This window comes from Rousettus aegyptiacus, unplaced genomic scaffold (genome assembly GCF_014176215.1).
Source record: "Rousettus aegyptiacus isolate mRouAeg1 unplaced genomic scaffold, mRouAeg1.p scaffold_m13_p_2, whole genome shotgun sequence".
NCBI lineage: Eukaryota > Metazoa > Chordata > Mammalia > Chiroptera > Pteropodidae > Rousettus > Rousettus aegyptiacus.
In genome coordinates this window covers 129213383-129282744 of record NW_023416295.1, presented here as the reverse complement: position 1 = coordinate 129282744, position 69362 = coordinate 129213383, and the positions used below count along the sequence as shown (strand labels likewise).

Below are 69362 nucleotides of genomic sequence, written 5' to 3'. Positions count from 1 at the left end.
ACACTTGCAGTACTGGATTTGTATCTGCCTGGGCTTTCATGGGCCATCTTACTATCCTTCCTGGCTGGCTGGTTCTCCAGAATTGACTCCAATGGGTTTCCCATGGACACATCCTGTCCTGAGCAGGGCCTTGGTAGCTGCCCACATGGCTCATTCAAGTCACGTATCACCCGTCATCTCTCCTGGTCTTCTCTACACTTTTATTATGTATTTGGATCTACACTAGCTCCTGGTGCTGGGACACAGCTCTCAAAGGGTCTTCTAGCCCTGTGACACTTTCTTTGGCTTCTATGAAACTTGGGGATCACTCAGAGACCCTATATGGGAGAAATGAGGTCAGAGCAACAGGAAAGAGCTGGATGAATCATTGGCCCATCTCCAGTGCGTCGGGAACTAAGCCTCTCATTCAGTCACAGAGCTGCTCCCTGGCTTCCCCACTAGGAACTCTACGAAAATCTAGTTTCTTGCCAACAGCTATCCACACACCCACCTGCATGCAGCTTTCCTTGGTGGCTTTGCTGTTTCTCATGACTACTCTGAGTCAGTGCAGATGCTAAGTATATACAGAGCTTCTAACTTCAGAAATTGACGTATTAATGGTTTTGAAATTTTCTTTTCTTTTTAGCACTAGAACCATTTTCCCAAATCTTAGGAGGAAAAGAGCTACCTAAAACTGATAGCTGATAGTATCAGCTACTTGATGTAGAATGGATATGATCGTTTGAGCCAGACGCTTTATAGTCCTGCGCTGGCAAGAGATACACAAGGCCTTTGTGGGAGTCAAGGTCTCCCAGATGTCTCTTACACCACGGCTAAGGAGTTCCTTGAGATCTTGATTCTGGAGTACTGAACTACAGTCATGCTCCACATTACAATGTTTGTGTCAATGATGGACCACAAAATGATGGTAGTCCCATAAAATTATAATGTTGCTGAAAAATTTCTATTGCCAAGTGACATCGTAGCCACTGTAACATCATTGTGCAAAGATTACAAAAATCAACATTTGTTGAAATAGCAAACAACTGTAACCTGGGTGGATGGGGACATTGAGGAGTTCCTAGAGGTGGTTTCTGAGGAACTGACTAATGAGGAGTTGTTAGAACTGTAACAGGAGCTCATAGTTGAAGAAGAGGCAGGAGAAGGGGAGACTTCAGGAGAAGAGAAAGAAGAATCCCCAAGAAGATTCACAGTGAATGTTTTAGCAGAAACTTCTGCAGACCTCAACAAACTCCTTAAAAAGTTTGAAAACATAGACCTCAACACTGAAAGGTTTTCATTAATAGAGAGGAATGTTCATGGTGCATTATTTGCTTACAGGCAAATCTATGATGAAAAAGAGAAATAAACCAAGTAAACCACCATGGACATACTTCTGAAAACAGTGACACCTCGGGAACAGCCTCAGGCAGGTCTTCCAGGAGGTATTCCAGAAGAAGGCATTGTTATCATAGGAGATGACAGCTCCATCTGTTTTCTTGCCCCTGAAGACCTTCCAATGGGTCAAGCTGTGGAAGTGGAAGACAGTGATATCGATGATCCTGACCCTGTGTAGGCCTAGGCTAATGTGTGTGTTTGTGTTTTAGTTTTTAACTAAAAAAGTTTAAAAAGTAAAAAATATTTTTAAACAGAAAAAAGTTTACAAAATAAAGATATAAAGAAATATTTTTTGTACAGCTGTGCAATGTGTTTTTGTTTTAAGCTAAGTGTTATTACAAAAGAGTGAAAGTTAAAAAAAGTGTGTACAGTAAAAAAGATACCGTAAGCTAAGTTTAATTTATTATTGAAGAAAGAAAAATATTTTTATAAGTTTAGTGTAGCCTAAGTGTAGTGTTTATAAAACCCACAGTAGTGTACAGTCATGTCCCAGGCCCTCACAGTCACTTGTCACTCACTTACCCAGAGAAACTTCCAGTCTTGCAAGCTTCATACATGGTCAGTGCTCTATATGAGCGTACCAGTTTTATCATTTATATTATATTTTTACTCTACCTTTTCTATGTCTAGATATATTTAGATACATAAATGCTTACCATTGTGTTATAATAGCTTACAGCATTCAGCACAATAACATGCTGTACAGGCTTGTAGCCTAGGAGCAATAAAGCTGTACCATACATCCTAGCATGTAATAGGCTATACTATCTAGGTTTGTTTAAGCGTGCTCTGTGATATTCGCACAATGACAAAATTGCCTAATAATGCGTTTCTCAGAATGTATCCCTGTCATTAAGGAACACACAATAATATATAGTTATAAAAACATAAGGTTGACACACTGTTTTTCCCGGCCTCCTCCACTCCATTCTCAACACAGGAGACAGATCCCTTAAAATGTTAGGTTGGATAGTGTCGCCTCTGCTCACACACCTGATGACTCCTCCTTTCACTCAGAGTAAAAGACAAAGTCCTAATGATGGCCAACAAGGTCTTACACTGCCTCTCTCATCTCAACCCTTTGCTCTCAGCAACCACACCGTCTACGGCTTCTTTTCAGATACACCTGGCACACTCCTGACTCAGGGCTTTTGCACACTCCTGACTCGGGGCTTTGGCATCGGCTGTCCTTTCTGTTCATAATGCTCTTCCCTCAGCCGCATGGCTTGCTCCATTGCCACCCGTGGGTCTTTGCTCAAATATCACTTCTCATAGAGGTGCCCTTACTCTTATTTTTAAAATGGCGACCTGCCTTCCTATTCCCAGGCATTCTCCAGCAGGCGTATCTTGCTCTGATCTTTTTCTTTGTTCTATAGCACCCTATAATTGACTTAGTTATTTTCTTTATTGAGTACTGTCAGTCTCTCCTCTCACCCTGAAATAAACTCAACAAGAGCTGGGATTTTGTCTGTTTTGTTCATTGATGGTTCCTAAGCACATTTAGAACAGTGTAGGGAATATAGGTTTTTTTTTTGTTGTTGTTGTTATAAATATAGTTAAATATATTTGCTCACTGAATGTATAAATAAATGGACATCTTGGATATTTTATGTATTTGGTGTTTGGCAGAAAATTCCACCACGTAGGAAGCCCTGACCCTTGAGTCACAAAGGGCACAACCAATTCAAAAACCACAGGACTCACAGCCCTCTGTGGCTTTTTTCCGCTTTGAGGCTGTGGTTTTCTGAGTACCTGTGGGAACAAAGACCCTCAGAAACACAGAATGGTGAAAACAGCGCTATTCTGGGCTGCTGAGAGAGGGGTGGATTTCTCTTTTAAAGTTGTTATTCAGTGTTATAATGTTTGTGTCCTTAACACAATTTTGGAGGAACAAGATTGTTTTAAAAGACTCTAAGGTCCCCTCTCCCTCAACAATGTCATACCAAAGGAATTACTACTTTGGAAATCCCCTGTGCAGTGGCGCCTAAGAAGTTGGCAGCCAGCAGAGGGCAGCAAACTCTCACAGCTGGCTCGGCAGAGGCTCAGATCTGGTTGCAGGAGCATGAAAAGCTGCCTGCCTGCCTGCCTGCCTGAGACTAATGGCTCTGGCGAATGCTGGAAACAGTCCGCTGACATTTCATCATCCACCTGTGTTTGGTACTGGAGCTGCTGAACACAGATATTCTCCATTAGTAATAAAACTAGAATCGCCACCACCATCATCAAAACAATCGCAATTATTTATTGTGTGTGTCAAGCTACGTGGTGAGCACTTTAGTTATGCCATTGAGTGTAATCCCCACAACTCTTTGAAGTAGAAAATATCTTTCCATTTTACAGATAAGACAAAAGGCTTATCATTTTTCTCTGGTATTATTTCCCTTCGTTCTGAAGAACTTTTGCATTCCTTTTAGGGTGGATCTGCAGGTGACAAATCCTCTTAGTTGTCCTTCATCTGAGAATTTTTTTTTTTTTTTAATGCCTTCCCTTCTGAAGGATATTCTTGCCAGATATAGAATTCTGGGGGGATGGCTCTTGAAAATGTTCTGTCTTTCATACTTTTTGATGAGAAATCTGTGCTACTTTGACTTGTTGTTCCCCTATATGTAATGTGTCTGTTTTCTGTAGCTTAAAACATATTTTTTCCAATCTTCTTTTCCCTTTATTCTTCAAAAGGGGTCATTTTTATTAATTTATCTTTTGTCCTCTTCTTTTTCAATGGAGACTATAACTGATTTTGAAATTTTCAAATGTAGTATTTTTCAGTTGTAAAATTTCCATTTGTTTCTGTTTTTATAGTTTCTATTTCCTGCTAAGAACGCCTACCTTTCATTCACTTCAAATGTGTTTAGCTTTTTTCCCATGAACATAGTTATAATAGTGTTTCAAAGTCTTTATGTGATCATTCTAACACCTGTATCATCTTGAGATTCACATCTGTTGATTTTCTTTCCTCTTGAAAATTGGTCACATTTTCCTGGTTCCTTGAATGTCAAAAGACTTTTAGATCATATCCTGGACATTTTAAATATTATGATGTTTAGATTCTTGGCCCTGCTAAAAATCCTCTGGAGAATTTTCAGTCGTGTTTTTATTTTTTTAGTAGAGAACCAGCCTAGTTAGACTGAAGGTTCTGTCTCTCCTCCAAACTTAGTTCAGTTTTCCAAGCCTTTGCTAATGCATTGTGTCTGTCCTGTGTTTATGGCACTTCCAGGGTTTGTCTGAAACTTGGACAGTGGGTTAAATCCCACCTCAGTTCTCAGAGTCTTCATGGCCTGCTTCTTTGGGTCTCTCATGTATGTGTGGCTCAAAGGAGAGCCTAGGACTTGTGTGGATGTATACACAGAGAAATCCCCTTCTCCTTTTTCAGGAATCTCTTTTATGATTTCCCCAGCCAGAAAAATTAGATTTCTCTTGGAGTTTTGCTTCCCATGTCATTGCTGCGACATAGCTCCATGACTGGGATCTATACTCAGGGGCCAAGCCATGAGAGAAAAATATGAGGATTCCCCTTCCATATTTTCCACCTCACAGGGACCCTTTTTCCTGCTTCCTCTGGTTAGAAAGACTGGATTTCTATTGGAATTTTAGCTGGTCATGTTGATGGTTCATAGTCCAACAACTGAGGCCCACTCTCAGCTCAAGCCATGTGAGCAGAGGGAAAAAAAAGTACGCAGGTCACTTCTTCAAGTTTTGTCTTACCACCATGCTCTATCTGGTTTTGTTTACTTTTCAGAGTCCTCTGACAGTTTTTTTTAAAAATTTTATCCAGAATATTTAGTTGTAATCAGTCTGTAGTCAAGGCAAGAGTCATGGTAGTTTGGATCTCAGTGGTAGTCTGGAGGTGGTGAGAAGCCTTTGGGTTCTAGATATTATTTGAAGGTTAGGCTGACAAGATTTGCTAATGTGAGAGAAATAGAGGGGTTAAAGGTGATTCCAAGAGATTTGTTTTTATTTTTGTTTTTTTTTTTTGTTTTTTGTTTGTTTTATTTTGAGCAACTGAATGAAATTACTGTCAATATGGAAGGAAGAACATGGAGGGGGAAGAAGGAAGATGAGTTTGTTTGGGGACACGTTTAGTTTGAGATGCTCATTAGATACACAAATGGCGATATCAGTGAGCAACATGTTTATATCGGCCTGTAGTTAATGGAAGGTATGGGCTGGAGATACAAACTCAGGAGTCATTGGCATATGGGTGGCGTTTAAAACCACAAGACTGATTGGGTGAGGTCACCTATGGCAGTGGGTGGGATAGAGAGAGAAGAAATCTGATGGCCGGAGCCCGAGGAGTTCCAGTGTTGGCTAGTTCTCTGGCCCAAGAGATTAGAAGCAATGCCATCCAAGTGGCATGTGTCGGTCAGGATCCAATCAAGGGACAGTACTACACAGTAACTTGAACAGGGGAAGTTTAATGCAGGTCTTATTGGAGGTTGGAGTTATAAGGAATTGGCTAGTAAGAAGGAAAAAGAACTCTAAACAGTATAGAAATAACAGAGGTAAGGAACAGCCACTACCTTGAGGGCTTTGACGGAGGCCCCAAGGAAAAGCCACAGCTGAGATTTAGATTTCATCAGAGAGGGCATATCCACTACTCATCAAGTTCCAAGAAGTCTCTCTGGTGCCACACCAGTGGACCTTGCTGGAAATCTTTCATCCAGAAATTACTAGAAATCCACACTGCAGAGTGCTGAAAAGCTTTTCACAAGGAGGTGTCTTGATGGAAGCACTTTGCTATGAAATTGCCCAAGCAGGGTGCTGGGGGATGCCCATGGCTTCTGGGTGCTGCTGTTGCTGTGCATGGCAGGGTCTGATAGTATTGGAGCCGTCTGTGCTGCAGGAACCTGCACTGGAGAAACTGCAGAGAGTACAATGAAGCAAATTCCCCTACTCCACAACATTTCCCCAACGTCTGTGGAAATGCCTACTGACAAGGCTTAATTTTGTGTCATCTGGCAAGAGGAAATATTTAAAGGGTTCAGATCTATTTGCATAGAGTAGGCAATAAGGGTGAACTTGGAGCTGAGGAAATAAATTGATAACTGGCATGGGTTAATGTGAGTCTGGCTGAGGAGAGGCATCAAGTCCAGATGGGGACAGCCTTGACGTTGCTGTCACCTGAGGGGTGTATGTGACTGCACATAGGAGATGAGATGAGAAGTCATGAGCCCCTGGAAGCAGGAGGGCAGGTGACTGGTGAGTCCAGGGTCAGGCAGGCCTTAGGCTATGAGAAGAGCAATGTGTAAGTGCTCAGGTTGTTGGCTGAGGTCTGGCCAAGGCAACATATACAAAGATGGAAGATGTGCTTCCTGCTCTCTAAAGAGGACTCTTGAGGTGAGACAGAGTAGCGCGTAGTCCCTTCTGTGAGATCTGTTTCCTAACGGAGCTCTGCCCAGGGTGCTGGTCATGACTGCATCTTGGCTGATTCCCATCCCCATGTGTGATACTTCTGCACTCTATGCTATAGTCATATTCAACCCCAGGCAGACCTTCAAATGGGTATGCTCTCTTCAACCTCTTGGCTTTTGAACACACTGTTGCCTCTGTTTGGGACACATTTTCCTTCTTCGTATGGCTAGCTCATCATTCTTCACATCTCTGCTGGGAGACCACACCCTCCAGGAAGCTTTTAATGATGCGCCAAGTCTGGGCTGGGTCCCTCCTTTGTGCACTGTAGCATTGATTCTACTCTTAATACAGCACTTAGCATATTGAGTCACAATTGCCTGTTTACCTGTCCATTGACCACTACTATTTCCTCAGCATCAGGCCTGGCATGTAGTAAGCACTTATCAAATGTTTGTTGAATAAATGAATGAATGAATGAATGAATGAATGAATAAAGGATAAGAGGCCGAAAGTCAGGTACATGGAGGGTGGAAGGTGGGTATATGAGCAGATCATTCAGAGTTTATACTCCATGTTAAGAAGTATGAGCTGTTTTGGAAGGCAATGGGGAGCCACTGAGGGCCATAAGCAAGGGAAAGCCATGATCGGTTTTCCATGTGAGAAAGAGTTCTACAGCAGCATTGTGGAGAATGAGTTAGATGAGGACAAGAGTGAGGACAGAAAGATCAGACCCCCTGCAATGATCTGCTTGGCACTGATTTGGAGAAAATTTGCCATATGCCTTCTCTTCCTTGTTGAAATGTGAGCCACCGTCCCCCCGCGCCCCCACCCAGGGAAGAGCCTGAGCTCTCTTTCCTCAGTGCCTCCCTTGTGCCCAGGACACCAGCCTCCACCCTTGGCAGGTCCCCAGGGTAGAGGGTGCTGGTGGAGTGTAGAAGACAATTTCCCCCATCCCCAGCATGAGCCAGAAGGAGAGGCTAGAGTCCTAATGATGTTAGCTTGGCAAGTTTATTGAAAACCTAAGCACACAAAGAGCAATACAAACAGGCACTTCGCCCCACCCCATCCCAGGCCTCCCTGGAGCTTGCAGACATAAACCCTCTCGCAGCGCAGCAGACAGGGCCGGGCCTCCCTTGCACCGCCGCAGGGGTGTGGAGAGTGCAGAGCCAGCCTCTCCACGAGCAACCATCCCACCTCATGAACTCACATGCCAGAGTTAAACCAACAACCCAGGAAGAGAAGCAGCCAGGACATATGCCCCTTGGGGAAGAACCATCTCAGGGGACTAAAGGAACCCCTGGGCCACCGAGGACTGTGGAACCTTCTGGGTCAGAAAAAGAAGAAACGAACCTCCTGCCAGGAAACGGAAGAGGAAGGAGGGAAAGGACGGCAGGCTAAGGACGCCTGCAGTGTGGGCAGTCAACTCTCCATTCTCCAAGTTAATCCAAAGCTAGGATGGCAATCGTGCCCAAACACTTTTTTTTTTTTTTTTTTTTTTTTTGCTTCGGACTGATTTTTTTCTCTCCAAGCACCAATTTTTGTAATTGTATTGAGTCTGCATATCTTGAGGTTGTTCAGCTGGGTGGTGAGGAATGACCCAAACAAAGGAAGTCAGGGAGAAGTCAGTCTGGCTGGGGCTGCGGATGGAGCCTGTAGGTGGTGAAAAAGTCCCCTAGAGGACACAGGCCTGGCAGAGCAGCCCCTGGAGAGAGATGTGTGGCTTCCTGGCAGGAGGGGTAGCTGGAGCGCCCTCCAACCGAGTCCAGGCGCCTCGGGGATAAGAGATACTGAAATGGTTCTTCCCTGGGTAGTGTCTAGCTGGTGCTTGGCTCTCAGTACTTGGTCCGGCGGGAGGTGGTGGTGGACGCGAAGCGGACACTGGAGCCGCGGCTGCTGCGCCCGCCGCTGCAGCTGCTGAAGCCGCCCTCGGTGGGCAGCGGGCAGGGGACGCTGGAGGCGCAGGCTTCACCGACGAGCACCGAGCCTCCCCGGGAGCCCATGCTCAGCAGGTCTCCACAACCCGCAGTGCCCCGGGCGCTGCTCAGGCTGGAGCCGCAGGCTCCCCCGGAACGGGTGCTGCTGCTGGAGAAGGTGACTGCGCCACGGGAGAGAGTGGAGCTGGTGACCAGGGGCTCAGGCCCACACACCACACCGCCTCGGGAGCTGCTCACAGCTGCAGGAGGGAGAGACCGTCAGCAAGGCTGCCATATCCTCCATGGTCCCCACTAGGGGGTGGGAGGGCAGGTCTGGTGGCATCAGGGAAGTGGCCTGGGCCTAAGCGGTTCCTATTCTCTATACAGTCAGTACCCACTTTCCCGTCTCTTGTCTGGGTGGCTCAAGGGCTGTGACTCCACTAAAGTCAAACATTCAGATTAAAATATATAACATATATATGTGGCCAAAGTTGGCCTGTGCCGTGTTGAGGGGTTAGTGAGCTGCATTATCCAGACAACTAGAGCAGTGGCTTTCGTAAAGCCCTGGGGCTTCTCTTCCAATTACATCCTGCCCCTTGGTGGTCCCCATCTTACCCCTCCGAGAGTCACTTGCCAGCTCTCTTCTGATTGACCCACTGATGGCCCTGCTCTGTAGCCCTCTGGTCTCCACTAGGCTCACCTCCGTGCCCCAGAACCCTAATCTGACTAAAACTTGCTTAGACCATTTGCCGTCTGTGGAAGTTCTCTCCTTCTTTCCTCTCCTCTTACCAGAATCCTTCCTGCCATCTGTGGTCTCCACTCAAGCCTGCCCTCCTTGCTGCCTCCCCCTCAGCAGGCACTGTTATCCAAGCACTTACAGCTCTGACTATCTGACCCACCCAGTTTAGCACTTGGCTCCACCACACGTCTACGTATATTTGTACTTTTGGAGTCAGAAGTCTGAGTTTGAATTCTGGTCGTGCCACTCACTACGTGACTTCGTAATTTCTCTTAGTGAGTGCCAGTGCCGGTTCCTCCCCCCAGGGTTCCTTCGAGGATTAGGCTGACAGTAGATAGAACTGAACTTCCCACGAAGATTATAATTCTAGAGAGCAAGGACTGGGGGCCACCTTCTCTGTGCTCCCATCCTGCAGTGCCCAGCACGGCCCCTGCCTGCTTTGGGTACAACCAATACTTTGTCCAGGAGCAGCAGCAGCAGCAAAGGGACTTCCATTCAGCCTTGTCCCATCCCCTGCCAGTGTGAGGGAGGGTACTCCATGGCACAGGCAAACTTTCTATTCCTTTTCTGGCCTTTTCCTTGAAGGACAAGACTACTCAAAGCAAAAAGGCTGACTCTTCCAGAACCCTCTTCTACCAAGGAGGCCTTGCAAACCTTGGTGATTGCTTACTTTGGGGAGGCAGGGGAGATCTGGGGAGATCTCCGCTAAGGGGATGCTCCCAGTTTAGGGGCCAGATCGTCCCTGCTCCCCTGACGGCCCCGGCCAGCCCAGCCATGGGCTCCTGACCCCAATGTGAACCTGACTTTAAAGGATATTTGAAGGAACCCAGGAGAGAAATATGAAGAGGAAAAGACTTAAGTTTCTTACATATGTTTACTGGTCCAACACCTTCGCAGATCCTATAGAGAGAAAGAAATAAGTTAGTTCACAAGTAGCACTGTTCCCTGAAAACCTGCTTGCTCTCAGGAGGGCTTTCTTGGCTGAGTGGACCGGTAGACCAGTGGTTCTCACCCTTGGCTGTACGAGTATCCAGAGTTCTGAAAAACTACATGTTCCTAGAACCTACCCCCAAACCTCTGAATCAAAATATTTGAGGAAATGTGTTATCATTTTAAACAAGCTAACCAATCAAGCAAAACTCCCCGTGATTCTGGTGCTGCTTGTCTACGAACTTGCATGAAGGAGGCACAAATTTAGAGGCAGCTTCTAATTCCCCTCCACCCCCACCACGAGCAACCCAACTAATGTTTGCAGGAAAGTCCCTGTTACTTCTAGAGATTGTTTATTTTAGCAGTTCTTCACCTGGGCCCCTCCCGCTACTTAGTCCAGAATGCCCAAGTCTGACCTCATTCCCTCTGGGTGCACTGAGCCCTCACCGGATCTCCTCGCCCTCCAGCAGGCGCCTGTAGGTGGCGATCTCAATGTCCAGGCCCAGCTTGACGTTCATGAGCTCCTGGTACTCGCGCAGCTGCCGCGCCATGTCCTGCTTAGCCTGCTGCAGGGCGCCCTCCAGGTCTGCCAGCTTGCATTTGGCATCGTTGAGGGCTGCCTCACCCTGCTGCTCCGCCTCAGCCACTGCAGCCTCCAGCTTGGCCCGCTGCAGGGAGGAGAGTTTGCAGATGGACTTTGGCAGAGTCTAGGGGATCCTTAGTGGGGGCAGAAACACTGCCCACTGTTGATGGGGACACAGCCTGGTGCCAAGCCAGGGATGGAGCCCATGGTGGCTGCTTTCCTAGGGACTGTGATTCTGTAGTTTGATGTCACCAGGGCACAGAGCATTGTTTTACTTCAGTTTCCATTCCCACTGATTTTGTATTCCCTGATGTCTGCCGCTCTAAGAACCATGAGGTCCAGAGAGTAAAGCTATTCTTTCTGCCTCACCTGCCCTTCCAAATCAGCCCCAGGCCTTTTCTTCTATATGGAAGACTCTTCTTTCCACACTTTCCTCCTCCAGGAAGTCTTCCTAGACTAATTCCTCCATTCCTCTGTTTCTGGGTCCTTGTTGCCTCCCTCACACTATCAGACTTGGGGATCCTCAAAGCTCAGGACTCAGCCTTTTCTCCTTCTGAGGGCTTTCTCTCCTTTCCTTTGCCCACCTGAGCCTTGGCGTGCTCGATCTCTGCCTTCAGCCTCTGGATCAGGCGGGTCAGCTCATTGATCTCATTCCGTGTGTTGCGCAGGTTGTCACAGTGTTGACCAGCTGTCACTCGCATTTCTTCATACTGGTGAAGGGATAAAAGGATGTTCCAAGGGCTCAAAGACTGGGCCAAGAAAATAGCCCCAGCTGAGTTGAGGGCCCCAGATCTCCACTGGGTCCATTTCATTGTACATGAGTCTCACGCCAGGTTTGCCTACATCCTTTGCCCAGCCCGCCCCTGCTCACCTTGGTCTGGTACCAGGCCTCAGCATCAGCCCGACTGCGCCTGGCGACCTCTTCATACTGGGCCTTAATTTCAGTGATGATTCCATCCAAGTCCAGGTCCCGGCTGTTGTCCATCTTCACGATGACCGATGTCTCTGAGATGTGTGACTGCAGCAACTGGATTTCCTGTGTTGGAGGATCAGCAAGACAGATGGACTCAGAGTCCCATTGGTGGCTGGGACACTGCCACAGGGTCCCCAGGATGTGGTATCAAGAGCAGAAAGCGTTGCTCATTTGTTCATAAAAAAGCAATGGAGCAGGCCATCCAAACCAAAGACAAAGAAAAAGACATGACCAAGAACCATTTCAGGTTGGCTTCAAACCCTTCTTAAATGCTTGGACACATCCCTTTAACACTCTAACTTGCTTAGGTGAATATTAAAACTATGGGGGCCGAAAATTTGGTGGAGAGGAGTGAGAGCCACAGTAGGGCTTAAACTTTTCTTTGGATTATTCACAAAATGGCTATGCCGTTCATGGATCATTGAAAGCTGACGATATTTCAGGACATGGTGGTCTAGGAATTTCTATATCCCATGGCCTAAATAAAACTGGGGAACTCGGTACTAGCCTATAAGGCGAAGACTCTAGAGGGAGCTTTCTTCAGCATTTCCATCCAGAGCCAGACATTCAGCTCTGGCTGGTTCTGACCAGACCAAGCAAACCACTTATGGAGCAAAAGAGAGCTGATTATATTAAACACAATTTTTCTTACATCTCCTAGAAAATCAGTTTTCCAGAGTCTTCTGGTCAAAAGATAGCAAGTGGCATTCTCAGACCCCAATTTTGAATTGGTCAGAACATAGATCCAAAGAGCTTATTCATAGACCAGAGTCCAGCTGATGAGAAGCCTGCTTACCTTAACTTCTCCACTTGCAGATATATCAACATACAAAGGATATAGATTTTAGAGAGGGGAGAGACGCATGACGCAAAATGTTAGAAAAGATGTCAATCCAGATGAAGCCCCCAGAGCGTCCAGACCAAGCAATGATCTTGTGTGGCTCAGAGGGGATAAGCCCTTACCGCCATGTATAGAGTTTTCAGGAAGTCAATTTCTTGAGCTAGGGTATCCACATTGGCCTCCAGATCAGATTTATTTAAGAAAGCTGCATCCACGTCCTGCAGAGAAGAGAAAAGGATAAGATACCATTACTTGTGCGCTGTTTAATTGTGGCAGAGTCTGGAGATGGGTGGGAAGATCAGACCAATCCCCACAGAGCCAAGCCAAGGTTTGGCTGTGTGGTAAAGTCATTGGATAGAAACACAGCCTAGTGACTATTATTCTTCTCCCTACTGCAACATAAAACTCCCCTGGGGTTGCTGGACCTTTCCTGAAGTTTATTTAGAGGCAAGGAGACTTTGGATAATCCAAGACTCTTAAAAGGCCACCTAAATAATCTAACCAATTTGAAATAATCTGAGGCTAAATCATAACTTCGGAGGGAGCCTGTTGTGACCTTAGGGGTCTCACTCTGTGTGAGTGTTTCCAGACTCCACAGGGTTGCCTGGGCAGTTTCCTGGGGGCAGGGGCGGGAGAGGTCTTGAGAACATTTGCCTATCTGGAGAAGTTTACCTGGACCTGTTGCTCTCCCTTACCTTCTTGAGAGCCACAAACTCATTCTCAGCGCAGGCCCGGAATCCCACCTCCTCTTCATACCTGAATGGTAAGAATTAAAAGGAAGAGCCAGTGACTTCCAGCTTCCTCGCTGCTCCATCCAGGAGCATGGCTTCCTGTTGCCACATATATGTACTCAGACATTCTGTCCTTTCTTTAAGACCTTATATGAGCCAGTGACCCTCAGTTTCTCCAAAACCTTTTTAATTTCTCAAATTGGATGGCGGGGGGTCTGAAAATCTGGCCCTTTGCTAAGCTCCTCTGCTGGCAAAGGTTTAGGGCCATTGCATTTGACCATAGAGGAAGTATGACCCAACTTGTTGCTGAATCTGGGCACTGTTCTCAAAACCAGAGGGCTCTTTTTTCTGGGGCCAACTCACCCATTCCCACAGGCAAGATTAAGGAGAAACCATGCCCAATTTAGTCTCCTTTTTCCTCAGGTTCCTCCTCCTGCTCCCTTACATAGCACTGCCCCCCACTCTGTCTCTGGGGTGGATTTTTAAACCAACATTCAACCCTGTTCTCTTCAGCTGCTCTCATCTGAGCTTGGCTGTTGCTTTGGCGACCTGCTCATGCCCATCCTTGGTCAGTGCAGTCCAGATAACACTCACTTCTTCTTGAAACCCTCAAGGACATCCTGCATTTGGTTCCTCTCAGCTTCCAGCCTGGCCCGGTCACTGTTTGCTATATCCAGCTGCCTCCTCAGGTTGGTGATGTAGTTCTCGAAGAGGGGCTCCAAGTTGCTCTTGGCACATTTCTGCTCTTGGAGGAAGTTCCATTTGGTTTCCAAAAGTTTATTCTGCTGTTCCAGGAACCGCACCTAAATCCACAGGAGCACAGAAAAGGCAATTGAAGTGTTTGATAGAGTTGACTAGTTCTTCAGATGGGCAGACACAACTCTTAACCTTGTGGTGATGTCGTTCTCTCTTCTGTTGACTTTCATTCCTCCTCTAATTCAGTAGAACCTAGAAGAGCAGGTCTGTGACCTTCTCTCATGCTCAGCCAGGCTTAGCTACAAAGACTTTTGAACCAAACTACTTCAGTACCATTTCTCCTTCTATCCTCTGAGAAAGGTGTAAGCTGGTTCACTGGGAAGTTTGAAAGATTGACTCTGCTTGAGTTGGGGTTTGTCTATATCTAAAAACTGAAGTCAGCCATCCCTGGCAGGAAATGAGGAGCAGAGTAAAGTACACTTGGGGTGGAATATGGCATTATGATGTGCGAATTCGTAGGTCGGTCATACCCACCATCTCAGATATTTCATCAACTGAGACTTACAGAGCTGGAGGAGAACTCAGTGATCATTTGCTCCAACCCCTTATTTTAGATGAGGAAACTGAAGCTCATAGAAGTGAGTTTCCAAGCTCAGACGCAATCAAAGCCTTCCCACTCCATGAAGACATGGTTGGTGGGATGTCAGTTCTACATCATTATTCCATTCATCATCTTGAATATCAGTGACTACCTATGGTTGTTCTCCACTATTTCTCTCAATCTAGGCAACTAGGTTGAATCGGATACCCCAGTTGGGAGGTATGAGTTCTTTGCTTGTTTTGTACAAAAATTACACAACTCCATTCTCTACTTTCCTAAGCCTGAACAGATATGGTAATTCAGCCCCAGGAACTACAAAAACTTCAGAGAGCATGAGGACCTCAAAGGATAAAACATTTTAAACTTATACCAGTCAACACCTGGCTGAAGTCCTATTGTTTCTAGCCTGTTTGGGAGATATTTCTAAGTGACTGGGTGGTAGGTCTTAGCTTGTCCAGATGCCCTCAGATTTGGCTGGATGTTCCTCTTTCCTCCAGAAGACATAACCAGTGTGTTAGTCTACCCCACCATACAGTGCTCCTCAGGCTTGTCCTTGATCTGTAGGAGAGTGACTGGGCGATCATACCACAATGCCTTTGGTTGACACCTGAAGGATCTGAGCATCAATGCCCTAGGCCTGGGCCTTTTCTTCTTAAGGAAAAGAACACCTGAATGCATTTCAGCTCTCATCATCCCAGACTCAATAATTCAGTTGTCATAGGTACCTTGTCAATGAAAGAGGCGAATTTGTTGTTGAGTGTCTTGATTTGCTCCTTCTCATCCTTCTTCACTCTCTGAGCATTGGGGTCAATCTCCAGGTTGAGGGGGGTCAGCAGGCTCTGGTTAACAGTCACTGGTGTGATAGATGGGGCTGCTGGGACTCCAACTCCTCCAACTCTGTAGCCAAAGCCGGCGCCACCTAAGCCACAGCCAAGCCTACTGGTGGCTCCAAATCCCAGACCAACACCACTGCCGGCCCCAAACCCTAGATTAGCACCACACCCAGCACCAAAGCCAAAGGCCATCCCACTGCTAGCACCAAAGCCAACTCCAGAGCGGACGGGGCGAGGGCACACAGCTGCTGTCCGGGGTGAGCATGATCCATAGGTGATGACGCTCCGACTACCAAAGCCACCAAGGCCTCGGAAGCTAGACCCACTCTTGCAGGAGACAGAGCTTGCCCGGAAGCGGTTCAGGTTCTGCGGGGCCACTGCTGAGCAAGAGCTGAAGTTGCCCACATGGCGACCAGAGCTGACTTGGTAGGAGCGGCAAGACATGATGGTTTCCTAGGTGAGAGCAAAGCACCAATTGCAGAGTAGGGTGAGCTGGAGCTGAGAGTCCCTCTGAGGCTAGTGGATCCCTCTAACTCCTTTTATGTGTGTGGGGATCTGAGGATTGGCCCCATAAAAATGAAAAAAAGCCATTTGTAGGCATTTATGAGCTTGGGTAGTTAGCAGAAATTTTTCATGCCTGTAACCTCCTTAATAATGAGCTAATTCAGACACACCTATTCTTAGGACCGGGGCTATAACATCAAAACCCATAAACATTAAAAACACGTAAACACATAAACATTATGGTCTTCTTTTTTCCCCACAAGTCCACTACAATTGCCATTATGGGGACATTAATTTGCCTTGGTCATAAATTCAATAGACTTTTTCACTGCAAGTTGTGGCTAACCACCAGAAAGTTAGAATGGTAACAGCTCCAGCAAGAGGCTTGCAATTGATGTGTCTATATAGATGTTAGCTCCTAGAGGAATGGGGATGTGTAGACAAGAGACAGGATCTGCAGAGCTCCAAGTAAGAAATTATATGGCCAGAATACAATCTATTGCATCTATGTAGATGGATTAAATAGTCCAAAAACCTTTTGCAGGGTTTTATCTATCCTCCATGATCTGGTCTGGCTGTTTACATAAGAATTCAATCTTCAGTAAAGCTCATTTGGTTAGCATAGACACATGTCTGATTAGAGACACTCAAAGAAGATTCATTCATTCACTCAATAATTATTAGGTGCCTACTCTGTCTCAGTGTGCTTGGTACTAAGGATACAGAAATTAAAAAAAAAAAAAGACAGCCTCTATCCTCATGGTAGTGGGGAAGATGAATTTTGAGGACTTCCACCAGTCAACACTTTTGTGGCATAATTTGAAGTCAAAGCATGCCAATAATTTAGCCCTGTATCTGTGTGGAAAGTTATCCACACAGATTTTGAGGCCTTTTAATACACATTAGGGCTCATCGGTAGCCCTGTCCATGCAGGTTCCTTGAATTATTGATGAAATTTAGGCTAGGATAGAGACACACAAAGCAATAAGCATCAAGATAGAAAATGAAAAGTTCTAAATAACTGGATATTGTTGTCATTGTTATCAATATTGCAGATATTTCAGGACTCAGAGACAGATGTTTACCTTTTCTATTTGAGCAAGTGACATGGTGTGCCTTACCTGTCCTGTGCCTAGGGGAACTTGTACTTAACTGGGCACCAGGATTTGGGGGGATGCTTAGGATTCCACTTGGAATAGGATGTGTGCCTTTGACTCAAGTTATGCAACTCAGGTCTTCACTATTTCCTTCTTTCTCAATCTCTATATGTTTTATTTCCTTTTCTTGTTTTGTATTAGCTATGACTTCTAGAATAATGTTAAAAAGCAGTGGTGAAAGGGGACATCTTTGTCTTATTCCTGATTTTAGTGGGAAAGCTTCAAGTTTCTTACCTTTAAGTTGGTGTTTGCTGTAGGTTTTTTGGTAGAGAGTCTTTATGAAGTCGAGGAAGTGCCCCTCTATTCCTAGTTTACTACTGTTTTCCATAGACCCAGCTCTCTGGTATATGGCTAATAGGAGAAGAAGCAGAAAAATAATAAGAGAATACCTCTCGTGACGATTACCAGTGACCTCCACGTTGCTAAATTCAGTGCTCTGTTCTCAGCACTCATTTAACTTGACTTATCAGCAGTATTTGACATGGCCAATTATTCCCTTTTCCCAGAAACACTTTCTTCTTTTGGTTTCCAGATACCACACTCTCCTGATCTTCTTGCCACATAAATGGCTGCTTCTGGTCAGTCTTTTTAGCAAGTTCCTCTTCATATCCCCAACCTCTTGACAGCGCAGCACCCTCAGACTCATCCCTTGTGCCCTTTCTCATCCTTATCTATACTCATTCCTTTGGTGACATCACACATCCTCATGACTTTAGATACTATCTCTCCATTGATTGCTGCCAAGGCATATCTTTATCCTGGACTTCCTCTCTGCACTCCACCTGTATATTTTTTTTATCAATGTCTCTATTTAGATATCAAATAGGCATCTCAACTTTAATATATCCGTTCTCCCAAATGTTCTTACTAAATACATTCCATTTGCCAGGCTCTCTATCACTACAGTAGCTCAGGCCCCAAATCTGGGAATCATCCTGTATCTTCTCCATATCCTGCATTCCATCCCTTGGCAAATCCTACCTTCATAAAGTATCTGAATTTTTACTACTTCTCACCACCGCCACTGCCACCATTGGTCCACGCCCATTACTTCTCACAGGGTCTACTGATGTGTCCTTCCAGCTAGTCTTCTTGTGTCCTCCTTTACCTCTTCAGCCTTTTCTTAACACAGTCAGTGATCCTTAACACAGTCAGTGAGGTGTACATGTTAGATCATGCTATTTCTATGCCCAAACCTCTCTAATGGTTTCCCATCCTACTCAGAGTAAGTGCCATGCAGGACTCTACATAGTATGCTCTCCCTGTTCACAGACCTCATCACCATCTCTCTGTCCTAATGCTCTCCCTGCTCCAGCCGCCCTGGCCCCCTGGTTGTCCATCACACAGGCAGAAAAACTGTCTTACACACTTCTCTACTTGCTGTTTTCTCAGCCGGGAACTCTTTTAATCAAATACCTACATGGCCAGTTCCTCAACTCTTTCAGGTCTTTGATTATAGATCACTCCCTATTTAAAACCCCTTCTCCCCATATACTCCCTGTCCCCACTCCTGGTTTCCTCCTTCCCTTAGCAGTCCTTACCATCTGAGGTCCTCTCCTATATGGATTTGCTTGTTCATTGATTGTCATCCTTGGCTGGAATAAAGCTCCAGGAGGCAGACACTATTGCATGTTTTGCTCTTCTCTGTGCCCCTAATGCTTAGTAGAGTAGAGCACATGGTAAGCATGTTATATAGTTTTGTTGAATGAATGGCTACACCACAAAAATTTAAAGCAGGAGAAAAAAAAATAGGAGGAAGGAGCAAGGTGTAAAAGAAAGAGAAATATAGGCATCTGGTTTTGCAGATATTTCAGAAGGAGAGTCTAGGTTTCCAAATGGACAGCAATGGCCCTGGAGATGATCGTGGTGCAGAAACTCAAATGCTCGCAGGGGAACCAACCCAATTTGCACTCTAGCTCCAGCCTCTTGGGGTGTGAGTCTGGCGCTTGGAGGGTAAGGCAGCCCCCCTCCTCCTAGGCCTAGTAGGGGGATCCAGGAGTCTGGGAAGAGGACCAGTGACAAGAGGACCCTGTGGACATGAAAGGGGGAGGGGAGCAGGAGGGATGGCATAAAGAGCACCAGCAAGTGTGCCAGGCCCAGGACAGAAGACTTGACACAGCCCCTAGAGTTAGATGGACCTTCAGTTTAGTCCCAGTGTTGCCGTCAACCAGCAGTGTGACCTTGGACTGTGTGCGCATAGGACAAGGTCATGGCAGGGTTCTGCTCTGGCAGGGGGCAGGTGATCAGGGGCGCTTGTCTGTAGAGAACTTGTGTTATGCAACAATACAACCAACTAAAAGTTGGTCAGCTTTTTATTGTCACCGTAAATTGCTAGTCAGCAAACACACTCCATCCATTGTATATGAGTGACCTGGGGGAAATTGTGTAACTTCTCTAAACTGCAACTTCGTTATCTGTAAAATGGAACGATTTCTACTTCCCACTACTATGAGGATTAAATGTGAAAGGGGTTGAGGTGTACACTGCGTGGTTAATGTCATCCATTTTTTCCCCCTGCTGTCTTTCCTCCCTTCCTCCCTCCCTCTTCTTTCTTCTGCACCTTTCCCTCTCTCTTACACAATCCTCCGTTCACTTCTAAGCAGTCATCCTTGTTCCCATGTAACACTCCACCCCCTTCCCACTCGGGCAGGCATTCATTACCCCATCAGCCAGTCTCGGGGCTGTCCCGCGTCTGGGCTCAGCTTCCTCCAACCCTGACCAGGCCGGGTGGGGTGGGGGTAATTGGAACCAGTCAAGCATAACCCCTATTTTGAGATGAGCTGACACCATCAGCAGTTTATAGTTCTGAGGCATTATTTCCCCAGATGATGCATAACACAATCCTCAGTCATTTTTAAGGGGTAGCAGATGAGGAGAGGGGGAGGAGCTTGCCTGGAAACTCTAGGCTGGAGGTTTTGCTGCTCTGACAGTTTCTTCTTATTGCTGTCAGTCAGCCTGGATGTAATCCCAAGATCTGCTGGCCGAGCTGGCCACAGCACCTCATTATGCTGCAGTAGGATGATTGCTTGCTCATTGAGATGCTATCTGCAGTGGAGAGGAGGGAGAACTGCTGAGGGAGGTGCGGGTTGAGGGGTTGGGGAGAGGGACCTATCCTGATAGACTAAGCAGGGTCTGGGAACTGCGAGTACACCGGTGTGTGTGTGTGTGTGTGTGTGTGTGTGTGTGTGTGTACTGGCGCACCAGAGGGAGGGAAGGAGGGTGACAAGGAAATCCCAGATGCTGAGAAGTCTTTGCTAAAAGCCGCCTTCTACAAAGTGTTTCCGTTTTGCCTGGGGACAAGTCTGTGCTAGAGAGAGGCCCTTGCTGGAAAGTGCTCATGCTGAGACCTGCCCTGTGGGGAGGGAGGTTCAGGAGTCCCCTAGCAGGAAGGAGATGGTGGGAGAGGGTGAATCCACCCTTGTCTGGGCCTTTCACCCCTCTACCCTCTTAGACTAACGACATTTTCAGATGGATTCTAAACATCTCCTAGGAGAGATAAAGCACCCCTCTCGTTTGGGCCCATCCTCACCCTTCCACGCAGTATGATTTTTTCAGGTTTAAATTCACATTCCTCACATTGCCCACTGAGCTTCACCTGTCCAGGGTAGAAATATCACATCTCGTAGGCATAAGGTCAGTTTGCTTCAATAAACTTTTACTGGGTGCTGATGTGTGCCCAGCATTGCATTTGGGTACTGGGATCGTTGGCAACTGGCCATCTTCCTTCTATCAGACTCAGCAGTCCTACGTTTCCCCTCCTCAGTTTACAGTGCCATTTCTGAAACCATTTTCCCCGATCCAGTCCCTGGCGGAGGGTGACAACAGTGAATGCACTGCAGCCACTAACGGGACCGGGATGAGGAAAGGACCTTGGAGAGACAAGTCTTTTTGGGGGCAGAGGCAGCCAGCACCTGAGGGAGGGGACGGTGGGGCAAGGAAGAGCCTTTTGGGGAGAAGAGAGGGCCCTGGTGAGAGACATTCTGGGGAGACAGACACAGACAAAAGGAGCTCCATTCCGGGCCTGCCCACCTGCCCCAGGCCTCTTTGGGTAGTTTCCCACCAGTCCTCATGGCGGTGGTCTGCAAGGGCCTGGATTTGGAGTCCCGAGGAGAGTAGACTGCGGTGAGCTTTTGGCTTCATGAAGACAGGTCTCCCTTCCTCCCTTGGGGCAGGGGCCCAGGGCCTGATCCTCTCTCTATCCCAGCACCCTGTGAGGCTAGCCCAGGGAGAAGCTCAGGAGGTGTTTGGCCGAGTGAATAGAACGTGAGTCACTGGGCCACCACCAGGAGGCACTTTTGTCCTACCTGCCTTGAGTTATCTCTTCCCTGGGGAAGAAGGAAGAAGGGGGCACTGCTCACATCAGTAAGGGAGATCCCCTGGTGGAAGTTCTGGAAGAGGCATGCCCAGGCTTCTGGCTGGTGTAACCCCACTACTGGGTTAAGTCGTGCCTGGTAGATGGTTCCAGATAGCCTCCTCTTCCCAGGGTCCTGGGCACACCTGAGTGAGAAGCCCCAAAGGGATGGTCACCAGGCCCAAACCCACTTCACAGTGAGGGTGGGGGAATCTGTTCTCTCTCTCTTCCTTTATTTTAATGGGGTGTTTCCTGGGCCTCAAGCACTCATCTATGAGATAGAGGCAAGGTGGTCTGTTGGAATTTCTCAGACCAGAGAGTCCTTGGAGTTTTCAGAGCTTTGAGTTATTAATCAGCAAGGGGCTTAGCTGGCTCTAGGGCCAAGTCCAGAGTGACAGGACTTCAACTGGGAACTGAAGCTGTGTGGCTCCATTGTTCTGTCCCCTCCTTTTCCGTGTGTGGATGTGCGTCTCTGAATCACACACTCTCTGGCTCATAGCTGCTGATCCCTCATCCTGGAACACCCTCTGTGCCTCCCTCCCCCGAGTTCTGCTGTCCTTCAGGATCCAGCTTGCCTGCCCCTCCTCCTGGGGGCCTTCCTGAGGTCTGTGAGTAGGGCGGGACTCCCTTCACGACAATGCTTGCATCTGTAATAGCCTGTTCCAGATGTGTATTCCCTTCTATTTATTGTTGAGTTATATTTCACATACTATATAATTCACTCATTTTAAAATGTATAACTCAGCAATTTTAGTATTTTCCTATATATGTGGAACCATCACAACAGTCAGTTTTAGAACAGTTTCGTCACCTCATAAAGAAAACTTTAGTTATCACATACACCCCCAACCCCATCTTCTCCCTCCAGTCCTAAGCAACCACACTAATCTTCTTTCTGTCTCTATAGATTTCTATATTCGGGACTTTCATATGAAGGAAGTCATATACTATGTGGTCTTTGTACCTGACTTCTTTTACCTACCATGAGACCTTTGAGGCTCATCCATGTTGTAGCATGTATCAGTACTTCATTCCTTTTGATGACCAAATAACATTCCCTTGTATGGATATGCCACATTTTGATTATTCATTTGTTTGTTGATGGACATTTGAGTTGTTTCCACTTTTTGTCTTGTGAATAGTGCTGCTGTGAACATCCACATACACGTTTTGTGTGGACATGCATTTTTATTTTTCTTGGGTATATACCTAGGAGGAGGATTTCTAGGTCACATGGTAACTCTGTGTTTAACATTTGAGTACCTGCAGACTATTTTTCAAAGTGTCTGCGCTTGTTTACAGCTCCTATAAGGGGCTCTAGGTACTGTGTCTACTGCGCCTCCTGGGTAAGTCGGCCCTGGCTGGGGCTTCCTTGTTCACCACCCTGTCACCAGCCCCTGGGTGGTCTGATGCATAGCAGGTGCTTGATAAATACATATTGAGTGAATGAGTGAATGGATGGGTTCTTTTGAATTTGCTGTCCACAAATCCATAACCCTAGACTTTCATTTAGACTCTGTCTTTACAATCTTCTCTGTGAATCTTTCTCTAACTCCTTTGTGGGCAAAATCGTGAGCTGGTTTTTCTGTCTTCCCATACTCCCTGGCTCTCATTAATGACTCTTCTGTGAGGCCAAGAGTCCCTCCAGGGCTCAGAGGGTGTCTTAGTCACCTCTGTATCACCAGCTTCTCGCGAAGGGCTTGACATCAAGTAGATGCTCTGTGTGGGGCTGTGGTGGAAGGGTAGTTGCACCCAAGTGCTCAGGAGAGGGGATCACAAGGCGGAGTTTGTGGTGGGGAGTTGTTTCAGGGGATCAGTTATGCAACAGGGTGGGTATCAGGGCCCCACAGGGGGCGAAACTGTTGTTACCAAGTCTCATCTGCAGCTCTTGGGGCCCCTAAGAAGGAGAAGAGACTAGAGGTTTCCCTGCCCTTGCTGGGCTGCCATCCATCTTCACTGCTTCCCCCAGGTTGTAGATGTCCTGCAGTGAGACTGGGTCCAGGATAGGGAGGCAGAGCCCAGGGCTTGGATGCTGCTAACAAATTATAGACATACATGATAGGGAACCCCAAGAACTTCCTTGAGGCTATGTGCAATAGGCATGTGTTTTTTAAAGTGACAAGTGACTTGTAAACTATTGGGGTGTGATGTGCAGTTTTTAAGTGCAGTTTGATTGGATCCACGTTTATTTACACGCCACTTACAAATCATTCATATGTAGTGTTCCCACTTGGGTAATAACATTTATTTCCACTCCCAGGCCCCTCAGCTTCCAGCCCCCGAAGGCTGCTCATAAGAGGTTCCTCCTCTCATACCCCACAGAGCAGGTTGAATAATCCTGATTCCTGTAGCCTATGACCAGTAAGTTTATTGGGAACAGACAAGCCCAGAGACTCTTGGCAGAGATAGGATCCCTGGGAGGACAGGGCTTCGGGAGATGCAGCAGTAGGGGTGGGGCCTCGGGGAGGGGAAAGGGGTGGGAGAGATGGGACCAGCCTAGCACCTTTCTCTCCTTCCCAAACTCTGAACCAGAGCCTTCAAGTCTGTTGAGGCAACCCCTCATCACTGTGGCCAGAAAAATACTTTCGTATCAGACCCAAAGCAAGAAGTAGAAAGAGGGAATAGGAATTGCATAGCTATGTACAGAAGGTGGGGGTGGGGCTTGAGTCCATTGAGCAAATAATGTCAGGTCTTGATTGTCCCTCTGTCCAGATCATCCCATGTCCCCTTGCCTTTGTTCTAGGCATGTTTCTATCTTCAGTTGACCAATATGATCTCAGGAAAAAGACGTATTTTCATAGTGTGAGTTCAACACCTCTGAGCAGGTAAATCTACTGCCACCTGTTTATTCTATGTGCTAACTGAGAGGACCATGAACAGGTCCTAAGTGATCCTGAAATCCTGGCCTGGGGCTTCAGAATTCAGAATGGGGTTTTGGGATGTCTCCTTTTGACATTTGTAATAGTGAATGTTTTAGTAAGGTGTTAAAAAAATTCACTTTTCTTAGGTACATGAGAATCAGAGGTAAGGGAGGTAGGGAACCTCCAGGGGTCAGGGTAAGCTAACATTGTGGGGAAACTTCTGTGAGATAATCCACAAAGCAGAACATCAGTGATGTGCCCATTTGGGCTTCTCATCTGGAAGAGAAGTGGTTGGTGGCTATTGCCATTCTCTTGGCCACTCTAGGGCCTGACTGTCAGCAGTCCAGGGGAAACAGGCAATGCATTCTCTTTCTTTGCATACTACTCCCACCCCCAGGGCCTAGCTCAAGGTCTGCATACAGCTAAGTGAATAGTGACTAGAAGATATGAATGGACCAGAGGAATGGCTTCCAGTGAAAACTCAAGGGAAACCTAAGGTCAGTACAGGAAGATGGGGTTTTAGACTCTCCTGGTCTTCTGCCCTGGTAGGCTGGGCAATATCCAGGTGGAGGGGCTGGTGCACTGTCCCCTGGGCTTCCAGCCTCTGGGGTGGTGCTAACACTTGTGGCAGGAGGAGCCGCCCCCAGTCCCTAGCTTCACGCTGGAGCTCTGCCCGCTCCGGAAGCCCAGGAGCCCCTGGGGCTCACAGGGGACATAGAGTTCACTGGTTCCCACAACACTGCAGCCCCCACTGCTCTTGAGGACACTGGTGCCCCCTGGGCAATACTCGGTCCTCAGCATGGGCGTGCTGACCACACATGGCTCGTACAAGACAGCACCTTTTGAGCTGCTCACAGCTGCAGGAACAAGAAAAAAGGATCAGGGCTCTGTGTGGCTCTAAGGGCATTGCCCTGAACTGTCTCAGCCAGGCTGTGCCCCCTACGTGCAGCCGCTCACCTCTAATGGCCCCCTGCCCCAATTACTAACTTCCATGTCTCCCACCATAACCACAAAGTGCTTACTGGGTCCCCATGTGCCTCCCCTCTTTGCCTGGAACCTTGGCTTCTGCTTCACCCTTTCTCAGTGTCTACTTGTGTTTACTCAGTGTCTACTTCAAATCCTCTTTCTCCAGAAAAGCATCTCCTTGTCAGTATGGTTCATTGCAGCTTCTGGGCCCTAAAGCGCTGAAACCATCATGCATATCTGTCCTCATTCTGACTCCCAAAGACTTGGGTAGCCCTGCAGGAGACCGTTCCCTCTGACCAGGAGCTCCCAGCAGACAGAAGCCCTCCTCTGCGGTGGGGAAGCATGCTGAGGTCTGGGCAGGGGTGCTGTGGCCTATGTTGGGTTCATCAGCCTCACAACCCCAGATCCCTTGGGGAGTGCTCATTACTCACAGATATTCACCGGCCCAATGCCTTCGCACAGCCTGGAGTGAGAGGGAAAAAAAAAGACATGAGGTAATCGCATCAAAGAGAACGAGTCTGATTGGTGTGCAACACCCCCTTTCTCCTGCCTGCACCGCGGGTCTTGTTCATGAGGAGGGTCTGCGACTATATGCTGTTCTGGATTTTCCATGACTGCGAGATGAGCAGGGGCAGCAGCAGCAACCAGAGGGCAGGAGAACACACACGCTTGGGGGTTCATGCTTGACTAACCTGTGCTCCTCGCCCTCCAGCAGGTGCCTGTAGGTGGCGATCTCAATGTCCAGGCCCAGCTTGGAGTTCATCACCTCCTGGTACTCCCTGAGCAGGCAGGCCATGTCCTGCTTGGCCTTCTGCAGAGCCTCCTCCAGACCCGTCAGCTTGCACTTGGCATCGTTGAGGGCTGCCTCACCCTGCTGCTCTGCCTGGGAGACTGCAGCCTCCAGTTTGCAGCGCTGGAGGAGAGGGCATAGAAGACATTATTGGGGGCCCCTGGAGCCTTAGGTTGACTGTCAGAACAACAGAGAAAACATAGTCATTGTGAAGTAATAGAAAATACATTTATATATTGGTCTCTGCCTCTAGTGTTGGGCATAGAACTCCTAAAACCCTTGTAATTTTCGAAGTAATAAGAGCACTAGGAGCATCTTTGGTTCTAATATTTGATCTTTGACCCCTGTTCCTGACACAGATTTTTTAAATCCCCTGGAATTTCCTTGGTGATAGCAAGGTCTTTTGTTCTAATGAGGTGGCTCTGTGTGGACTCCTGGATAACTTGGATGGGGACTAAGTCACCAGAAAGACCAAGCCATGATTAGAGGCTTGAGATTTTCAGCCCTGCACCCTATGCTCCAGGGAAGGCACATGGGCTGGAAATAGAGTTAATGATTTATCATGCCCATGTGAGGAGGCCTCCATCAAATCCCAATGGTACGGGGTTTGGAGAGCTTCTAGGTGGGTGAACGTGTGTAGGTGTTGAGAGAGTGGTGTGCCCAGAAGGCACTGAAGTGTGGCGCCCCTCCGCCCGTGCCTTGCCTTACTCATCGCTCCCATAGGATGTTCATCTGTATCCTTTATCACATCTTTTATAACAAACTAGTGAACAGCACATAAACTGTTTTCCTGAGTTCTGTGAGCCGTTCTAGCAAATTAACCCAAGGAAGGGGGTTCCAATTTACAGCAGATTGGTCAGAAGCTCAGGTCAAAACCTTGCTCGTGATTGGCATCTGAAGTGGGGCAGTCTTGTGGAACAGCCCTTAACCTGTGGGATCTGATTCTATTCCCAACTGGTGCCTCAGAATTGATTGGTGTGGGAAAAACCCGCATATCTGGTATCAGAAGTGTGGTGAGTATGGTAGTAGTGTCAGAGTAAAGGAGAGACACTGGGTGAAGAGTCACATTTTCTTACAGTTTTGGTTACATGGCAGATTCAAATCTGCTGTGGGTTTCATCCTAGGATGGTGACTTCTAGTTCCTCTGGGGGACTGGGACCAGTTCTCCTGTCTATAAGACCTCAAGAAGACCTGAGAGTTTCTCTTAGATATGCTCAACAATTTCTTCAGGGCTAATAGATTTTAAGTGTCTGACTGGTCTTCACTAACCTTGGAGAACAAAGTGTATCTGATTTTATGAACTCTGCAGAGTCACTTTGAATTTAAAGATCATAGAATTATAGTCTTTAGGTTTAAAGGGACAATGGAGACTTTTCTATGCTCCCATCTACGATCTACTTGCTATTTCATTTTTGACAATAAGTCATTTGGCCTCTGGGGGACCTTGCCATTTCCTGAGGCTGCTCCTCCTGTGGTCGGTCAGCTCTTTTATAGAAAGGTCTTCACCCTCTGAATCGAGGCAGCATAAGTTTACTCCTTCTTCAACAGCACTTCTGGGGAGGGTGAACCCACCCCTCATGACCAGGCAATGGGTCATCCCGGGATGGGCCCTCATAACAAGGTCTTTCTGGCCTCACCTGGGCTTTGACGTTCTCAATTTCTTGCTGCAGCCGCTGGATCAGCTTGTTCATTTCCAGGATCTCGTTCTTGTGGTTGCGGAGGTTGTCACAGTGGTTCCCTGCAGTCAGCCGCAGCTCCTCATACTGTGGGGACCTAGAGGTCAGAGCTATGACACCCGCCGCTGTGGCTCCTTCTAACCCCCTTTCTCACTGTCCCGCATCTCTCCTCCCACGACTTCCTGACTCAGGTGCTCTCTAGATTCTTACACTTTTCTACTCTCTACCCCCCTTCCATTTCTGGTTAATTTTGTGGTCCTTTTCTGGAATGCTCCTAATTCTCTTCTCACCTCCCAACCCTGAACAGTGAGGCTCATTACATTCTTCTCCAAGCTCCTCTCTCTGCTTAGCTGTTCTGTGTTTTGTTCTTTTCTCTCTTCCTTAGAGCCTATCTGTGTATTACCTGAGGGCTCCGTCCCTTTTAGATGCCCTGGGACCTCAGAAGGGGTTTCTGTGCTCAGCCTAGAATGACTAATAGGCCAAGATGAAAGACAAATCATGTCTGCCCCCAGGGTGACAAAGTTTGTATGTTTCTCCAAAACAATTGAAAAAGAAATGCAATGTTTCTTCATATCTTGGCTTAACACTTCTTTCTTTTTTTTTTTACATTTGCAACTCTGAAGCCAAGTTCTGTATAGTGTGTTATGAAGTACATTTATAGACTTTTGAAAATTAGCCAACTTTAGATTTTCTGCACATAATGGATGGGAGCATTTTGCACAGAAAATGCAAAACAAGAGATAAGCACAAATCCCTCTCTTTGGCCCTTTGGTTATTTGGTTATTGTGTGAAAGCCTATAGTTGCTTAATTGATATCCACTCTTTTCTTCTGCAAACAGAATTCTGCTTTTGTTTGGTGTGGCAATGAGCCCAGATAAGAGCATATTGCTCAGCCTTCTCATCAGTGAGATCTATGGCCCTTGCTGCTAGGGTTTCCAGGAAAGCTTTTTGAAGTAGGCAATGACTCAGTTGGCATGTTTCTTTCACCTTCTGTTCTTCTTCCTGCCTGGAATGAGCATGCGAAATTGGTGTTATGGCAGCCATCTTGAGACATGAAGCAACCATGAGGATTACAACAATGCAAAGGATGGAGAGCAGAAAGCTAGAAGATGCCTATGTCCCTGATGGTGACATAGAACCTGGCATGGCAGTCTATTTCTGAACGTTGACTTACTTGAGAAAAAAGTGAAAACTAGATTGTTTTAACTATCCTTTTTTTCTTTTCTTTTTTAAAATTTTCTGATCCTCACAGCTAAATACAATCCTTAAATAATAGAGTTTTCTTTCTGGTTCTGATTTAGGAAGATGGGTAACTGATGTTGTTTTTCCTGAGCCCACCTGACTGATGGGTGGCCCAGGGGGGCAACAGGAGGAGGGGCCAGCTGTGGCGAAACCTGTTGTGGATGGGCTACAGACTGCGTCACAAGGGACTGACTCCAGGCCAGGGTTTTGACATCTTTGGTCACCACAGATCTCCAGACAATGCGCACAGCACTATTTGGAGGAACTCCCTGGGCAGTGGTACCTACTGTATTCAGGAAAATTTCCAAAGTACTCATCTCAGCTCTGTACATCTGCTGTGGTCTGACCCCATGTTACCTTCCAGCCCCATCTCCTTCATGGATGGCACTTCACACTGCGCACCACACTGTCATGTTTCTGCATCCTGGCTCCTGCTGCCGCTCAGCTAGACACACCTTTCCTCCATACTCTGATTACTGATATTGTACTTGGCCTTCCAGCTCCAGGCCAGTGCCCCTGCCTTTGCAGACACATTTGTTCCTTAAGTCATCACACTCCTTTAGCCTGATGCTCCTCCTTAGCAGTCGCTTCATGCTACCTTGTTTTCCTGTTTATTTGGTCACGCATTTCTCACTCTGTGGACTGTAATCTCTTCGAGCACAAGGATGGTCTGACTCCTAGTATCCTTGTGGTGCCACACACCTCAGAGTAAGGCCATCCTTTCCTGGCTACCTTTTTAAAAACCATATTCCCACAGCACTCCCAGTGCTTTACCTTGACTTATTTTCTCCACAGCACGCATCTCCATCTAACATACCTGTACTTATTTGTCTCGTTTGTTGTCTGTCCCTCCCCTGCCCCTGCCTCTAGAATGAGTGACATAAGGGCAGGGATTGCTGTCTGTTGTTCTCTGCTGGAATCTAGCACCTAGAATGGTGCTTGGCACATGATGGAGGCTCCAGAATCAGTTGTTGAATAAATGAACGAATGATGCCTTTCACAGATAAAGCCGATGAGACTGAGATGATAATATTGGTTAAATCAAATTGCCCTTTGGGGGCACCAATTGCCCTCCCAGCAAGCCCCTAATTACCTAAGTCTGGGGCTACCTTAATCGCCCTTTTTTCCCACTATTAGTAAGCACTCCATGCCATTAGCCTCCTCTGATGCCTTGAAGCCCAGGGCTCTCTTTTCCATCATTGCCAATTAGTATTCCTTGAATTCATTTCCAGGAAGGCTGTGGGTAAATAAAGCTGGGACACCTTGGCATCCTGATGACAGACTGGAGCTGTCTGTGAAGTCCATTCCTACATTCTCTGCAGGCACTTGGCCTGGGGCCTGGCAGAAATGACAGCGGCTGGAGTTTATGGGGTTCCCTGTTTCTGTGATGTGGGAAGACCCTCTCATTATCCCTTATCCACTTTCTGGGTGAGAGTGGGCCTGGGGACCCCATTCCCCACCCAGGCCTCACCCGGCACTGATACCAGGCCTCTGCTTCAGCTTTGCTGCGGCTGGCGATTTCATCATACTGGGCCTTGATTTCAGCAATGATGCCATCCACGTCCAGCACCCGGCTGTTATCCATCTTCACTATAATGGAGGTCTCTGAGATCTGAGACTGGAGCAGGCAGATCTCCTGCGGGTAGGGTGAGGATAGGTGAGATTTTTGAGGATAAAGCAGGAGAACCTCCTCTGACCTTCCCATAACAGTTTTGCACAGGACTTTGCCATAGTTGTCTCGAGCCTTCAGTCGCCAGCCTGCTTCCCATCTCCCACCCTCTAGTTACACAGAGACCCAAGAGCTGAGAGCTGAATGATCTGAATTCAGGGGGGGTGGGGGTGGGGGTGGAGGGTCTCATTACCTGAGAACCAGCTATCCCATACTGATTTCTTCACATGCTCACTTTTTAATCTGCTTGCCCTAAAACATACAACTGGGCCAGAGCTTTCCCACCCCATCATCTTCACAGAACTGGCCCCTGCTCTGCCACCTGAGGGTAGCGTGGCTGCAGGTACCTCCTCATACAGGCCTTTCAGGAAGTCGATCTCCTGGACCAGAGCCTCCACGTTTGTCTCCAGGTCAGCCTTCATCAAGAAGGCTGTGTCCACATCCTGCAATCAGAGAGATGACAACCATAACCCAGGGCTGGGGAACATGGGAGGGCCACCCCTTCTTCCAGCTGGACCATTCCTAGCAAGTGGGTGGCAGATGGCAGATCTTGGACCAATTTTTCTTCATTTAAGCCCATGCGAAAGTGAAGGGGTCACAAAGCCAAGGATGGAGAGAGGGGTTCCCAGCCCTAGGACCCCATGCCTGGACCTGGCACCCTGTTGGGGAAGGATTGGAGGGGAACAGAATTTAAAGGAGCCTTGAATGCAGTTTCTCAGAGCTCAATGTGTGGGGCTCAGGCCAGGAAATACCTTGCTATCTGTCTGAGGAACGATGGCAATCATTTTCCCCTTTTGGGGTTTGAGTCAGAGTTTTTGTTTTGCCTTTGATTTGGCTGTACCACATTTCCAGCTTCTTGGGCAGGTGTAGACACAACCCTAACAAGCTTTACCCACATGGGTTGGGAGATGGAGGCCAGGTCAGTCACTGCCTTAGGAAGGGGTGTAGGACGCCGGCCCTCCTCTTTCCCAGGATCACCAGGGCTGGCACCGTGGTCTGAGGGGTGAGAGACCCTTCTGCAGGTGGGTGTGCTGCAGACACGTTTGGGCCCGAGTGTTCCAAGGCCAGCTGGGCCAGCCCAGGGGGCCTCCTCCCTCCCCGTGTCACCCTCCCTCACCTTTTTCAAGGCAACAAACTCGTTCTCCGCACAGGGCCTCAGGGACAACTCCTCTTCATACCTGATGGAATGGTGGGAAAAAATGTTTCCAGCAGCTTGTGGGATTTGGAAGGGGCCTTGGTATCAGGCCTGAGGAAGGGGACCTTTGCAGGGCAAATCTGCCTCTCACCGACCAGATGCCCTAAGGAGTCACCAGGTGCAGCCCCTGTCTCTGGACACCTCCAGCTCCTCTAGCCAGTCAAGATAGGTGATTATTAGTATAGGCTCTCACTGGCCACTTTGCCAGTTTATCCACCTCTCCACTCCCCCTTAGCCTGGTCCCGTGATGAATCATCCTCTGGGAAGTCCTTCTTAAGGCTACCTTCATTCTGTCTTGCTGCTAAGAAAGCTCACTTCATCTGGTCATTTCCTCTGGGAAGGTGGCAAAAAGCTGGCTGCCTATTGCTGGCACAGCTGTCTTTTCTGAGTTGTTCTGAGAGTTGGCTGCACCCCATGCCCTCCTCACCAGGAGAGTCCTGAGCCTAGCCCCTACCTGCAGCTCAGTTGCAGAGGTAGCAATTACCCACTTTACCAGACCCATAGACATAGTCCAGACACTGCCTATTTCCTCTAGGCTTCATGCTCACCCACTCACTACCCCGCTAAGGGAACAGAATCGGGGTCAGGAGGTTCATTTGGCCAGAATGACTCAGTTCGAAGAGCAACATCAATCCATTAAAAGCTTCACTGTGCTTCCTGACTCCTATCCTTCCTTTTCCCAGCAGAACTCTGCCATGGCATGAGCAGTGGATGCTGAAGCCTACAGCCTGGGTTCAAATCCTGGCTCATCACGTGCTAGTGGTGTGTCTTTGAGTAATTGATTTGGCCTTTCTGTGCCTCGGTTTCATGATCTGTAGAATGAGGACAACACTAGTCCTGCCTCATGGGGCTGTTGTGAGTTAACATAGCACATGAGTTGATATCTGCAAAGGTCTGGGCCTGGCATAAGGTACATACTGTGTAAGTGTTAGCTATTATTGTTAAAATACCATTCAATCACCTTCTTCTCCCATTGTCCCACTTTTAAAGTCCAGAGTCCTCATCTTGAGCTGCAAGCCATGTCTCCTGACCATCTGGTGTCTTACCCCTCAAAAAGGCATTGCTCCTGCTGAGACGGCTGGCCTTTGCCCCTCCCACAGCCTCATGACATCTCACCTGTCACAATCTGCTTGAGTCCTTTGCTCTCACTTGGCATACTCTGGCCCTTCCTTGTCACCTATTCCTGGCCCTTCTCCTTTTCCAGGGTCTACTCTGGACTCTTCTGTTTTAAGAACCAACTGGTATGAAGCATGTCCTTCAAGGCCCGGAACAAATGGCATCTCCCTCAGGAAGCCTTTCTGGCCCCTGCTGCTCTCTCACTCTCTTGGGATTCTTCTCCCCTGCTGCTCTGTGCTACCTTGTAGCTGTTGTTCTGTGCATCTCAAGGGAAGGAGCCAGCCTTTTCCAAAACCACAGGTAGGCATGGGGTTGACACCTGCAGCATTAGCATTTCCCACGTGGCTCTACTCCACTGACTCACATTTCTCATGAATCGTTGCTCTCAGCATGTTCACATTGTTTCTTGTCAATCAAAATGTGTCTCTCCTAACCCTTCCCCACCAACATGTGCTCCTACAGGATCCTGGGCCCAGAGAGACCCACCTAGGATCATGAGTCAATTTTTCTGGGCCTCAGCTTCTCGTAAGCACTGGATCTACTAGCCTTCAAGCTCTTCATTAACATATGCTTATCAACTACCTTCTGCCCCCTGAGTCAGGCCTGAGCTGCAGGTCTAGCAGGCTATAGAAACTTCACCACAAAGAACTGAGAGGGGAGTCAAGGGAGACAGAGGACCTGATAGTGAGAGGAGGAGTGGTGACTTGCAGCTGTGACTGGGGGATTAGAGAAGCCAGAAGTCATGAAGTGAGAGAAAATATGAGATATATTAGCCTGGATATGGTTCAAAGAGATGCTGAGAGGGAGCTTATCAGAAGAAGGGACAGGGAGAGAAAAGGCTTGGAGAAAAGAGGGTTTGGGGATCTGTTTGGGAAATAAGAATTTAAGAAATGCAAAGGATTGGTGGAAGATAGGGCAGAACAGATGGTTTAGAGCAGAGCCCTGGAATGCCAGAAATGGCATTGGAAAAATTTTGTTTTACATTGAGGGGGAGAATGAAGGCCTTCCTTAGGCAGGAGGTAAGAAAGGAGATGAAGACACATACACAATTTCAGAGCTTTTATCATGGCCAAATGGACAGTATCCTAGATGCTCTGCCTATGTTATCCACCCTCGTTATTCTGCCATTGAATGAACTAAGTTCTAGGCTTCCCTAAAACTTTTTATAGATGGGGAGACTGAGACCCAGGTTGTTTACACAGCTTACCCTGGGTCCCCTGGTGGAATGAAAGGGAAACAAACTTACTTTTTCTTGTATCCCTCCAGCGTGCCCTGGAGGCTGCTGAGCTCCGACTCTAGCCTGGCCCGGTCCCCAGCTACACAATCCAGCTGCCTCCGGAGGGTGCATATGTAGGCCTCGAAGATGGGCTCTATGTTGCTCTGGCAGCACCTCTGCTGCTGCATGAAGTTCCATTTGGTCTCCAGCAGCTTGTTCTTCTGCTCCAGGAACCGAACCTGCAGCCAAGAGCAGGATGTTACTGGGCAGCTGGGACCCTGGAGACTATGGCTTGAAGAGAGTAAATGGTGGTGGGGGTAGTGGAATCAGTTTCTGCTCTCTCTCCTGACACACTGTTGCCAATACGCTAGAATTTACAAGTTAAGGTCTCTGCATAGACTGGTACCTGAAGTTGTGTCTCTTGGGTTTCCCCTGTCTCGGGGAGCTTATAGGACCCACCTTACACACTGGGCTTGCCATAAAGCTTGGGGCAGGTCCTCCTTCCAGCCCTGCCTGCCTGCCTCCCACTAGCTTTGTAAACTTGACCAGGCCAGCCTGTCCCTTTAAGCCTTGCTTTCTTTCCTAAAGCTCCTACTTGGAGTTGTGCCTGGGAAGCACTTTTCAGGTCATCGTACTGAAGTAAGCAGGTGACATTATACCCAGGAGGAGTTGGGCTTTCTTCAGTTATAGCCTGGAGACACTCAGGGGAGAAGGGCAGATCAAAGGCTCTATCCCAGGACTTTAAGCTCTTTTCATGGACTCTGTTCCATGTTGCATGGCTATGTGCAAAAGAAGTCCCTGTCACAGTAATGTGGAGAGCTACTGGCCCACCTCCTCCATTTTTATGCCTTGGAAACCAAGAATAGGAGAAGCCGAGTGAGTCACTGGCAGAGGGAACATGGTCTCCATTCCTCACCCTGGGATTTTCCATATTGTGCATTGTCTCTCAAGAAAACTGCAGAGGAAGAAAATGTTGTCCTGATTCTGGTTAATGGCCATGTCACCGGGAAGCTCTCAGCCTCACGAAGGTTGCTGTGATATTGCTGACAGTCAGGGCCCACATTGTTAAAATGAATCTACAACCAGAACTTAAGAGCTTTCAAAACTAAACTACAAGTGTAACAGTTTCCATTTTAAAACAAGTTCCTTTTTGGAGCACTTTTGCATATATTACCTCCTTTCATCTTCCCACCCTCATCTCCTTTCCCTCCGGGCAGCAGGGTCACTGAGGCTGAGAGGTGAGTGGTTTACACAAGACCTCAGGGTAACAGTCAGGAGTGGGACCAACGCCAGGGTCCAGGTCTCCTGAATTCTGGCCCAAGACTCTTTGCCCTAAATCTTGAGATCGCCAGAAACACTGACTCAGTCCTTGATGTGTATTCTAACCCCAAGAAACTTTCTGGGGTGTGGGGACAGGCCCAGAGACAGCTGAGGATGGCAAGCCAGTTCGGCACCTTCCAAAGGCAGCATGTCCCCTTTCTCTGAAGGCTTTTAGAGCTGTGGTTCTGGGGTTGACAGATGTAAGACTTTGGTCACAATCACCTTGTGTCCCTAGCTCTGACTGGTCCACCTGCTCATCTCTGACCTGACGGCAAATTTCATGGTTATAGTACTCATTCCCATCTCTAGTCTCAAGGGTCTCACCTTAGCTCAGGCACTCAGAAAGTGGGTCTTGTTAAAATCTCACCAGAAAAAGCAGTTCTCTGCATCTTAGTTTGTCCCTTTCAATATTTATCATTGCTTTGGAAGTTCCTCTTATAGCTTGACCTTAGGCAACCTTGGTGAATTTATCAGATAATATCCAGAGAGAGATGACATATTAAAAAAAAAAAATAAAAGAACTAACAAACAGGAATGTTTAGTGCTGAGCCTGATCTAACCAGCTGTCAACATTAGTGGTCATGAGTGAAGGAGAAACCAATAGATGAACTATTGGTTCTCTATTGTCAGTCTCTTTCTGCTCCCCTGGACCAGACACAAGGTGTTCTCTGCATCCCATGGTCCTGGACCACTGGGATCTCTCTCACTTACCTTATTGATAAAGGATGCAAAGCGGTTATTGAGGCACTTGATCTGCTCCTTCTCGTCCCTCTTTACCCTCTGCACAGTCGGGTCGATCTCTAGCTCAAGTGGGACCAGTAGGCTCTCATTGATGGTGACAGGGGTGATGCATGCAGAAGACCCACAGGCGGCCCCCACTCGGTATCCGAAGCCAGGGAGGCTACACCTAGAGGCAACCCGGGGCCTCCCAAAGCCCACGTTGCACAAGCTCCGTGAGCCAAGGCAGCCCAGGATGCGTAGGCCCCCTGCACCTCCGGGCTGGCATGGCCCTTTGCTCACTGCATAGTGGGTGACCATCCGGGGCAGTATTGCTGAGCAGGAGCTGAAGCTCCGACTGCCGCATCTGGAGCCCTGATGGAAGGAACGGCAGGACATGGCAGGAGAGAAAGGCAGAGAGACAGGCCCTGGTGGGGAGAGCAAGAGCTATCAAGTCAGCTTAGCTCTCACCCTTTTATCTGGTAGGGGGATGGAGGGCTGAGCTGGGTCAAACCCCCAGTCACCATAAAATCGGGTTTATGAGCTTGGAAGATTGGCTGCTCTAAGTGCCCAGGTGGATAATTAGGGTAGCTAAGAGCAGAGGGAAGAAGCTAATGGTCAGTGCTGGTGGGCGCTATAAAAGTCCTTCCTTCCTTGTTTATGGGAGTGATGAAAGGGGCCAACCAGACAGATATGTTTGGCATATTTAGTGGCTTAGCCTCAAGGAAAGGGAGAGTTGGGACTTTATGCCATTTTATAAGAGAGAAGGCATGAATTATATTCCCTGGCTGCCCTGGGATTAGAGGCCAACTTAGATATGCTTGAGGATGCTCAATTTCCTCAAGGCTGTTTTTATGTGTTTCTGCAGATGCTCCAGATCCAAGTGCCCTCCATGAGCTCCTAGGTGATCCTAGGAGCAACCAGGGAGGAAGGCTTTTGGGTGAGAGAAGCTTTCCTAAGCATGCTGGGCCTTGCCCATTCTCAGGACAGGGAGGGTCCCGGCTCTGCCTTAGCTAACTCCTACCCCTAATAGGAGGCATGAGGTAGTAGGCTCTAGGTATAGTGTCTTTCCTGCAGGGAACTTTTAGTCCAGAAAGGCCTCAGGGAACTTAAGAGGAGATGCCTTGTGCTTGAGAAGAAGAGAGGAAGACTCTTTGCCCCCCAAAACGGGCATTGTTGTCAGCTATTAGTCAGGGTTACATGTTCTATTCCTTTCTCTTCCTTTCCACCCCATCCTGAGCCTCAGGTAGACAGAGTCTTTTATGGCCTGAGGACATTTCTGGGGACAATTGCTATCCTCAGGAATTGTTCAGGTGTATGCGGGGAAACAGCTCTTCTCCCCCAGCATGCAAGTCACAGCTCTTTGGAGCTCACCCCCTACCCACGCCCCATTCTGTTCCCTCCTCCTTTCCATCAGCCTCATCAGTGAAAATGCCACTGTGGCTGATAGTCTTTCCTTTCCATACTGTGACTTTTTCTCAGGTCAGACTTAACTCAATAATAATAATAGTAATAATATTTATTGAGTGCTTTCTATGTGCTGGGACTATCCTGAGCTCTACATTCATTATCATATTTAATTGTTATTATGACAACCATGATTAATTTCTCATTTATAGACAAGGAAAACGAGGAGCAGAGTGGTTCAGTAACTCCCCCAAGCTACCCAGCTTGTCCATGACAAGGCTGGGATTCAATCTCATTCTTCCTGAGGTCGCCATGCTCTGCTGCTCCAGTGGAGAGAAGCCTGCATTAGGAATTAGGGGTTTGCTGCCAACATATGGTATGTCTTCTCTGTTCCTTGGCTTCCCCACCTATAGATTAGGAGACCGGAACTCAAATGTTTTTTAGTGCTTGGAAATTCTCAATCTAACTGTGACATTTCACAAAGTCTCCTCTTGCAGAGTCTTGACTCTGGGTCCTAGCATACTGGGGAGGGAAGATTGGGGCTGGGGGAGAGGTGGGGGTATAATAAGAGACCATGGGTGACGGTGGGGTGAATTGGGGTCCTGTTGCATGATGCAGGGGAAAGGGATTGTCCGTGTGTCCTGGAGGAAGCATCACAGATCTGGGCCCTGGAGATGCTGTTAGTGGTGATGGTGACACTAAGAAGTCAGACCAGAGAGTGGACCTGTCCAGACTCCTGCAGGAGGGAGTTAATGAAATAGTGGGCAGACCTGGAGGGCAGGGCTCGCTGGGGAGATATGGACTTGGGAGATCATCCCCGCCACATCCAGGCCAGAGCATGATCTCAATGGCTATGTTGGGCTCCCGGGAGCCCAAGACCAGAGCCTGGGAGCAGAGAGTGTGATGGTTCATTAGATTCATTGTGGGTGGATGGCACCTTCTCCCAGAAAACACCAGTTCCAAGGTGCCCTCTGGGTGTGAGACAGGACACAGACTCAGTCAAGACTTAGAGAGCTCGGTGACATTTTATTGAAGCTATTTCAGGAAATAGGCAGGCGCAGGAAGCAGGCAGTTGGGAAGGGTTTGAAACGATCAGAGCAGGAGTAGCTTTTTTCCAAAGTAGCGAGCTCTCCTGTCCTCCCGTCAGCAGCATGGCAGCTAGTCTCTATTTGCCTTTGAAATGCATTTTGGTCTTGAATACATGGCAGGTGTTTTGAGAGTTTACAACTCTTGTAATTAAATAGGGAAACTACCCCATGAAGGCCAGCCTCAAAAAGATCTCTGTGCCTACCCTACTCCCCTATTCCACTGCCACTCTACCTCTGCTTCCTTCAAGAGACTGAGCGATGTGTCCCCTCAGAGTGAGGAAAAATCACCGAGGGAAGAACTGCCTCTCTTCCAAGTCTGCTTTCTCAGGGCTTCCCTGTGGGGAAGGGCATTTGATGGGCCACCTTCAAGAACTTCAGTTCTGGCCAGGGCTGGGGGTAGGCAAATCTGCGCTGTAGATGTTTCAGAGACAGGAAGGTAGAAAAAGAAAGGTCAGGAGGTGACACAGACTCCGTCTGTGCCTACTCTCTCCAACCCTGAGAGAGTGGGAAATACATCACCAAATAGAAGAATGGGAGAGGAAGAAAAGAGAGAAAGAGAGAAGGAGAGGAGGGGGATTGAGAGAGGAAACACACAGGGTAGTTGGAGGATGAGTAGAAAAAGGAGTGAGGGTGAAAGAGAGGGTGGGAAGGGCAGAGGGAAAAGAAAAGAAAGCTTTCCAGAAGAGAGATGTAGCCAACACAGAGGAAAGAGAAGTCCTGAGCCTGGAAGATTGTTTTGTAGGACTCTCCTGGGGTAGTTCTAACACAGACCAATTTGGTTCCTTTTCCTGGTGTGTCTGTTGCAGGCATCTGAAGCAGAGCTGCCTTTCCCACATCCTCTTGGGAGCCTACCTCTTCCCTCTCACCATTGGGACATTTCTGTTTGGGTTGGCAATTCTAATATTGGCTTAATTGAGGCAGATATGGAAGGAATTTGGCTATGAAGTATCATCTAATGCAGCCCCAGGCCATGGAGAACTTTTGGATTCTTGATAAAATTATTCCATTCTCCTACAAATAATGAAGAGTTGGTAATATTTTGAAGGGTATCAATTTCTCAATTAAAACTCTGCTGATGGGAGTTGTCAGGGGAAGTGGCTGGGAGCCTGGGCAGGGGCAAGAAAGAAGGAGGTGAGGAAACAATAAGAGGGAAGGGCTTGTAACATTTCTTGGTCTGAGCGGCCTGCAGGAAAAGTGTTCTGTCTACAATGAGAAAGCACATGTGGAGACTCTAGCCTAGACTGCACTCAACTTCTTTGGAGGCACCAAGGTCAATTCTAAGCACCCCCATGAAGGGCTGTGGTTACAGGAGATCTGGGTTGGACAGGAGAAGGGAGACCCAGCTGCACCCCATGCTCTCGAAACTACTAAAGGGCAAAGTCCTAGCCCAGGTCTTGGCTCAGAGCAGTTGAATTGGTGTTAGTCGGAATGGATGCCTGTGGCTCTGGGATGAGAAGCTAGTGGGGTGCCTCCATGGGGAACCATCTGGAGGCAGAGAAATGGACAAGGTGACATTAGAACTCACAGGCCCCTTTCTTGCTCCCTGTGCCTCTTGCTGCCAGGATTGATTTTGTGCAAGGGGTGTCAGCAAAGCAGTAAACCTTAGGGCTGGGAATGGGGGGCTTTAGTGGGGAGGCAGCTGAGAAGGTGGGACCCTTTAGCTCCTGTAACTCTTCTTAGTGGACGACGTCTTGGAGATGATGCGCATGCTGGAGCTGCTGCCGCCCATGTTGCGGCCGCTGGTGGAACTGAAGCCGCCGCTGCCGCCGCCCCCATAGCTGTAGCTGCTCCCGCCCAGAGAGAGGCCACCGCCCCCACTGTAGCCTGTGCCGCCGGAGGAGGAGACCACGGCTGTGGAGAGAAGGCACAGGGCACACTGGTAGGCTCCTCTAGTTTCCCAAGACCCACCCTCCCTGGGTCTGGTGCTCCTGTGGTTCCCTCCCGTGGTGCTTTATCAAGGAACAGGAATCCCCTCAGTTCCCTGGGAGCCGAGGTTGGAGAGAGTGGGCACAGACTCCGTCCCCATCACACCCTGCCTCGAAGTGAGCCTTTGCAGAAGACGTCATGCTTTTCCAAGCCCTTTCACAGCTATGAGCACACCGTTCACAATGGGCCTGAGAGGATGCCGTTACTACAAGCATCCCCATTTTACAGAGGAAAAATCGGAGGCGCAAAGAGATCAAGTGGCATGTCCAAGGTCACTCCTTCCAGAAACCAAGGCATTAGGCTCCCATGCTGTGTTCATTTGTCATCTATACCAGGGCATCTCACTGAATGAAATGTGAGGCCCCATCTGCCGTGATGGAGTCAGAGACTCCCACACTGGAAGAGGCCGGAAGGCCACCCAGACGAACCTCCCCCGGGCTTGGAATCCCCTCTACTGCATCACTGAGAGGCAGTCATTTGGCTTCTGTTCAAACACTTTCTGCAATGGGGGGCTCACTATCTCAGGACACAGCTCTCCATCGTCTTTCAAACATTTGAAGAGGCCTGTTAGGCTTCACCTCTCGGGATCTGCTTTCCAGGTGAAACACTCTGGTTCTGTGTATGAACTGGTTTCAAGTTCTCCCCTCTCCTGGTTTTTCAGCCTCCCAAATATAATCTGACCCACGAGGGGTCCAAGGGGACTCAGCTTCCTGTGCCCAGGACTCAGGGCTCTATGCATGCCACCTGTCGGGTCACTCTGTGGGATGATTCCTCTCCGTCTCCTACCCGTGAGCCGAGGCCAAGCCAGGTCGGCCACTGCTCTGCTTGTTCAATTGATTTGCTTCTATTCTAAATATAAGTCTTTACCTGTAAGCTGTTTAGTTACCTCTTGTTAGTTGTGTGAGTTTGAAGTCCTGCCAGAACTAGCTGAGAAATTAGTAATTCAGATGGGGACCCATTCCTCTGCGAGTTCCTGTCTTATAACTGGGTTCCCCTGGGGCCCGGGTGGAGTCACTCCTGCGGACTTATGACCCCAGCCCTGGGAATAAAGAGTCACCACAAGTCTCTGTTGACTGCGCCGGGAATAAGGCCCAGAGAAGAGCAGGGTCTCCACAGAGCCTGTGAAAGGGCCTTAATGACATCCCTGCCCCAGCTCTTTCACTTTCTGGCCATGAAATCCTTGTTAGTGACGCTATCGGCTTCCACCTTGTCTCCCACTTTTCTATCATCCCAAGACATTTACTCACAGATGTTCACGGGTCCGACACCTTCTCCAGTGAGTCTGTTGCAGGTGGAAAGAGAAAGGCACATTTCATTTGCCGAGATGTTAAAGAGCCCTGCGTTCTTTGTATTTAAAGTTACCAGCACAGCACACTTACCGTGTGCCAGGCAGTGTGCTTGGCAAAACGTTCATTCATCTCACTAGCTAAGGAAGCTACTGTGACTATATGAGGGGAGATCTAAAGAGATATTCAGTCAAAATATGTAGGGAAATGGAGAAAGGGACCTGTGCTCACAAGATGGGGAGGAATAGTTAGATTGTAGGCATCTCTGGGCAAACACAGAGGCCCTGAGGCTTGTCCCAAGTGTGGCCTCATTTGTTAGAGGGACTGGGCAGAAGTGGCTCTGCTCATGACCTTCCAGGTATCCATGGGCCATCCATTTCTCCCTGATACCTTTCACCTAGGCCCCCTGCCCTGGGTCACACAGGAGCTGTGGAAGGAGATGTGACTGCCGGAGACCTCTAGGAAGCAGCTTCATTTTAACCCCTTTTCTGCCCTTGGAATTTCTACATGGGGCCTGACCCTGCGGGGCTGTTGGCCTCTGTGGCATCTCTATAGTGCTCTGGTGGAGCCTGAGCCATGGTGGGAGGAGGCGGCAACCCACCTGCACTCTTCGCCCTCCAGCAGCTTGCGGTAGGTGGCGATCTCAATGTCCAGGGCCAGCTTGACGTTCATGAGCTCCTGGTACTCGCGCAGCTGCCGTGTCATGTCCTGCTTGGCCTTCTGCAGGGCGTCCTCCAGCTCGGCCAGCTTGTGCTTAGCGTCCTTGAGAGCCAGCTCCCCGCGCTGCTCGGCGTCGGCGATGGCAGCCTGGAGTGCGGCACACTGCCAGGAGGACACGGGAGTTTGTGAAATCATCCACAGAGAATGCAGAAAGATGCGGAGTTTAGGTTAAAAATATGGAGGAATTTCCGGAAATGGATCTCATGCAAAGAAGGCTGGAGCTTCGTCGTGTTTAAAAATAAGATTAGTCTCTGTTCCCCCTGGATTATTTAAGATTTAGCAAGGATAGAGGAAATTATTTTGGGGGTCCTTTTCAATACTGAACATCTCTGGATAATAGGTAAGTAATGCAAGTCAAAGTTTTACCATGGGTGTCTCCAGAGGACAGACCTTTTTCTAGAAGAATTGATGTTGGACAGAATTCAGGGAAAAGGTCCTGACACCTCTGGTGAGGTGGGAGACTGCGCATTCCTGGATGGCCACTCATCTGGGGCGGCTTTGCTCTGCATGGGCCGAGTTAGGACCAGGCCAGGTCTGCCCAGGGGCTGTGGCATGGGAGGGATGATCTATGGACTGCTGCCGTACCTGCTTTTTCAGGTTATCAATCTCAGAGCGCAGCCTCTGCATCATTCGGTTCAGCTCAGAGATCTCCATCTTGGTGGTGCGGAGGTCGTCCCCGTGCTGACCAGCAGACCGCTGCAGCTCCTCGTACTGGGGTGGGACGGGGGGAGAAGCAAGACACAAAGATGGTAAGTCCAGAGGAGAGAAGGCAGTGGCTTCCCAGGGCTCAACAGGCTTTCAGTGTATTGCCTGTGGACGCCTCCCTTTGCTTCTGCCATTCTCTAGCAAATCCATCTCCATTGTCCCTGGGCTCTGCCACTCACTCTTGGTGTCCACAAGCTTCGCCCCACAATTGGACCCTTTTTCTTGGATCCAGTCTTTTGTCCCTCTCCCTTAACACCATGTATCTATCTCATCATCACGAATTCAGCGTCATGCAGGGATGCCTATCACTCTCTGATTTTAAAGCTCTTTCTTCATTGTTTTTCTTGGTACCACAACTCATATCCCCAGTGACTCCCCAGCTCCGAATATTTGCTCTAACCTGGAAAATCTCATTGTGTGACCCATATCCAGCCTTTGACACCCCAAGCCCTCAGCCCCAGACAGTTCCGCCTCTCTCCTTTAGATCCAGGAGGCTCAACCTACCTCTGCTTCCCACCCTCCCTCTCTTATTCCTGCTGACACTGGTGCCCCGCACTGTCCAGTTGTCCTTTACCTCTCCTTTACAGGAGATTGAACGTGTGTTCGACCTCCCTGTGGCAGAAAGACTGACCACCTTCCACCTTCAGCTGGCTGTTCCTCCAGGTCCTAATGATGCAGCCAAACGATGACTTAGAACAAAGGGTAAGTCCAAAGCTGGACTCAGATCCCTTTGACCCCATCAGAGTTGGACATCTGAGAGGATAAAGCTCTTACATAATTGGCCAGTTCTCTATAATTGTTTCATAAACTTGACCTTGACACCTCACCTTTGTCTGGTACCAGGACTCGGCCTCAGCCCGGCTGCGGTTGGCAATATCCTCGTATTGAGCCTTGACCTCTGCGATGATGCTGTCTAGGTCCAGGTTACGGTTGTTGTCCATGGACAGGATCACGGAGGTCTCAGAGATCTGGGCCTGAAGCTGAGCCAGCTCCTGTGATGGCATCCAAATGGGAGTGCTGAGCAGGGCGTGCATGCGTGCACATGTGCATGTGTGTACGTGTGTGTGCATGCGTGTGCATATGTGCGTACATGTGCATATGTGTTGGGATACTGTGACCAGACCTCCGGAACAGATCCTGGCATCAAAGGCTTCATTTGCACCGTCGAGATCCAGCACCCTGCTTCGCTCTAAAAGGGCTGGGAAGGACACTAGGAAGGTCACTGGGTTTACTCCCATTTTTTATCACCAACTCATCGGCATGCAGGGAGGAGCAGCGCAGATAACTCTAGCCAGAATCCTCCCAACGTTACTTCCACTGTCAAGGAAACACTCCTTGTTGTGACCTGTCAGTGTCATAATGTCTCATGCTCTGTGAAAACACATCCTTTCACACCAAATAAAGAAATCATCTCACGAAAGAAAACTGAGTCAGAAGGAGCCAGAAAGCTTTGCTGCTTCCCAGTCCTATTTCCCAACTTTGCTCCTCCCAGCTCCTCAGGGGTGAAAAATGGAAATCGGCTTCTAATAGCAGAAAGGGCACCAGACTGAAAAATCAAGTCCTGGATCTGCCAAGCAGGTTAGATAGTATCTCTGTCTCTCAGAGGGGCTAGTCCTACATAGTACTGCTTCGTCTGATTTCTGGGAAGATGACATAAATTCATGTCCATATAAGCTGGTTTTTGCAACAGTAAACCCACAATTAATTTGTTCAATTATCACTCGTCAGTCATCTAAAGCAACGTTCCCAAACTATGACCCACACCAGCAACATCAACATCACCTGGGAACTTGGTTAAATGCAACATTGGGCTTGACCTTAGACTCATCAAATCAGAATTGGTGTTTTAACAAGACATCTAGAAGACTCTAATGTGTTGTAAAATTTGAGAATCACTGGTCCAAATCGCAAATCTAAGTGAAAATATCCCTTTTTTCTTTATTAACAATTGGTTTGTGTATTTCTTGCTTCAAGAAATTATTATTTTGTTGTCTTGTGCTGCAATTTGTTTTCCCAAATAGTTTTCTCCTAGTAGCTGACCTTGCTTGAGGGTCTCAGCCCATGGGCTTGCTGTACTGTGGGCTCATTCAAAATTAGGAGCCAACACCACACCGGCTGTCGACAATAAAGTGAATATGCAGAGAAAATTATGTCTTTCTGCCCCGTATGGGCTGTGGTCATTGCTCCTGCTGATGGAACAAGGTCACCAACTTCTGTTGGGCACCAAACATATGTGACCTACCGGGCATATCACCTGTCCTTACCAGGCCTACCAGGGACGCAATGCCCCTTTACCCCCTCCTCGAGATCACTGATCCCAGCCAAGGTTCCCAGCTTCTAATGCTCTGAAGGAGAGAGCACTGGTTACTGCTTACCGCATCGTAGAAAGCTCTCAGAAAGTTAATCTCGTCCATTATGGCATCCACCTTGGCCTCCAGCTCCACCTTGTTCATGTAGGCGGCATCCACATCCTGGGCACAGAACATGCTGTCACTCTGAGTCCCACCCAGTCTGGGGGAACCAGCCCTCTGTCTATGGGTTAGGCGGGAGAAGTCCAGCTCCAGGGGATGAGAGCATTTCTCTGTGTCATGTGGTGAAGACAACTCCATCCCGGGCCCTTGGGCTCTCCCAGCCTCTCCCCGAGGCTCCCCTTGACTTTCCCTCCTTGCACTCTCTGCCCCTTCCTCCCCTCACACACCACTGCTCCATCTCCCATCTCCAGCTTAGCTCGGGGCTGATTCTCCCCTCCCTCTGCCTGTACACCCCTAAGCAGGAAGGTCCACAACTCCCCAGAGCTGATCCCTGTGCTACTCCTGTCCCCCAAGCCTGATTGATGTCCTGGAGACTCGGCTCAGCACAAGGCCTATTTTGCTTTGCCTCTCCCTGCACTGGACTCTCCTAATGGGAAGGGGGCTGGTGTCAGGTTTTACAGTTCAGACTTTAGAGCCCTGGAACCTGACTCACTTGGGATTATCTGGGTAACCCTGGGGCAACTTGCTTAACAAAGCTGAGCTTGAGTTTTCTCACTTTTAAAGTAAAGCCTGCTTCCAAGTTTGGTTGTGCAAATTAAATAAAGCCTTGTATATAAGGCCACATGCTTAAGTGGTAACTGCCACTCCTGGAGGGACTACTTGAGAGTCAGAGGGATATTCCCTGACCCCTCACCTTCTTCAACACCACAAACTCATTCTCTGCCACCGTGCGCCTGTTGATTTCTTCTTCGTACCTGTGGGAAGGATCAGAAGTGGATAGGTGTTAGGAGCAGGGCTTCTGGGAGTGAGGTCAAACCGTGAGGGATGCAGGTGGGCAGGCGATGGCCAGTCTCAAGAGCAGACCTGGAAAATGCGCTGCTATAGCAGAGCTCTCCTGCTATACATGTGCCCCCCAAATCCCAAATCAACCGAACAACCGCCCCTGTCTAAACAAAACCCGAATCCGGAACAACAAAACAGAACCACCCCTCATTCTTTCCGATATTGCTTTTCTCAGAGCTTTGCTCCTTGGAGTACTCAGGTTTCATAAAGGGGCATGCATGCATCCTTTTTGACTCCACGGTCTCGCTCCAACCAAACAGAAGCCACGAGGGGAGGAACAGGGAAAATAGCAAGAGGCATGCTGTTCCAGGCCTTGGCCAGCTCTTCCATCCCATGGTGACTTCATGCCTGATTATTATTCTCAGCCACATTGAACCCACCTAGGAAGTAAAGTCTTTAGGCTAATAGGAGCAACCCCACCCCCACTCGGTTTTCTCATTCCTCAATCTGCCCCCATGCAGCAACCCCACTCCCCTCTGCTCACTGATCTCTGGGAAGGAAGTTGGCTTCTGCTCGAGGTGACCCAACCTTCCTAAGCATGGATGAATCCCACCCTCACAACAGCTCTGGACAACTGTGGTTTGGGCTTTGTCTTTTCCACTTTCCAGCTGAGTAACCTGAGGCAGTTCACTTAACCTCTCGGAGACTTTTTCCACCTGTGAAATGGCATGTTGTTAAAACCACAAAGCACTTTATGTATATAACCAGAATCTACCCTGCTTCTTTATTGCCTCTTGTCCAGCAGAATCTGAGACAAGCTCTTTTGTGTCAATTGATGTGGTTTTCCTTCTTGTTTCCTCATGGTGCCTTTTTATTAAATATAAACGTATGTTCTTCACCTAATTCCATGCAACCCTCCTTGTCTTTTGTGTTTCCCAGCTCACAGTCACTCTGCCAGAGAGCAAGCACCATGTAGCCCTTCTCTTAAACACCTACAATAGGAACGTCCCCATCTATTAACTAGGAGGACACTATTCAACACATTCCTCCCGATATCCCTTCTCTGTGCCTTTTCCTTGATCTTGAGCATTTATTTCCTCCTCCAGGAAGCTTTCTTGGATTGAAACACTGTTACTCCATGTTTGCACACATATTTAAATTATCCACCTGCACTTGTTTCTCTTATCTGTGTCTGCATCATTACACAACTATACCTAAACTTCACTACAATAAAAACAGCAAACACTTATTAACAACTTACTATACACACTGGGCACCCTACCAAATATTTTACAGTTAAGTTTTGATTTAATATTTTCAACCCCCCTCCCCCCATAAAGCGGGTGCTATTAATATCCCCTTTAACAGACAAAGGAACTGGGATTTACAGAGGCTAGTTTCCTTTAGGTCATTCAGCTGGTAAGTGGTTGAGCCAAGATTTTAAAGCCACTGACTAGACTCTATACTGCTGTCCGATAGAACTTTCTGTGATGATGGAAATGCTCTATAACTGTGTCCATTATGGTACCCATTACCACAAGTGGCAATTCAGCACTTTAAAAGTGGCTGGTGTGTTTGAGAAGCCGAATTTTATATATTATTTAATTTTAATTAGTTTAATTTTAAATAGCACATGTGGCTACTAGCTACCATGTTAGCATAACTCTAAAGCCTTAACTCTTACTGGGTTACATAAACAGTGACTAAAACTCCATATCATGTCACTTATTTTGTTTGGACCAAGACCCTTAGAAATAAATTAGAAGAATGAAAATAAGAAATTACTCATGTCTATAGACATGAGCATACTCTCATGTTTAGTGGTGTGTGTGTGTGTGTGTGTGTGTGTGTGTGTGTGTGTGGGGCTTCCAGGGAGAAGGCAGTATACATGGCTTTTTTCCCTCTGTTCCTCGGCCCCCTGGCCAAGGTTAAGGTGAATGCATGAATATTGCATAAGTTAGCAATGGGACTGAGTTGAACAAATGTGAGAGTGATATTCTATGAGTTTAATTCTTAACTCATGAGTGGCCCTTGGATGAGTCATTTGCTCTCTCAGAGCCTTGCTTTCTTTATCTGCCAAGTTTATCAGGTTCTTTGCTATGTGTATCATGCTGTCTGTGCCCATGTTAGTTGTCATCATCTAGAACTCTGGTCCCTCCCAAAGTTCCAACATTCTTGACTGCAGAATTTCAGCTCATCCTCTGCATCTACCTTGGGTCCTTAAGTATGCACCCCATTTCCCCACTGGGCTGGGCGCTTCTAGAGAGCAGAGCCTCCCCAGGAGCCTCGGGGCAAGATCCTCCCAGGAGCTGGCTGAGCATCCACTCACTTGTTCTTGAAGTCCTCCACCACGTCTTGCATGTTCTTCAGTTCCATCTCCAGCCTTGCCCGCTCCCCACCTAGGCTGTCTAGCTGTCGCCTCAGGTTGTTGATGTAGGCTTCAAACATAGGCTCAATGTTGGCTCTGGTGGTTTTATGCTCCTGCAGGAGGCTCCATTTGGTCTCCAGGACCTTGTTCTGCTGCTCCAGGAACCGCACCTGCCCCAGCCAGAGGTGAGAGACTGTGAGGTCTTCCTTGTAGCAGCCCCCCTGGAAGGCTCTGGGATCCAGGAACCCCCAACGGTGTAGGGGGAATCCTGCAAGACCTCAGAGTCCAGATGGTAGACTCCTCCTACATTCCTGGAAGGAGCCAGGAATGTACAGAGCCAAACAAATGTAGGTGCAATGAGCCCAAGAGACAGGCAGCGGCTTGGTTTGGAGGTTGGAGAAACAAGGATGGCCAAACGGGCTAGAGACCCTCTGAATAACCAAACCATGTTGACATGTGGTAGGGAACATTCCACCATCATGTTACTGGGTAAAGTTTTGATGCCCATTAAATGGGCAGGAGTTTCTTGGCAGAAAATTCAATCTGTCTATTTTCTTTTCCACATGATTTCTTGAGATCTAGAATCTGGATTCAGTCGCCTACATGCTCCAGGAGTGTTGGAATGGGTCACTCTGGAGTTTCGTGGAGGAGGCCTGGGCACGATCCCAGCCATGGCTCTCACTAGCTGTATGGCCTTTGCAAACCCCGTGCTCCCTCTGCTCTCTCAGGTCTTCTGTGGTCTCATGCTACTAATTTTTTTTTTTTCTTGAATTGCACTCATCTGCCCTTCAGCCTGGGAAAATATGCAAAACCTTTCTCCCTAAGCAAAGTCCTTCCATTGGGAGTAGCTGGAATGACATAACCCCAGAGAAGGAAAATCCAGAGCCTCTAGGACTTCGGAGATGGCATTGTGCCTTCAGAAGGTCTTTGACAAGTGTGCCATTGTCAGAGGAAGGAGGGCAGTTCTGGCCCCAAGCTCCTCCTTAGTCATATCTCCTCATTCCTCATGTCCCCTCCAGATAAACCTAGGACAAGCAGGGCCCACATTCTGCCCCCTCAGTCAGGCTCCTGAAAATCTCACAGTTGTTGCTACAAACACCAGGCCATGTGGGGTGACATGAGTGATAAAGTTAAAGAACCACTGCCTTAGTGGTTATGATTTACACATTCAAAGATCTGGGTCCATCTGATGAGGCATTTCATAGCCTGTTAGACCTGCAAAAGTACTTTAGAGTTCATCCATCCAACACAACTAAGGCCCAAGAAATTAGGGATTTGCCTAGCTGTAGAACCAAAGACAGGACCTGGCTGATTGCCTCTTAGTTTAACACTGTTTCTTCCAGATCCCAGGTATGGAGCCTGAGTGATCCAGATCCTTGAAATGGTTCTTCCCAGGCGATAACAACCACCTTTGACACGAACAAGTGGCGATGCAAAATAGAATCCAAAATAGAATCATTTCTTTCTCTAAACTGGGGAAATCCCTAGGATTCCAGGCCTGGAATCCTGGAATCCCCCACAGCATGGGGGACTCAGGGCTGAACTCACAACTTTCCTGTCACCAAAAGAAAAGTATAAAACTCTTTGAGGGCACCCCAGCTAAACACCCAGCTTCTCAGACATACTCAAATCACTAGGCAGGTTGCCACAGGAGGACTTGCCCCTATTAAACTGGGCAAGAAAACTTGAACTGAACTCGTAACATTTTTTTCCTTTTTCCCTCCAAACAGATCCCCTTTTACTGTCTAATTTCTAGCCCAGTAAACAGATCACTATCCATCAAAAGAGTAATGTCCCTGCAGTGAATCAGACAGCCCTAGGGTCTGGAAGTGGACACTTTTCTGCTTTCGCCTCAACAAAGTGGGAAACCACCTCCTCCTCCACCCCGTTAGCAGTCTTCCCAGTCCCCGGGATCGCAGGTGCTGGGCTAGTCACAACTCTATTCAGAAAAGCATAGAAAGCAGAGATCCCCCAGTGTTTCTGGGGGGAACCCTATTTGCCTCTCACCTTGTCAATGAAGGAAGCAAACTTGTTGTTGAGAGACTTGATCTGTTCCTTCTCCTCCTTCCGCACCCGTTGGAGGGAGGGGTCGATCTCCAGGTGGAGAGGAGTCAGGAGGCTTTGGTTGACAGTGACCTCCTGGATGCCTCCAGCTCCAGGCATCATCCCGCCTCCAAATCCATACCCGCTGGAGGATCCCCCCACCCTGTACCCTATGCCTCCAAGACCCATCCCGTAGCCAGCACCCCCAAAGCTGCCCCTGCTTGAGCGGTAGCCTCCGCTGACAGAGATTCTCTTGCTGCCTCCAAGACCATGGAGGCTCCTGGTCCCAAAGCCACCCCCAAAGCCACCTCCAAAGCTTTTCCCGCCATGGGTCACGGAGACAGAGCTGAAGCTGGGCCGGCAGCCTGGAAGGAGGTTTGCTGAGGAAGCACTGAAGTTTCGAGTGCTCCCCGACTTGATGGTGATAGATCGTTGGGTCATGGTGGGAGCTGGTGCCAGAGGGTCAAAGGAGCAAAGATGTCAAAGTGATGAGGAGCCTTCAGAGTCTAGCTTTCCCAAAGTCTCCTTGACTTTTATCCCTTTCAAAAAATGGGCTTGGCCTGAGAAGATCAAAGACCACTGTGTTGAGTTCATCTCAATGGCATGTCTGGCCACAGCCCATCTTTCTGCCCTGCTAATCATCACAGGGAACACCCTACCCAGGGCAGGACCAGGCCTGGGCATTCAGGCCTGGGGCAGAACTAGGTCCCAAGACCCCTGCCTCCCAACCCACAGATTATCTGCCACACTCTGCAGATACTCCCAAGGCTTCTCATCTGCTCCTCTCTTCTTGATTCTTAGATCTTGGACTCTGAACCCAAGCGCTTCATAATGCCCTTCCCATCACGGTCACTTATGAAGACAAGAAACCCCATTTATTGAGGATTCAATCTGTGCCAGACCAGGTGGCAAGTCAGTTGCAAGTGTTGTGTCGTTGGATTCTCATGATGACTTTTTGAAGGTAGATGACAATAATAATTGCTAACATTTACTAAGCAGCTACTATGGGTAGCTGCTTTACACCTGTCTTCTCCTTTAATCTTTACACAGCATCACGGGGGGAGGTGGCTATTATCAGTTTTGTTTTAAACTTGAAGCAATTGGAGCATAGAGTCGTCAAGAAACTTGATGGGTCACATAGCTAGTGAGCGCTGGGTCAATGTTAGGGCCCAGTGGTCTGACTGCACCTCACACCAGTAAGGTAGCTTGTCCAAGGAAGCAGACTCATGACTTAACTCCAAATTCCTGTCCTCTCTACTCTTCTTGTCCCTGGGTCTTAATGTGCCCCCACCTCCTGGCCCCTGGGGATGAGGGGCATTTAACAATTGTTCTCAGTGTCATTACTCTCCTTCTTGCTGTCCTCTCCCTCCCAAGCCTTCCGAACTTTTCTGGGTGACACCCACCAGGGCTCAGGCCTGATGGGAGGGGTCCAGGAGCCTCAGGAATGTGGGTGGTTCCGGATGTCTCATTGCTGCAATTATGGGCCTAAATGGCTCCTCTGAGAGGTAAAAGCACTGCCCCCAGGACTGATTTTTAATTCCTCTCCTGCCCTGTTATTTTTCTGCTCAGGTCTGCAAGTTTGAAGCTGTTGTGGAACAATGGCCCCTTTGCTGGCAGAGGGCTGGGCTGCCCACCCTACGTCAGTGGCCTCAGAGGAATACAGTTTGTCTTTGGGAGGGGATGGCATCACCCTGCATGACATATGTAGTGGAAAGCCTGGGCAGGACTTCTGCCCAGGGGCTTGGGCTTCTCAAAGAAGGCATCCCAACGAGAGGTAGGAGGAAGTGGGCAGAAACTTGGGTGAGGAGTTTGGCCAGCAGTCTGCCCTTCCATCTCTCCCATCTCCCTGGTTTAGCCTTCTTAGCTCTGGGAGGAAGAGGGGAGGTCTGACATACTCTTAGTACTCCTTGTGTGGGGCCCTGTGCTGGGAGGGGGCCTGGAGGAGGAGGAGAATTGCTCTATGCTCTATCACAATTCCAAATAGAGGGCTGGATACCAAACACATTACACATACATTTAATGGACACATTCCAGGGAGGGGAGAGAGGGAGCCCTCACTTCCAGCAGGCAGTTTATAAGCACCGTGAGACATAGGGACCGACAACCTGGCATTGAGATGGCCTGGGAGACAAAAACTCCCCATTTCTGCAACTGGAGGGAGAGAGGACGAAGACGGAGCTATAGGGGGAGCCTCTGCAAGACAAGCTGAATGTGAATCTTGAAAGTCTCTGTGCTTTGGCATGGAGAGGGCACCAGGAGCAGTCTTGGGACTGTCAGGAGGGCAGAGGCAGGCTCGAGTTGGGGATTGGGGTTTAGCCAGGATGCCAGGCTACATAGCACCAAAGGTGGGCCTTGTGGAAGGTAAAAGAAGGAGAAAGATCCAGGTGTTCAGGGGCGAGTGCAGACCGGCCAGGTCAGAGCTGGTTTCAGGGAACAGGATGGCGTACTTAGTGCTTGTAGCTCTTCCGACTGGAGGACGTAGTGGAGACAAATTTGACACTGGAGCCACTGCCCCCAAGGCCCCGGTTGCTGCTAGCACTGAAGCTGGAGCCCCCGAGGCCTGCACCCAGGCCGTGCCCACCACTGGTGGTGAAGGAGTAGCCGCTGCCCCCACTGAGACCCAGGCTTCCACCTCCAAGGCTGCTGCCACCTCCGTAGCCACTGGAAACAGTGGAGGTAACCACAGCTGCCGGAAGAGAGGAGACATGGTCAGAACCAAGAGCAGGAGAGAAGACACCTGGGGTGTCCTGACCTGTGCCCCGAAATCATGGGGTAGGGACTGTGGTCAAATCAGGTAGTTAGTTATTTGTCTCCTTCCCGTTGTCCCGCCTGCATAGCGAGACCGCTGTCCTATGCCTCGGCCTGCTTTTACTTGCACTGCAGCACCGCCGGGGATTCCCTCAGTCTGGAATGGCTCCCTGCCTCCCCTCAGCTACTCAGCACCTCTCTTTTCCTTGTAGAACTTAGTAGAGACCTCTCTCCTCCCTGCAGCTATTCGGTCCACCTGCCTTTCCCTTTGATCCCATCACACTCTCCTCTGCTGCTCTGTCCCCATCTGCCTCTGTGGCCTGGCTCTGATGTCTCCCTTCCTTCTGCAAGCTCATAGAGGAGACGTGTATATACTTCCTTGACATCCCTCAACCTCCATGCTCTGCCTCCAAGAGGGGGGCTGGAATATTCCTCATAAACTAAGTGACAGATGACACTTTAGCCAGCCAACTCTGCCCTCTATTTTCTCTCCCTAACTTGCTCTTTTCTTAACTTTTATGATCATCATCAACTTAAACATCTAGGACCGTACTTTGGACTCTTGAGAAAGAAAATTGAAATAAAAAATGAACTCTGTTATGGGATGAATTGTGTCCTCCAAAAAAACATGTAGAAGTCCTAATCTCCAGTACCTGTGATTGTGAACTTGTTTGGAAATATGACTAGTGTCCTGGTGAAGACAGACACACAGGGAAATGGCCTTATGATCACAGAGATGGAGATTGGAGTGATGAGCCAAGGACTGACAGACACCGTCAGAAGCTAGAAGAGGCAAGGGGGGATTCTCTCCTACAGGTTTCAGAGGGAACGTGGCCCTGCTGGCACTTCAATTTTGGTTCTCTAGTCTGCAGAACAGTGACAATAAATTTCTGTTGTTTTAAGCCACCAGGTTTGTGGTATTTTCTTGCATCAGCCCTAGGAAACCAATATAGACTCGTAGGTTCTTACAAGAGAAAGGAAACTTTAAAGGTTGTGACATCCATTCCCAAAATTAGCTTTTAGGGCCTCTGGAGCCACTAGACAAGGACATCAGGGTAGGACACCTGGGTGGTTTAGAGAGAGGGCTCAGCCTTCCAGAATCATTGACTAATATAATCAATTGCTTTTGTGAATCCCACATCAAGAAAAACGAACTCACTTGTAGAGTTTAAGTTGTAGAAGTCATTGTTGCTGGCCTCATGGTGCCAGCACTGAGCTATGTGAGTGATGCCTTCTGCTTTTACTGTCTCGGGGCTGTGATAGCCTGCTAACGCCTCTCCTGTTTCTCACCCGACTGCTCTGTCTTCCTGGTGCTCTCACTGCCTTGAAAACCCTTGGTAACTTTCTGCATTATTCCATTCACTCTACAGAGTTAAGTCAAGCAGTGGGGCTTCTCCCCAGACTGTTCAGGGGAGCGGCTTCCTATATGGCAAGCCCTTATGCCCAGTGTGAAGGCTCCCTTCGAAGGCTGAGGGGAGACCATAAAGCCTGTCTACATCAAACATGCATCTCTGAGCTAGACTTGCAGCCCCAGCAAGAAAGGGGAGTTGGGAAGTGTGGCTCATGGGTCTTTGAAAACCATGCAGAAAGAAGTACAGCAAACCTCCCATCATCCCCTCCGTGGTGCTCTCTCACTTACGAAGAGGTAAGAATTGCGACACTGAAGACTCTCTCCTAATGGGCTCCCTTTTTAACGAATTCAAAACCTTAAACCGTCTCAAAATGAGCCCTATGGCTGGGATCCCCTCCAGTGCCTCCGCAAGCCCGCCACCTCCCCATCCCCCAGTCATATAACTCCAAATGACACAAAGGAAGTCATACTCACAGATGTTAACTGGAGAAACACCCTCTCCACTCAGCCTGATTGGGAGGAGAGTGGAGAAGGAGGTTACTATTGTGTCCAGTAGCTTGTGGTCACTTGAAATGACATTTTAGTGTATTTTTAAATGCATTAAAAAAAACCCTTTGTTATTTTTATTGCAGAAGTAATGCAGGTCGAAATTATTTAAGTACTAATAGTATTAAAAATAATTTAATGAATGAAATAATGTGAAGTTTGGGGTTCATAGGGTAAAACCTGTAATCTAAGAAACACATTTTTGGTTTAAACTAAGTTGACACCTTAAGAGAATTAAAGCTAATTATCCACTGGTGTCAATTGGAAAGGCAGGGTTTGTTATAAAACAAGAATAGTTCTCTTTCAACAATGAACTATTGTCATGCATGGGCAGGGCTAAGGTTATTATAGGTGCGGAGAGGAGTCTGAGTCATAAACATAACAATAGCAATAATTAGTTTATTATTGTGGCAGCCGCTAGGCTAATTTTGTTTTACGTCTTGAGGACTGAACTGGCATTCATTCATAAACATATACTCAGAAAACTGAAAAGAGCTGACAATTATTAGGTACCTGTTGACTACACTATGCCACTTAATGCTCTCAACAACTCCATTAAGCAGATACTATTACGGATGGGGAAATCGAAGCTCAGAGAGGTTAATTAACCTGCCCATGATCACAAAGCCAGATTTGAATCCAGATTCATTTGACTCTGAAGCCCACATCTTTGGCCACTAACCTGAATGATAGCTAAAAATTAATGAACACTTTTTATGTACCATGTATTGTTGTAAGAGCTCCATGCGTATTTGCTGTATTAACCTTCTCAAACACATATGAGCTAGTAACTATGCTTATCCCCATTGTACAGGTGAGGACATTGAAGAATGGAGAGGTTAAGTAATTTGTCCTCGGTCACACAGCTGGGAACTGGCAGAGCACAAAGCTCCCCCTGAGCTTGGGGATCATGTGATTCTACCATTGAAGAAATTGAGGCCCAGAGGAGATACTGATTTTCCTAAGGTTACACAGCTAGTTAGTGGTAGACACGTAAACCTAAATCCTAGGACAGTTCGTTCCCAGTCCAGAGCCTTTCATACCACACGTCCAGCCCTGCCATGTAACCAAATTTCTTTTTTGATAGAATTTGATTACTTAGACCTGATCAGTTCTTAAATTTGATGATGATTTAGTGGTGAAAAAAGGTGGACCTGGATTCTTTGTCACCACCCAATTCCACCTACATTTTGCTCTCTTTTCCAGAGGAGGAGGGGGCTGCACCCACCTGAGCCCCTAGGAATGGCCAGGCAGCTGGGATGGACTTAGTGCCTTTGCCCTCACCTGCACTCCTCGCCCTCCAGCAGCTTGCGGTAGGTGGCGATCTCCACGTCCAGGGCCAGCTTGACGTTCATCAGCTCCTGGTACTCACGCAGCAGCCGGGCCATGTCCTGCTTGGCTTTCTGCAGGGCCTCCTCCAGGCCCACCAGTTTGGCCCGGGCATCCTTGAGAGCCAGTTCTCCGCGTTGTTCTGCATCGGCGATGGCCGATTGCAGGTTGGAGTACTGAGAGGAAAGGAGAAAGCTATGAGATTTACTGGTAGCCCCTGGAGGTATGGTGCTACTTGGATTAGAGTCCTGTGAGCATAGTTGATGACTTGGAAGACATGCGTGTGTGGGGAGCTCTTGACCCTGCCAGAACTTTACCTGCTTCTTGATGCTGTCAATCTCGGCTCTCAGCCTCTGGATCATCCGGTTCATCTCAGAGATCTCTTGTTTGGTGTTTCGGAGGTCATCACCATGTCTGCCTGCCGAGACCTGTAGCTCCTCATACTGAGAGAGCCAGAGCAGAGTCAGTCACCTTGTCAAAAGCCTGGGCTGTTCACTTCCTATCTGCATAGCCTGCCCTCAGTGCCACAACAGACCCATCCATTCACTGGTCATTTACACATTCTCTTGCTTATTTATTCAGGTGATATTTCTTGAGCACATCTACTTGCCAGGCACATGCTAAGCTCTGGGAATATCATGGAGAACATAATCAGACCCCCTGCTTACAGTTTATTGTGGAGATAGACATTAATCAAATCAGCATATTATTGAATCTATAGTTACAAACTGAAATAAGTGCCCCTTAGGAAATGAACAGGGTCCTACAAGAGTGTAATAAAGGAATTTGACCTATCTGGGGGTGGGGGGGTGGGTGGTAGTCAGGGAGTTCCTTGCAGAGAAGGAGATGCTCGAGCTGGACTCTGAAGGATGGGAAGGAGTGACCTAAGTGACTGGCTGGGAAAAGAACATTATTCCAGACAGAGGAAATAGCCTGTATAAGGGCCCTAGGAGTGAGAAATGACTTTTTGGTCATTGTCCTCAGAGAGTTCCTGGTTACTGGACATACATCTGATTGTGGCCATGAATTTTGGTAGCCACACAGACAGACTCCAGTGCTGGGGAAATGGGAAGGGGGTGCAGGGAAGTGGTGTTGGATAGAGAGCCAAGGCTGTAGAGGACTCAGTTCTGAAGACTCTGTAATGGAATCCTCTATTTCATGGTGCACAACTAGGACACACTCATTTAGGGGAAATAGATGCACCCTGTCTCCCCTAGCAGACTGGAGTGAAACCCACACCTTTTCCAATGGAAGGGGGGACCCTGTGATGATCTGTCAGGTTTTGAAAGTGCTGAATAGCTCAGCTCCTGTGTTTCTAGATACACATGATTAAAGGGAACAGCACCTCTACTAGGGAAAGGAATTGTTCACTATAAATTTTAACCACTTCACCTGGGATTAAGTGCATCCCACCCCCACTCACCATCAAGGGGCTGCCTCTGCACTATGCGCCCCTGTCAGCTGACTCCCTCTTCCTTCCCACCACGTTGCAGACTTAGGGACTAAGAAAGTGCACAGAGCAAGCAAGGGATCGAAGCCAGCTCGTAGGTGAGCAGCTGCCCCTGGAAAGTGTCTGGATTTGGCAGGGAGCACATCTCATGGGTTGAACTATTCAGCCTACTGCACCCCTTCAAAGCCAAATCTGACCATCTGTACCTGTGGACAGCAGTTTTCTGTGGTGACCTAACCTCCCTCTTCCCGATACAAACTCTCTTGCTCAACGAAGTGCTTCCTCGTTTCTCATTCCATCCCCACAGGACTGCTTCCTCAGCCTTAAGCACCTCTCACTTTCTGGGCAATCTTTTGTCCTTCGCTGCTTCCAAAATGGGCTGAAAACCCATTTTTATTAAGATTATCTATTTCTCTCCCAAGATTGTCCGTTCACTCCATGGCCTCCCAGATCTTGGGCCCTGTTTGCCGTTTATTTATTTACAACTCTGTAACCCTGCTTGGCATGTAGTCAGAGCTCTGTAAACATGTAGTGAATAAATAAGCCCTTTAGAAACAGCTTTATGACTGTTCCCTTATTGTTTCAGAGTTTCACTCAGCCTCCAACCAGATCATACGTGATGTGGGGACGGTGGATGTCCTGAGCAGCCAACATCACCTGACCACCTATTAGGGTGTTTGGTTGGGTTTCCACACACATTTTAAGCCAAGTTCTTATAGCACCAGAGAAGCTTTTGCTAAGTTGAAGAAAGCGGAAATGCTCACGTTTCCTGAGGCTTGTGGCTAATAGTTAAATGATGATTTGGAGCATCAGAGAACACAAGCTTTGGAGTCTATCACAGATGTGCCCACACACTCACCTTCGTCTGGTACCAGGACTCAGCCTCAGCCCGGCTGCGATTGGCAATGTCTTCATACTGTGCTTTGACCTCAGCGATGATGCTGTCCAGGTCCAGACTGCGGTTGTTATCCATGGACAGCACCACGGACGTGTCACTGACCTGAGTCTGCATTTGGGACAGCTCCTGCAGAGCCAGTAAACTCAGTGTCACCAAGGCATAAAAAGAAGGGCTATGAAATCATGCGGTTGACCACCCATCCAGGTCAGGAAGCCCTCCTTTGGCATTCCTGACAGGAGGGATAAAAATATTTGCAGTTTCTTACTTCCTCATAGAGCATCCGTAAGAAGTTGATTTCGTCAGTCAGACAGCTGACCTTGGCCTCCAGTTCCACCTTGTTCATATAGGAGGCATCCACATCCTGGAACAACAAACGGCAAAGGATGCTGTTCTGAGACTCCAGCCCCAGGTGGTGAGTCTGAAAAAAAGCTGGACAGACTCCTGCCTGGCCTTTCTAGGTTTTAGCAAACTCTGCATCTAAGGTTTGGGCTTGGGAGCAGGTGATGACCGAAAATTGGCTGCTTGGGTTCCCTGGGCTAACAGAAACCCAAGCAGGGGGAGTGGGGCCATAAATACAGAGAGAGCATTTTGGTGCGAGCTTTCCCGATGTTCTTCAGGTTGACGTGACATTTCTTGAGTGGGGTAGGGGTCAGGTCACCCCACACGTCATGATTCAGTTTTGAATTTTCTCCTTTGAGAAACATTTCCACCCACCTTCTTCAGGGCCACAAACTCATTCTCAGCAGCCGTGCGTTTGTTAATTTCATCCTCATACCTGTGGGCAGAGGAGAGGGGGCATACTGTTGAGCAAGGTTTCAACTGCGCTCTTCCCAGGCCAAGGAGGACGGTACTGATGTGGCAAGGTTTAAGAGACCTCAAATCATCTCTAGTGCTTCTGCTGACCTGTGCGTGACTTTGGGTGATTCATTTAACCTCTATTTCTTCCTCTATAAAAGGGGGAATAATTTCTTCTGCGAGGGTTTTTTTCCCTTCTTTCTTGCACAAGTTTGTTTACTCTTTAAAAAACGTTTCTGCTGTAAACTTTGTACAGGACACTATTCCTGGCAAATTCCGATATATTTTTACTTAACCTCAGGGCAGCTGTTTGAGCAGTGTGCTTTAGTAAGTATGTATATCTTTAATTCAGAAAACAAGGATAAGGCAGCGAGGACCATTTCACTGGATATCCCCTTTCACTGGATACCTTGCCTACTGTAGTCTGGGTGATGGCCAGACAAATTTTTTCTTCCTGAGGAGGACCAGATTGCCTCTCTATACTCTAGTGTGGATTCTGGAACTGCAAACCCATGTCCAGCAGAGTTAAATAATATGCTGACCATGAAATGACATGCTTTCCAGAGTAGCAATGTTTTGTTAGGTGATGCAGATATCCCTTTGTGGTAATGTAGCCAGGTAAGAATAGGCTCCTTGTTAATAGTGATGCATGAGATGAGGGTCCCTCTGTTTACCCCCACCATGCTGTCTTCATCTTATAGGATAATGACTTCAAGTTCCAAATGTTCTGGCTGACATCGGCATTTCCTTCTTTGCACCTCTCTGGTCCTCATGAAAAGGAGGCCTGGGATGACTGCATGTGACCAGGAGCCCATCTCCCACTCACCTGACTTTGAAATCTTCTACGACGTCCTGCATGTTCCTCAGCTCAGCATCCAGCCTGCCACTCTCGGTGGTGACGCTGTCCAACTGCCGGCGGAGGTCATTGAGGTAGGCGTCAAAGAAGGGCTCCAGGTTCTGCCTCACAGTCTTGGAGCCCTGCTCCTGAAGGAGGCTCCACTTGGTCTCTAGGACCTTGTTTTGCTGCTCCAGGAACCGTACCTGGAAGGGAGAAGAAGAGAATGAAATTTTGAGAAACTGAGAAGACTTGAGAAATTAATTGGAGCCAGATACTCCAATTAATAAGGGAGGGAAGAAAAATATAACTCTCGACCTGTCACTATATAGTTGACATTCATCTGTCAACTACATAATTGATGATTCCAAGTCAAAATGGAAAAGCCCTTGAAGCTTCCCTGAAGTTGTCTGGGGCTTCCATAAAACTAGAGTAGTGAGCTTGGAGGCCTCTATGAGTCCCGATGCCTGCTCTGGGTTAGGGTAGTTTGCTGAGTGGAAACTCCTCCTATAGAGCAGCGGTCCCCAATCTCTTTGGCACCAGGGACCGGTGCTCCTGTGCGAATCTAATGCCTGATGATCTGAAGTGGAGCTGAGGTGGTGATGCTAGTGCTGGGGAGGGGCTGTAATACAGATGAAGCTTTGCTCCTGCTGTGTGGCCCGGTTGGTCCATGGCCTGGGAGTTGGGGATTCCTGCTGTGGAGAACAACTTATCTTTCCCTGGTGTTGACTGAACCAGTCTACATGGCTCCAAGGGGGACAGGAGAAATTTCCACAAGGTCCCCTCGAGCAAGTTGGCCCCACTTGCAAATGCCTCAGCCCCCTGGGCGGTACCTGCCGAGCCAATGTGCTTTCACAGGGAGGCTGTTGCATTGCTGCTCCCCTTCAGGGCTGGAGCCTCTCCAAGAGGCCCTGCCACCCCAACCTAATGGAGCAGATGCAACTCCAGGCTCACCTTGTCGATGAAGGAGGCGAACTTGTTATTGAGGGTCTTGATCTGCTCCCGCTCCTCTTTCCGAACTCGCTGGATGGTGGGGTCGATTTGTAGGTTGAGGGGAGTCAGGAGACTCTGGTTGACGGTGACTTCTTGGATACCGCCAGGGGGGCAGACAGGGAAACTAGGGCCAAAGCCTCCTCCAACTCCGCCCCCATAGCCAAATCCACTGCTGACCCCAAACCCACTGCTTGCCCTGCCGCCAAAGCCACTTCGGAAATTGCTGCCACACCCACTGATGGAGACCCTCTTGGTCCCTGCCAGGTTGTAGAGGCTGCGGCTCCCAAAGCTGGTCCCAGGCCCACTGATCCTTCCCAGTCCCCCGCTGCCTCCCGTGGAACGGGCCATGGAAACGGAGCTGAAGCGGGAGCGCCCAGAGGCTGGAGTGGTGGCTGAGGCGGTGCTGAAGCCTCTGCGGCTGCCGGTCTGGAAGGTGACGGTGGACTGCCTGGACATGGTGGCTGAGAAAGAGGGGCAAGAAGAGCTCCCGATGTGGGTGCGTGTGAAGGGGGATAGAGAAGAAAAGGCATCTGGGGAGCCCCAGGCCCCTTGGCTTTTATGGGCCTCCAGGAGGGGTGGGGCAGGGCTGATGGAGGCCCCTGATGGCATCACCTAGGCATTCGCCAACCCTGAGCTCACACTCGGGAAATGGGGTAGGAGCCTCTGGTTGGTTCCCCAGCGTCCCTCCCCCACGTGGAAACTCCTTTCCAGTTGCAACTTGATCAACAGACAAATGAGAAGCATGTTAATTGCTTTCAGTCATGTCCTAATCATGCATCTCATAATGGACTTAAAAAACACTGCCTCATTTCTGAACCGCTCTCTTAGGCCTGGGATCAACTCCCTCCTGTCCAAACATCTTGTGTCATTACAAGTGACTGCATTCACTGTTTCCTGTTCCTTTCTACTCCTTAGCTGTGTTTCCCATTCTGGAGCATCCCTCAGCTATTGTTGCTCAGTTCTCCTCCCACCGAGCCATCTCTCCAGATATTGAAAACCCTGCTCCACACTCATCTTTCTCAAGAATCCACCCAGTTTTGATTGCTTCTTTATTTTACTCCTAAGCTTTCATCTCCATTGTGCGATTTTCTGGAATACGAGCATACACGTGCACACGTATGTCCTTTCCACTGCTACACAAGGTGACTCTCAAGACCAGACCTTCTGTCTGCTGTGGAGAGAAACTGTGAGAGTGGAGAGACGGCTTTGAATCCCAGCCCTGCCACGTACTCGTGAGACCTTGGGCCAGTCATGAAACGTCTGAGACTCAGTTTGAGTGTCCGTGAAATGGGGTTTGTAATGAGTATTCACGTGTGACAATGACTTTTGCAATGCCTCAGCCACGTAAGTGCAGAGTAAATGTTTGTTAGATATTTTCTCCTTCTGACACTATCAGGTGAGTAGGAATGAAGTGCCCGCGGTGTGTCCATTCTGTGGCAAGTTCAAAAGAAACATAATGCATCTTTAGCAATGGACTCGTGGTCTTATTGGGAAGACAACACTGAAGTCCCTTAGGTAATTGATGAAAAAGTGGTGGGCTAAAACACTGCCTCCCAGCTCTCTCTGAGGTTGCCTCATTCCTGAAGTCTCCCCGACTGGCTGCTTTTGCTGAGGTCCAGGGTCTCCACCCTCTAATCTTTGGTCAAAAGAGCTCCTGTGGTTACACTGAGTAGAGGCTTTTTTCTTTTTTTCCCTGTTAGTCTTGTTGACTGTGCCCTAATTCCCTCATCAGTCTCAAACTGAGAAGGGTTTTCAAAGCTCCTAGTCTTCCTTTTATCTGCATCTCATCTCCCTGTCTTTACCTCGGGGGAATCAGACAGAGAAATTGTGAAATATTCTTTGATCTTACTGACTTCTTACTTCTTGCAGCGGTTTTGAAGGATGGCAGAGTGAGAGAGGTACTGAAACGTATTTAGTCTCCCCTTCGTGGATAAGGAAACTAAGTCCCTGAATCGTAAATTAAGCAGATTGACATTGCCTAGCTAGTGAAAAGCAGAGCCAAGTCCCGTGGTCTCTCCACACAGGTGTCCTTTCAGATGCACACGGTTAACCAATGGGGTGGCAGACGCTCCCCTGCCTGGAATAGCAGCTTGGGGCTTGGAGTGGAGGTTCTCTGTTGTTTGAGCTATTTCCTCCTTGGGGCAGAGGCCAGGGGTGGGCCTCTCCTCCATTGAGAGATTGTTTGAGAGTCTCAGTTTCCACAGGGAACCTGTGAATCATAGCTTTTGTTGATACAAGCCAAGAGAAAAACAAGAATTCTCTCACCTGGTGGCCAGTGAGTCCAGGTCCTAAATGGGGTGGTGCATGCGTCTGGGGTGGAAAGAATAATTGTCTTTGTTTTTTATACTCCTTGCATGATAATCTTTCTCCCAGAAGAAGGGACACTTGTTTCCTGAGCCATACTGACTAAACCCTTCAGAGCTTCCCATGGAACAAAGGCCAGCAGAAGGTCAAGGCCTGAGGAATGCCTTTGCTGGCATGCCCATGGGAATGGGGGCTGCCACAGCTTTCTCTCATCAAACTTCCCGTGTGGAAGCTTGTTCCAGTCTGCCTTTCCTGGGCCATTACTTTCTTTCCTGTACCCTCTCCTGAGGACCCTACTCCCCAGCATTGCCGTCTCATCTTTTCCCATTTTTGTTTCTCTCACCCATCACCTCTTGTCCGAAGTTGCCCACTTACTTTCTTTTCTGCCTCTTCTCTCTAGTTTTTCCACCTGGACTGTTGTTTGCAAAGCTAGATTGTCTTACTCACTGACCTTGGGGAGATAGATAGAAATAGATGTCTTTTACCTCTCTTCCTCATTCACTCCCTCTTCTGTGAATTTTGACCTTCACTCTGACTTTAATCTTGGTGGAAGATGTCTACATGAATGCCTGACACCCTGGCCTCCCTGAGAGCCTATGTCCCATCCCCTTTAAGACCTCAAAACTTAGAGACTATGAACACTTTCTTTCCTTCTTGCCAAGTCATATTCGTAGTTTTGTTTTTAACATCCTTTATAATTTTACTCAGAACTCACTCCCAAGAAGCCTACTCAGGTTAACTGTCCCCGAGCACTAACCCCTTCACCTGTTCCCTGAGAATGCCTGTGCATGGCTTGCACATCAGTGTATTTTTCCACCTGCTTTGGTTTCCTGGTGGTCAGGTTGTTGGTTTACCTCTGAGGATCAGGGGTGTTCCATAGAGAGAATTGTGGCAGAAGTTTACTTGACACAGGCTGTCTAAGTTAAATAAGAGTTATGTATTCCTTTCTGTTCTCCAAATCTCTTGAGTCTTTCCAACTGTATTGCCGAGTCTGTCTGGGAGGAGTTTTCTTGAGGTTTTGGGGAGCAGTGGATTCAAGCGTTATGGTACGTGCTCTGGTGCCCAAAGCTAGAAGCACCAAACTGTTTGGTTTCTTGTTCCCTGCTCTTCCTGCTCAGAGTGTTTTCTCTCATCCTCAGAGGGACACTGAGGTCCTTGCTGTGGTGGATTTTAAGGAGACTGGGCCAGATGGCAAACAAGGCTGTGGAGGTCAGTGGAGGAGAAGAGGAAGGCATGGGGAAACACCTCCCACGGCTGAGGGAATGGTGGCGGGGGGTGAAGGGGGGAGGTTCACCAAGGAGCTTGACTTCTAACTAGGCCAGTGCCAGAAGAGGGCAGGCTGAGTGGGGGACAGAAGGGATTAGGTAAACCCCTAGAGCAGTATGGCCTGATGCACAAGGGGTTCCTGGGCACAGTGTCTGAGAACCCACTCAGAGCTACTTACTCGTAGTTCCTCAAAAGCTAGAATCCTCCCAGACAGCCCCCTTCTATCTCAGGGAGTCCTTAACGTTAAATAGTAATTAACAAATCATTATTTGTTAATACCTACTGTGTGTCAGGTGTTCACTGCACTAGGCACAGGAGATAGAGCAGTGAATAAATCAGATAGCCCCTTCCCTCCTAGTGCTCATACTGAAAGGAAAATAGTAGCTGAGGCTATTTGTAGGTGCAGTCACACCCCGGCCTCCCAGTTTGCAACTAGGGGCTGATTGTAGAAAAGATACTTCTGTGGTGGTGATACCTGAGACTCCTAACCACAAACACTTTTCAATCTGACTATTCATGCCAGGGCAGAAGAATTCCTCAATATTTGATATCTCTAAGGTGCTGCTCAGCCTGCCCCTATGGGGGTCAGATCCTCCACCTCATGGCTCCCTTTGCTCCTGAATTCAGTGGCAAGAATAGCTCTCCAGAGGGTCTAAATGTGCCAGTTGATTTCAAGAAACTGCAAAGATTCATGACTTGCGACATACTTGCACATGGTCAGACCTTACCTCATCTGCTCCCTTTTACCGCCGACATAACCAGGCATTTCACTCAGGTCCAAATTTGATGGGCAGGTACAGAGTTTTGTGCAAGTGGTCAGGCAACCCTCAAGTCCCCTACAGTCAATTTTAGCAACAAAAGTTTTCATTCAAACTTGTGCTTAAGAGAAACAAGATAAAGCAGCCCCTTCCCTCCAGGGTCAAGTCCTTCAGACACACCCAACAGATATGCACATGCAAAGCACAGAAGCGTGATCATGTACGTCTTAGGAACATTTGCAGAACAATCCACACATGAGCGTGGTGCTGCCTGGGTGCATTAGGACAGAGAAGTGGAGCGAAAGAGTGGAGTCAGTTTTCTAGGGGCCGATGGAGCCTTTAGAGATGGGGACACCAAGAACAAGAATTGTTGAAGTCCTTATAGCCATTTGGTAGCCGAGGCAGAGATCCTGACTCTTTCTGATGCCCACATTTACCCAAAGCCTCCCTCATATCTTAGAGCTTAGTGAGAAAAGCACCACCCTGCCCCACCTGCCTCATTGCCTAGGAAGCAGAACTGGGGCCCCTCCTGGAAGGAGGAGATGGGTACAATGCCAGCATCTCAAGGGCCCTCACAGTGCACCCTCACAGAAAGCGACTGAGGAGATTAAGACGAGAAGATTCTGGGTGCATTTTGGCTATTCATCTCTGACCACTTTAATGACCTCGTTTGTTCCCAGGGTTAGGGCATTTCACCCAGTGTCTAAGGAGCAGCTACACAGGGACACTGATGGGGAGGAAAGTGGAAATGAAATGGGGTACCCCTGCAGCTTGTCCCTGGCAGTGAAGATGTGATTGATCATAGGATGGAAGTTGAGGGCTTTGGAGAACTTTGCTCTCCCTGTTGGCTCCAAGGGCCACATGTCGAGCATACACAAGAGGACGTAACCTCCTGAGCATGGGAGGAGAGGCTGGGGAGCTGGCTTGGTTTAACATTTCTCATGGATAAGTCACAGAGTGAAGCCATTCATGAATACTCAAGACGAGATTGTGTTCATCTGCTGAACGCACACCTACTTTGTCTGTAAAGTTGTGTTTCTGTCTGAAACATCTTGGTGATGCATCATTTACCTGGATGTTTTCACAGACAGAAGCTTCTGGATGTGGGGTTGTGTTTTCCACCATCCTTTGGAGGGCTGGGTCTATAGGCCATCCAGCCTTGGCCTAGGTGTCCTTGCCTCATTCTGGGTTGCCTGATGCCCAGCGGACCTGCAGGCACCAAGTGAGTACACGCTGATGATGAGGATGGTGACACTGACAATGATACTGGGAAACTGAGAGTCATTAAGCTGGCAGTGATCGACTCAAGGTCACTGGAGAATGGGTATGTCTCTGCACTCTGATTTAAGAGGGGTAAACATTCAAAAGCCCAGATACAGAGGAATGAAAAATTAGAGCCCATGATGTTATTATAAAATAATTTGTCTCTTTGAAGAAGGACCCAGCACAGTACTCTTTCAATTAACCAGCTGTTTTTGAATGCACTTAAAACACAATTGATGTGCAGCTTTGCAGGAGGCTTCCAGGGGCAAAACCAGATATATTTATGGAATCTAGTGAGATGAAATAATTTCTACTGAACAGACTGGCACCATGTCTATGATGTAGGTTACAGCTGAACCACCAAGACACCACTCTCACCTCCCTTTCTGGAATGGACCCCACAGGACTCCAACGCCCTCTGCATGATTCCCTCCTCGAGATATTCTGGATACGCTCCCATCAGGCCAATGAGAGACACCAATTCCTTTTAAAGGAACACTTCAAAGTGCTTTTCATTTGCCCCAAGCAACTGGCTTATTAAGCAATAGTTGGCCAATCTGGAGTAAGCCCAGAGACTAATGAAAATGACGAATGAATTGAGAAGTAGGACGTATGAAGAAAGGGAAAAGGCATTATGGTAGAAGACTAATCTGTTTTGTTGTTGTTGTTGTTGTTATAGCAACCAGGGAATACACTTAAACTACAGCAAGAAGAATTCAATTCAGTATCAAAGGGCTTCTATGGTCTAATGATAAACGGAGACATTCTCTCTCCAGAGAAGTCGTGAGATTTCTGTAGATTCTCTCTGGAATGATTTAGACAGTATGATTGTGCAATGAATGGAATTCTTTTGTTTGTTTTGATTCATTTTATTTTCCTGGAGCAAGCATTTAATGTCTCTAAGAAATAAACACCTATACTCTCTGTTTTGGTATGGTTGTTTAGATATTCTGGTATTTTATGGATTTAGTTCTAAAATATGTTTTCCTTACATCTTTCAAAATTTCCCCTAAGCGACACCCACTTAGCCTCTCTGCAGTTGGACTTGTCATCGTTCACTTCCTTTCATACTTTGCACACATTGCCCTTACCTTTTGATTTGTGTGCCTGTGTTTGTGTGTGTGCATGTGTGTGCATGTGCGTGTACGTGTACGTGTGTGTGTGTGTGTGTTTATGAATATAGTTCTGTCTCTGCCAGGTGAAAGGGATTTTTTTCAAGGGTAGGCACATGATTCGGTTGATTCCAACATGCACTTAATAAATGCACATACCTTTTCTCAAATTGTCTGCAGTGTCCAGCATCCAGCTATGCCACAGGTAATTTCACACCGTATTGCTGAGTGACTTTGCCGGGTTGCTGAGTGAAAGAGGGAATAAATGAGCAAATAATGAGTTTTGGAAAATGGTTTTTTGAGATGAAGTAACACAGGCTAAAGACAGTCGTCACCAAGGAATAAACCGGAAGTCAGAGTAGGGAAATAAGACCTCAGAGACTAGTAAAGGCTCTCAGGAAAATAAAAGGCTAAATAAAGGTTGGATGGAGTTTAGAGCTGGGGAAGGAGAGAGCGATAAGCTGTGCCAGCCTGGGCAAAAGCAATTGTTCCTCTTACGCCCAGTATGGGCTGGGATTCTCAAGCTCAAGGCAACACTGCTTGATGTTTGCCTTTAGTGTGTGAGTGTGTC

The 69362-nt window shown here is 48.1% G+C and overlaps 4 protein-coding genes across 5 annotated transcripts; all 4 read right to left on the bottom strand.

The window, feature by feature from the left end:
* Nucleotides 1-8558: 8558 nt before the first annotated feature.
* On the bottom strand, nt 8559-16078 carry KRT84 (keratin 84). 2 transcript variants are annotated; one of them, XM_036237399.1, is made up of 10 exons: nt 15808-16010; nt 15459-15672; nt 14031-14239; nt 13401-13461; nt 12828-12923; nt 11763-11927; nt 11476-11601; nt 10756-10976; nt 10247-10278; nt 8559-8899 (listed from the first exon to the last, which is right to left on the bottom strand). In XM_036237399.1, the coding sequence occupies exons 1-10, from the start codon at nt 16008-16010 to the stop codon at nt 8559-8561; spliced, it is 1668 nt and encodes a 555-aa protein (XP_036093292.1). The 2 variants fall into 2 exon arrangements, with proteins under 2 accessions (XP_036093292.1, XP_015998059.2); XM_016142573.2 differs by having other exon boundaries at nt 15459-16078.
* An 8976-nt stretch (nt 16079-25054) lies between these two features.
* KRT82 (keratin 82) lies at nt 25055-36745 on the bottom strand. Its single transcript, XM_016142566.2, has 9 exons — nt 36341-36745; nt 34340-34548; nt 31900-31960; nt 31130-31225; nt 30585-30749; nt 27833-27958; nt 26098-26318; nt 25837-25868; nt 25055-25296 (listed from the first exon to the last, which is right to left on the bottom strand). The coding sequence occupies exons 1-9, from the start codon at nt 36743-36745 to the stop codon at nt 25055-25057; spliced, it is 1557 nt and encodes a 518-aa protein (XP_015998052.2).
* A 3753-nt stretch (nt 36746-40498) lies between these two features.
* Nucleotides 40499-51584, bottom strand: LOC107509832 (keratin, type II cytoskeletal 5-like). The gene is made up of 9 exons (XM_016142673.2): nt 51108-51584; nt 49062-49270; nt 46644-46704; nt 45854-45949; nt 44306-44470; nt 43359-43484; nt 42655-42875; nt 42015-42049; nt 40499-40692 (listed from the first exon to the last, which is right to left on the bottom strand). The coding sequence occupies exons 1-9, from the start codon at nt 51582-51584 to the stop codon at nt 40499-40501; spliced, it is 1584 nt and encodes a 527-aa protein (XP_015998159.2).
* A 2006-nt stretch (nt 51585-53590) lies between these two features.
* On the bottom strand, nt 53591-62544 carry LOC107509831 (keratin, type II cytoskeletal 75). Its single transcript, XM_016142672.2, has 9 exons — nt 62050-62544; nt 61087-61301; nt 60180-60240; nt 59731-59826; nt 59427-59591; nt 57435-57560; nt 57073-57293; nt 55717-55751; nt 53591-53829 (listed from the first exon to the last, which is right to left on the bottom strand). The coding sequence occupies exons 1-9, from the start codon at nt 62542-62544 to the stop codon at nt 53591-53593; spliced, it is 1653 nt and encodes a 550-aa protein (XP_015998158.2).
* Between the last annotated feature and the right edge of the window lie 6818 nt (nt 62545-69362).

Bases quoted from the DNA above. Each gene is read 5' to 3' on its own strand.
- KRT84 (XM_016142573.2), bottom strand. From the start codon at position 16,010: ATGTCTTGCCGCTCCTACCAAGTCAGCTCTGGTCGCCATGTGGGCAAC. The intron at 14,240-15,458 runs GTACCTATGACA...CTGTGGATTTAG, and splicing joins TCGCCTCTTTCATTGACAAG to GTGCGGTTCCTGGAACAGCA. The intron at 11,602-11,762 runs GTGAGCAGGGGC...TCCCTTCACCAG, and splicing joins AGGCCTGGTACCAGACCAAG to TATGAAGAAATGCGAGTGAC.
- KRT82 (XM_016142566.2), bottom strand. From the start codon at position 36,745: ATGTCCTGCCGTTCCTTCCATCAGGGCTCCAGATGCGGCAGTCGGAGC. The intron at 34,549-36,340 runs GTAAGTGAGAGA...TCTTGGCTGCAG, and splicing joins TTGCATCCTTTATCAATAAG to GTTCGGTTCCTGGAGCAGAA. The intron at 26,319-27,832 runs GTGAGGCCAGAA...CCTCTCCTCCAG, and splicing joins TTGAGAACGTCAAAGCCCAG to CGCTGCAAACTGGAGGCTGC.
- LOC107509832 (XM_016142673.2), bottom strand. From the start codon at position 51,584: ATGACCCAACGATCTATCACCATCAAGTCGGGGAGCACTCGAAACTTC. The intron at 46,705-49,061 runs GTGAGTGGATGC...TCCTTCCCACAG, and splicing joins GTGGAGGACTTCAAGAACAA to GTACGAAGAAGAAATCAACA. The intron at 44,471-45,853 runs GTAAGCAGTAAC...ATGCCATCACAG, and splicing joins TGAGAGCTTTCTACGATGCG to GAGCTGGCTCAGCTTCAGGC.
- LOC107509831 (XM_016142672.2), bottom strand. From the start codon at position 62,544: ATGTCCAGGCAGTCCACCGTCACCTTCCAGACCGGCAGCCGCAGAGGC. The intron at 59,827-60,179 runs GTGGGTGGAAAT...TTGTTGTTCCAG, and splicing joins AGTTTGTGGCCCTGAAGAAG to GATGTGGATGCCTCCTATAT. The intron at 57,561-59,426 runs GTGAGTGTGTGG...TGGCTCTCTCAG, and splicing joins AGTCCTGGTACCAGACGAAG to TATGAGGAGCTACAGGTCTC.